Below are 53,324 nucleotides of genomic sequence, written 5' to 3' on the forward strand. Positions count from 1 at the left end.
CTAGGAATTTACATGCTCATGCACTTAGAATAGATCAGAATCGAAATTTAAAATTCATAAGATATATTTGGTTGGTACTTTGTAGTCCAAGCATAATGAAGACTATGAATGAAGGTATGACATTTATTTAGATTAAAATGAGCCAACCAAATTAGATGGTCTATACATAAGCCTGACCTAAGTCATATTATGAGCATGAATTGGCTGCATTGCTCACTACTCCCTTAAGGCGGCTATGTTCATATATATATATATATGAACAATAACATCGTTGTTTGCAGAAATTATGGGAATTTGAGCTATTGGTGTGTGCGCCTTGTGACTGTGTATAAAAGTGTGTGTGGTTATATTTTGGATGCTTGTGTACTAAGGATATCCTTCCAAGGAACTGTAGTTTTTTCTCTTGCAAGTCAAGGAATTATGGAATAACCTTATTGGATTGCTTCTATACTAAATTATTGGAGCTTCATATTCTACCATAACTATCCCTAAATGTTATTACATAAAAACTTAACATCTTAACATTATTAATTATAATTAAAATTGACCACCATACATCATTACTATCACCATTCATCACATTATAACTCTGCATGTTTTGTGTACCACTTAGCAACCTGTGATTTTTCCTCTCATTATTGATAAACAAATACTGAGGTATGTGAATGACTTAGATAAGATTTACTCCTACATAATTTGAGTGATATTTTCTGGCCATTGATAGTGCTCATAGAATACAAAGTTAGTGGTAATGGTAATAAAGAAAAATGTTTAGTTTATTTTTCACAGCCAGAACTTAAAGAGTTAGGCATTGTGTCGGTACAGATTCAAATCTTCAAGAAATAGGAAAACTTGGGTGTTGAGCAGCTACTAGAAATTGTACCACTCTTGTAATTTTCTTTCTGCTCCCTAATGGTATGTTTTCTGTTATTTATTGTGTTTATCAATTTTTCTCTTGTAGCCTGTTTCGGCAAAGGGGAAGCCTTCAAAGCTGCACAAAAGAAAGCATCAAATTGGTTCATTGTACTTCGATATGAAACAAAATGAAACTAAACTTGCTGAGCGGCGTGCCAAGGGCATGCTTACCAAAGCTGAAACACAAGCAAAATATGGATGGTGATTTGAGACGATGATCTTGTATCTAATTCCATTGAAACGTGAATGATAAAGTGGAAGTTTTCATATTTAGCTGTTACCCTGTGTTTCACTGTTCTGTCAAAAGATGTATACGTTTGCTCCGTTTTCGGTGCAAATGATGTATTTCTATCGTAATCGACAGAGGAGTTTTAGACAGTACAGATTTTTCTCTTTATGATGAATAAAATCATATTCCTTTTTTTTAACTGGGTTTAGATGTCAGGTTTTTAAATATAAATTTTGTCACTTATTCGTTATCCTTATATTTTGTTGAGCACAAAAAATGAAAAAAACCAGATGCATTTAATAAATTAAAAATTTATAAAATGCCAGAGAGAGAAAGAAGGCGGAGGTATGTTGCGATGGTGATTTGATTTTACTTGAGTCGCTTTTTTTTTTTTACCACAAACATGATTCATTTTAGAGAAATGATAATAATGCAGTTCTAGTTTTAACACTATTATTGAGTGAAATTCTATGTTTATCCTACTAAATTACCGGGGTCCACTATTTATTAGTGAGACATGACAGTTTACTTGAATAATGTGTTTAAAAGAAAATGTTAAGAGAGTAAGTTAACAGTGATTTTCTCTAAGTTGCCGAGTATTATTCACCAAGCATGTTAAAGGCCGCAAAGCTGTGCTTCCTAATCATGTGGGCTAAAGTTGCCACCGTTTCTGTTTAAAATCCAGAACACACCCCTATATGATTCATAAACGATTTTGAATTTTCTCAGGTTATTGAATAACGTGACATAGTTGTGTTAGAGAAATAATGGTATAATTTTTATCTTTCTTTTTTCAACATAATCTTATCATATTACTTAATAAGGTGAGAGGATTCAAATTCTCTAAATATATTCAAATCGAACATGAAGAGCAATAAATCGAAGGCATGAATTTTAGAAGGATCAAAATAAAGGACAAAGGAGAACGCATTTTCCCATTTTGATACATCACTTGTATTCATTCATACAATCATGCATACAAATTTCTAATAATACCCAGGAAGATGAATTGGCCAGATGTTTTTCCAATGCAACTCCACAAGTCTACGTGCGACTAAAAATAAAGTTTGATCAAAAGGTTGAGCCATTGAACCCAAAGAATGACCGCTGCACCAGAAAAACCAATAAAATGAGATCTAGAATGAAACCATGACATTCATCTCATGAAAAGGAAGCTGTTTGAATAGGTGTTGTTGACACATCTACCATGATGACATTCACAATCACAAAATGTTTCAGCAAATCCAAAACAATGATAATGAAAATGGAAAAATAAAAATCAAGATAGAGATCTCTTCTTTATGAGAAAAGCAGTACAAGAAAAAGAGGAGCATATTATGAGATAAAGTTAACATATTTTCTCTGTTACTGCAGAGAAAGTATTGCAAAACAATATCAGAGATTCAGAAATCAATTTCTACTTAAATAACTAGTGTTGTTAGCTACCAATTCCTTGAAAAACAGTATTGATTCAGTACCTTCATTTTCCTCCTTCAACAAACATGATAAGAATCATAATTGAATTAAATGGATATATAACAAACCTCTAAAAGTTCAAAGAACCAAAACCGTTTCAATATATTATGGCAGAGACTCAGAATGTATTTTCACATCAATTAGAAAACTTCGATCAAGCTAAACAGTATCAAAGGGTGGTGACTCAAAATTATAAAAGCCATCAAAGGACAAAGCAGCAACTAACCTGAACATCATAAAACTTGATATAGAAACGGGAGCTATCAATGTATAACTTAGTTTGGAGAATTTCTGCAATTGTAGAACTCAGTCTTCCATTAACACTTGGACCAAGGCCCCCAATTGAGATCAGTTCTCCATAAGCAGCTGGCTCTTCAGTGCCACTAAATGCAATAGGCACTCCCCCATTCAACAAAATCATCACATACTGAAATATTTTAAAAAAGATCCCCCAAAAAAAGAGACAAAAATCTATGTCAAATTAAACTAAAAGTTAAATAGCAGAACAATTATTCAACATTAGCCCATCAAATTACTCATACAGGGAATAGTGTTAATAACTAGTCTAAGCAGATTTGACTACACGGGTTGGATAAAGTTTTGAAATTTATGGAGGAATATGATCAAACGAGTGGTGGACAATATTGAATTGAAGGGAAGAGATAAAAGTAGACTTAACGGATTCGGGTTTTCCGATTATTTTGGCAACAGCTTTGGTGGCATCCCTGAGAATGTCAGAAGCAACGACCGTGTCAACAGGCACGTTTGTGAAGAGGTTTAAGGTGGGCATTGCTGCCTGCAATTATACACACACATGCAAGAGTGAGTGGCTTTGGGTCAAGCCTAGAGGATAAGTTGTGCCGTGTCAGTGATAGTAATATTATTTTGTCAAGTCCACTATGTATATATGTCTATATTCTTCCTTCCGTTCTTTCTAGCTGAAATGAGGCACGGGATGTGAGTGGGAAGGGGATTATAAATTACTCACTTCATATTTCAGTAATTTTTTTTAATAATTTTTTATATTTGGATCAAAACTAAAATATAGTTGAAGGAAACTGTTTTGATTTTTGTTTTATTTGTAATTATAAAATGACAAATTATTTTTTAAAAATTAAAAGTGAAGTTTTATACAAAAATAAATTTGCATTGTTTGTGAATTAAGTTAATGTACTTTTAAGTCCTGTTTATAAGATATTAAAATTTATAGAATTTATCATTTTAAAAAATGTCTATTCTCACTCTCGTGTGTTTATTATTATTTTAATTTATAATACTTGATATAGTTGTAAAAGAAAAAAAAATAGATTAAAAAATTTAAAAAAGAGTATAAGATATTTAAACTTTGTCTACAAGATTTTTTAAGAAAAAGGAAAGAGATCAAGTTTATTTGATAAAAATTCTTATTTGAGAGCTTTTATATAAGAGAAAAAAGTTGTACAAGTCCTTAAAAAATATTTTAAACTCATATTTTTAAGTTTATTTAATTTAGAAAAAAATTATTAACTTTTATTCTCTTTTTTTTTTCTCCTTCTTTGCTCTTCAAATTTTATTTTATTTTAACTCAAATTTCAAATTGTGAAGTATATAGAAAAATAAATTTTATTTAAAAAATAAAGATAACTGAAAATTCAGAGTTTAACTGTAATTCTTTATTTTATAAAAATCATACCATCTAAAATAAAAAAAAAATTTGCTAAGCGTAAATTAAAAAATTAAAAATATTAGTAGATATCTATAAATATTCAATGCTTACTACTTTAAGCATGTTCTTTAATAGAAAATATTTTAAACTCTTCAAGTAATTTTTAATAACACCTTTTAGTAAAATTTAATAAAAAAAATATTATATACTCATTTTTTTCATAGAGAAGACAAACAATGAAAGTTTAATTTGATATGAAATTTCAGAAAAAACTAAATGAAAAAGTGAAATAATACATACAATAGATACCATAATTTTTTTTTTAAAAAAAAATCAATTTTATTGTATAGAAATTGATAATAATTATTTACTATGAGCCTCTTAACGAATGCTTGTCACAAGCATACTCAATCAAAGTCTACACTCTACAAGATAAAGAATCCATCATTTCTCTGAAGACAAGAAGTCACCGTTGAGTGACAGTTTCATGTAGTAATAATAAGTTAAATGCGGTATATATTAGTTCCATGATTTAGAAGTAATTTCTTTCATAACATGAATTTGATTCATTAAAGATTGTTTATTAGACAAGACACTTCTAAATGAAAAATAAATATCCTAGAACACAGATAGTGTAACAGGAACAAGGAACAAAACTTAACCCGTCATCTTGATGCTTACCAACCTATACAAGCGCATGCAGGAATGATATATTACATCTATATGATTTTTCATAACTTCCTTGTTACGATGAGGATATGAATGGGCAAGCAGTTATGGCATATTAATATTGGTCCTACTGGCTTAAAATTTCTTATGAACTAAACCTACTTTAAATAAAAAATAGACACACCACTAGATTGGTTTTTCACTACATTTCTTTATATTCAATTATGTATATAAGAACCCAACTATACAGACTTTAGAAATGCGAAACAAAATTGAAAAGAAAATACCTATTTATAAAAATAAGACATGAAAACACCAATCGATGTCTCAAACCAAAGAAGTCCTTACTTAATCACTTAGAAGGTAGTACACCCTTGTAGCATTAGTGAAACGCGTTAAAGAGCTCTGCAAGATCCATTTAATTGGTTTCACTAATATATTATGAAGGCGCCCGGCCGCTAGGGCAAAGGCATCCCTCCCCTCTGCCTCTCCTCCCCTTAGCAAAAGATTGGGTAAAGTATCCAGTAGGATCCTTTACCTTTTCTTTTGCTAGCTTAAGGGTATGGAGCCACACGCATTTTTATTACTACTTTAGAATGGTCAAATCTTTGCTAGTTAAGAAACAAAATAGGGACAAATTTTAAACAATGATGGGGTCATAGGGTCAAGGTAAGAATAGTTAGCAGTACAAAGAGTAACACAGAAGAGATATAAAATATAGTTTCATAGCCCGATTGTTGCCGCGAATAAGCTTTAAATCAATGCACATATACACTACAAAACTAAAAATTCAAAAAATGGTTAAATATTTCATTACATTTTCTATGGCACTATTCAACTCTTAACCACATCCAAAATTACCCAATTACATGGTAACAAAAAAAGAAAACGTGATTGTAGTGGGGTTTCATAATACATTCCAGCATTATATCTCTCCAACGAGACTCCATTAGAACAATTTGGCTCAAAATGAAGTCATCGTTGAACATAGAGAGACTAATTCAAAGTCTGAAAGTACTATAGCCTCCTAGGCCAGAAGATCCATACCCGCTATAAGGTTGTGATGACAAGGAAGATGAGGAATATGATGAACTGCCCAACTGAGAGTAAGAAGACCTCAGCCCTGTATCTAACCTGCTGTAATTACTAGAGACAGATTCTTTGTGACTGCTTATAACTTCCTGTAAGACGAGATTTATATTAGTAAAAGCATACCAAATATTTTATTCCTCCAGCATGACTTTAAATATTGATAGCAAGCCACCCAGTCAATTGTCAGTAACCAGAATGAAAATACATTTGACTGATATATGTAGGAAAAACAAGACATGAATCATGGTCATAATCTTGCCAAACCCATCATTCCCCGATTAGTAAAACAGTCCAATGGAGAGAGTCAGGATATAATAAGGCACTTGATAGACATGAAACCATAGAAAACATACCTATACTTGAGATGAAAGTTAAGAGTAATACCAAGAACATAGAGATAGGGAAGTCTACTAATTTCATCAGATAATAAATGAATTTAGCAAAAACTCAGGATCAGATGAAACTCTCACTCCATTCAGGCCTAATAAAAAAATTTCAACATCTCCCATGATTTGCCTTAGAAGGCATGTAACCTCTGTTTATGGAGTTGTACAAACAGGTCCTAAATCTTACCTTTGAAAAGTCAGTGCAATCTCATCAACCAGAGAAGGATTGGTTTATTCAAGTCTAGAAAGAGAAAACCCAACTGACATACATCCAATCACAATGGTCATATGTACCCAAAAAGAAAGTTAAATAATGGTCATATGTTTTGACTTATGAAGATTTAATGAGTTGAGATAATGCCCACTTAATCATGTTCTATGTTAGTTTATGGTAGTACGTATGAAAATAGGAAACAAGCATAGTATTTAGGAAAATATGAAAATAACATTTCTTCTGTTCAACTTTCACCCCTACCAACATATCAAGAACAATAACACCCAAGTAAGCAAGACAGATGAAACCATCTCCGTCTCTAAAGAAAAGGATAAATGACCTGTCCCATATTTCATTCCCCTTTTTAGTACTTATCTTTCAATTTTCCTATTGCATGATCAAATTGTAAGTAGAATAAGATTTTAGCCAAGATGAGGAACACAGATATGAGAATATCAACTAATAGCAAGAGTCGAAATCATTCCTACAAGCAATGTATTAATATCAACAAAAACACGCAACTAAGCAATGAAAACCAATTACTTATCCAAGCATGCATGTATGCTTATGCATATCTCATTGTAATAACAGGACCAGAAAAACATAACTTTCTTTTCATAAGCCCCTACCTGAATCAATTGTTGTGCTGTTTGAACCTGAGATGAGGTGCCTTTTATTTCCACAATGATTTCATCAGGTACCCTGCTCTCCTGCACAGTCAATATGGCTCCACTAGTACGGCGAATGTAATCTATGTTAGTCCCCTGTATACCAATGATGTCCTCTGCATAGGACAGGGGTATTTGCATTGTTTGTATTACCTGATACGTGGAAAGAATAAAAGAGTGGAAGTTACCATCATTATCTACAAAAATAATAATAATAATGATGGCAAAGAAGACTGGTGTATGAGCACACATGTTACAACTGAAAAAGTATGCCTTCACTTCACAGTACTAGAAACTGATTTAGATCATATGGTATGGGCTCAATTTAAAAACTTGGCTTACAGTTAGGTCAACATGAAAATAAAAGGTACAAAAGTGTACATAGAATAAGTCAGAAATTAATGTTAACTTTGATTTAAAATTTGGACACCTAAGTAAACTGTAAAGAAGGGCCTCATATAAAGAACTAGTAGATATTATGATACATAGGTATTTTTTCAACAATTTGGTAAAAATAGACAACAAAAAAAATAGAAACAGTGACATTGTCAAGTTTCCAAGGAAGTTCTCATTTAAATAAAAGATGGATAAAATATGGGTGCATAAAATTGCTAACCGTGGTAACAATAGGAGCACTGGGGCGACTAATAGCCGAAGATCGAAGACCAGAAAGTGAAGAATCTTGCCCATATAGTGACATCGTGGAGGGAGGGAGCAATGAATCCAATTGACTTTCACGGTCAACAAAGAGAGAATCCCTTTTTGTTGAAAGAGGAATATCACCAACAATGCTAGGTTGAGAAGCACTATGCAGTGATGGTTTGTCAACCCAGGTATCTGCTTGGCGCTCTTGGGAGATTGTTGCATTGTACTTGAAAAAACAAAAAAATTGCACATTTCAGTGTCAAGATAAAGTAAAATCAGAACAAGATAGCCTTTTAGATTTTCTTTTAAGATATTCGACACATTAAAAAAAAAGTAGTTCTACATATAGCATATACACCGGAATCAACTTTTTTCAAATGATTTAAAAGCTGGGAAATATCAAACTTACAGTTCTCTCAAATAAGGGAAGAACACTGTGATCAACTAAAAACTTCCTCAGGTGCCCAACTACAGCTTCTAGAGCCTTAAGGACCTTCAAGGCTTCTCCCTGCAGTTCTACAATCCTCTCATCGGCAGCAGCATAAAATGGAATCTCATCTGTCACAAAATGATTTGGTATCAGAATCACTTCCATCATTAAAAAAAAAAAAGTATCAAGGGAAACAATGAAAATCTCATTCACATTAGGAGCATAAAAGTTAAAAACAAGGACACAACCAAGGTAGTTAAAATCCCGATTTGAATCTTAAAATCTTACGATTTTACGATTTTGGAAGTCTCACCGATTTAAATCGTGGATAAAATCTTAATTGAGTAAACTCCTTGTAAAATCCCGATTTGAATCATAAAATCCCTCAAATTGTGGGATTTTACGATTTCACTTCGATTTTGAAAATTTCTAGCAAAGTCTATTTTGTTGAACCCTATCGTACGCCTCTTTCATATATCTCCTTTTTATGGAATCTAATTTGCCTCTAGCAGCTTTAAACCCTAACATTGTTGTCAACATTCAACAGTCCTCCTAGTGCATGCAATCTGGTCTGCAACTAAATCTATTGTTGTTGTTCTTGCATCTTTTCTATTCTGGTCTATTTTTTATTCATGTAAATGCATTACATTCTTATGGAATAAATTATGATTTGTAAGTGCTACGTTGTTTAAATACTTTTACTGATTTGAAGCTTTTTTCCCTTAATTTATGATATTTTATATGAATAATATGAATTTATATCATATATATGAATTTTATAAAATCTTACGATTCAATTTACGATTTACGATTTTCACTCTCCTTTACGATTTAAAGTAAAATCCCGATTTTAACTACTTTGGACACAACTCATTGGAAAAGGCTCCTCTAAAATGAATTTTCCTTTAAATTAAGTAAAGAAGTATCAATTATTGAATTTTAGTGGGTTCAGCCTTCAGATCACAATGCACTTTAAATTAAATTAAGGGTGAACACATTTTTACTTCTCACTTTAGCTATAAGTTCACTTCCAAATAGTTTTACCTGGGCTCTTGTCATCTTGACCAAATTAAATTCACTAGTAAATTAGGCTCCAAAGACAGGCATTTGGTAACACAACTAATTAGGATCAAAAGAGAGAGAGACAGAACACAATCTAATGAAGTGGTTACAATGATCAGACCTGTCTCGTAATAATAGTAAGCATCTATCCTAAGTCTTAAACTAATATACAAATTTTTAAAACTTGCCACACACAACTGAAAGCATTGAGGGGAACATCCACACATAAGCATCTAACCACTCATCTGAAAGGTAAAACGCTGAAAAGACAATAGGCCCCTCATTTCAATAACTTCATAGAAGCCAGCTAAAGAATGATCAGTAATTGAATATATGAATCAGCACATTTTATATAACATTAGTCAACATGAGGAAGAACATACAAAATAGCTGCTCTAAGACATAGAGGGAATATCATAAATGTGAAACCCATTATAACTGCAGTAAGCATACCTCCTGACAATACTCTAACAGAAGCACCAGTATTTTCCTGTATAGATTTAATTAATGAGCCCTGCTTTCCAATCAAATTGATAGCCTGCGTTGAGGCCACCAATAAACGGATGGAACAAAATGCAACCCCTGATGCTTTATTCTCACCATCAATTTCAGATAATCCCGAGACACGTTTAAAAACCTTTATAACAGCATCCATTGCAGGAGAAAGAGGTGCCTCCAGCTCTTCCTTCCCTGATATGAGTACCTAAAAACAAGATGTAAACCATGTTCAGGACAAAACCAAAGAAGACACAAATCAAATTAACGTCCTCATCTACGCAAAACATTTGCAAAAGCCAGCAATCTGGAAACAAACATCATCTGAACAGCATATAACCATATAGACAAACTAAAACATATAGTTAAACTTCCCTTCACTTCTGCAACTTCCAACGTTCTGCAACTTCCAACCTACGTTGAAAGTTGCAAGCTATAAATTATAAAGTAAACTCGACAGCTTTATGTTCAAGTGACACATTTATTGCCAACTGGGCAGGCACAGGGGCCTCAAGTGTAATTCTAATAGCTGTGAGGCTAACCAAATCCCTCCCCAGAAATTCAAACCCTAAAATTGCAGGTAAAGTTGGAACCCTAGACATTATGAGCTGCCTCCCCCAAGCATTTAAGCCCTGCCAATAAAACCTTATTCAAAATACTATCTATCTATAAAATACGAAACCCAGATGTTACTCCTAGCAATAAAACCCTATTCGAAAACGCATAAGAATATACACGAAATTATGATGAAACCGTAAGTTGGAACAGAAAGTAAACACAATTTATAAAAGGAAAGTAACGCATTGAGCAGAAACAAAAGTAAAGTTATAACCTCCAGGAAGTAAAAGTAAAAATTTGCTACTGTAGAAACAATAATAATCCATGTGAAGGAAAGGAACCAAGCAAAACCTAGAAACAGAAAACGAAAGAAGAAACCCTAGAAAGACGGAACACTGACGATTCGATCGGGAGTGCCGACGGCGCCGTCGAGAACGCGAATGCGAGCTCGAGTCTCTTCGCAGGTCTTCTTGATGAGCTCTCCCTTGCGACCAATGATGCTACCGACCTTGAGGACAGGAACGATGAGGCGGAAAACGCAGTGGCCGGGCCAACCGGGCCACCTCTTCTCGGCTGCAGCGGCATCCGGTGAGGGGTTGGCGTCGTCGGAGGCAGCGGTGGTGGAGGGTGGTTCGGCGGCGGAGGAATGATCGGTGCCATTCTGGATTGGGTCGACGGTGGCCATAAGCGAAGAAATATCAGGAAGGGTTAAGTTTTGCGTTGAGAAGGAACAGAAGAAGGGTTTATGGTTCACTTCTTCTTCTTATTATTCTTTTTCTTCTTCTTCTTCTTCTTCTTCTCACTAACTAATGTTCTCTTCTCAGTGTCACCCTTACCCTTTCTCTCTTGAACGTCATGCCTCACGTGCTGATCGTATGATCTCTTTTTCTGTTTTTTTTTTTTTAAGATACGGAGAGGGCCCTAAGCCCAATAACAACACACAAAAACCAAAAAACCAGATACATCATCACCGGGTTCATCATCCCCCGTCACCTCCAACTTTAATGTTAAAAAAGTATACATCAGAAAGTAAAAGATAAACGGTTTTGATTGACTTTAAATTTCACCAGATTGATAAGAATTTGAAAAGGAACAAATTCAGGTAGATTTTAAAAAAAAAATTATATTTTTTTCAAAATTAAAGTTTTATCTTAATAAAACACCATTGTTTAATGTTATTACATGTTATTAAAATTAAAAAAAAATCAGTAAAAAGTAACACAAAAATATTTAAAGTATTGTGTCCAAATTTTTTTTCAATTAAAATGTGAATCGTGTAAAAATTAACAGCACTTTAAAATATAACTTATCAATTTGAAGTGAGTAAAAATTGAGAAACCTGATAGAATTCTTGTCATTTTGTCTCACTGCGTTTTAGATTTCAAAAGAATTAATCATTTAATTGAAATATGATAGTTTTTATATTTTAAAATCATGCTCATTTTATACTGACAACAGATCAACGTAATGTTTCTAGCTATTTTTTTTAAAAAAAGTTGTTTTAATATTGATTTTCTACTTAAATTTTAATATATTGTTAGTATAAATATTTTTATAATATTATAAAATATTCATTAAATATGTATTTAAAATTAATTATTATAAATTTTATTAGTTTTTGTTAATAATATATAAAATGCTTGATATGAAAATGAATTTCAATTAATTTTTTGATAAATTTTAATTTTGTTGCATTGTGGATATATAAATTTTTGTACTTTCAATCAATTAAAATATATAATAGTTATTTTTTAAAAATTAGTTTTGGTAAAAGTTAAAATCTACAACAATCCATAATTTGGTTTAATGATAGTCAAAATATCTTCTGCTATAAGTATATTTTAATTAAATTCAATATTTAGTTATGTGTAAATAAATCAGTAAAAATATATATTCAAATATATATATATATAATAATTTTCGCACTTAAAATTAAATTTACTTATCTTAAAGTATAAGATATATTTTACAAAAAAAAAAGAGTGAGTAAATATCTAATTTCATTTTTAAAAGAAATTGCTCAATCCATCTAAATTATTTTAAAAGGTAGAAAATTTATTTATTTTCCATATAATCACAATAAAAATTAAAATTAAGAAGCCTCAAACTCAATATTATAGGTTAAGTTGGAGCAACCTCTACTACTAGCAATAATAATAATAATTCTAAACATTTTTAAAAAAATTATTAAACTAAAATTTATGAAATGAAAACTATCTAAAATTGAAATTACAAATACTCTCCTAAAGATTCAATAATAATAAGCGTGGTATATTTTCCAACGATGCTGCTCTGTCCAAACTAAATATAAGTGTTTTATTTTTGTCCACAAATATAAGTGTTAATTATCTCCAAAATTCAAAATTACGTGCATAACTCTTGAGGAGTTCTAAATGAAACCCAAGGCCCAATTTGAAAAGCTGACGTGAATGGGAAGCAGAGAGGGGAAAACTCGACACCTCACAAGGCATTTTCAGAGGTTTGGAACTTTAGATAAAGCCCAACACAAACCCACTTACAATCCAATGGAAAGCTACAACCTTCATCAACACCCCACTTTTCTTGTCCGTGTTTTCGTCCCCATCTTCTAGCTGTCCCAAGTTTATTGGGTTTTGGCGCTTCTGCTTCTTGTAACTTTGCATCTTCTTCCCAAAAATATATATACCTAATTCTAAGGTCCAAAGCCACTTGCTATTTGTATGACGATGCTCGTGAAGAATGGAATATATGGTCCCCAATATTGGTCTCTTTTGTTAGCATATGCTTTGTTGATGAACTCGCTTGCTGTATAAGACAGTGACACCGTGCTAACAAAGGTGACCCCTGTAAATCTTGTAAGGTCATTTTGAAATTCAAAGCAATGCTTCTTCTTACTTGGGTGTATTCGCCGCTAGTCCCTTCCAATCTGCACATTATATACACATTTACCTTAGAAATAGGGGGTCTCAATTGGAATGAACATGGAATATTAAATAAGTGTAACCCGTAATAACAGTGTTGTGCATTTGGTACAATCCCATTTCAAAGGATAACATTGTTAACGGTTACATTTGTCGGCAACTTGTCATTGTGTAGTAGTAAGATAACCAAGTCCATTTTTGGTTTATTTAATCTGTTTACAAATTTGTTTCACTGTAATACAGTTATTTGACAAAATTATTATAGTGGTTTTTGAAATTTTAATTCATGTGGTATCTAAAAGTTTTATATATATATATATATATATTCTTGCTGTCTTATTAAAACTTCTCATTTACTTTGTTTATGTTTGGAGACCCTTGACCCACTTTCTCATTATCATCAAATATCATCTTTTTTTTTTAAGTATGGATTCATCAAATTTACAATGTAATTTTATTTAATAAAAATATTTTAAAATATGAATAAAAATGATAAAATATTGTCTTATTTTATAAGTTTACAATTTATCTGAAATAAAATAAAATAAAATAAAATATAAAACTAATATTTATTTAAAACAACATATAACTACTAAACTTTAAGTTATAATCAAGTAAACACTTGTCGGCTAATTCAACAGTTCATTTTATTAAATTTTTAACTAACTTTTTAAATTTTAATTTATTTTATATTATTTTTATGTAGTTAGTGTTAGTAGTGAGAGAACTTGTGTACCATATAATATTTATTTATAAGGCATTTTTCTATCAATAAAATGCGGTGTCCCCTCGTTTTTGTCCCTACAGTTTATGTGATAAAAACATGATTTTGTTTTTGTTTTTTTTAAGTTAAAAGGAGATACTTTTGACGATTAATTTCCACATTTCTAGTAAAACATTGTATTTTTTTTTTGTAAAATCTGCACGAACTGTTTAGTTTATAAGTTTGGTTTAGAAGAGAGATTAAAGAAAAAATAATTTATAAGTCTGGTGTTTGGATACTAAACCTGGGGTAGTAAATAGTAATCATCGCTTTGCTTTAATCGACAGTATTAATCATTAGTAATATCACCATATCAAGGGAGTGTTGTTATTCATTGTGACATATCTACAATTGTATTTGTTTAATTATAATTTATAAAACTTATATTTAGAAAAAAAATGGATTAAAGTAATAAAAACGAGAGTGACAAGTCCTTAATTAATATAAAATTCATAAATCTGAATTTGAAATTTAAAGCATCGAGATATTATCTTATGTAGGCATAGATATAATCTGATTAGCTGAATAAAAGCGTCAAGTCCACCCTGAATCAGATTATGTGAAGCTGTGGCTAGCTACAATCCACTCGTTAAAAAGCTTATAAATTTGAAGATAATATTATGATAAAATGAAGCACAACTAATCGGTGCTCGCAACCATATACAGAGTCACAAGTTTTGATTAAATCTGTACCTTATATAATCTTACACTTCTCTGCCATTTGCTTATCCAATTTCAATGGTTGTGGAGATTCCAAGTCATTCCCTTGCCATGATACAATACTGCCAAATATCAACTATCAGTATATCACATGAGCACGGACTTCAAATAACTATCTTTGGAATTATTCAATTTATTATGTTTTTCTAAATACATACAACTAATCGGATTTAACAATTTAACCCCATATTCTTCAATTAAGGAAAAAAATTGTTTTTCTTTTTAACTAGTGAAAAAGTACTTATACGGTAATCGTTATAATTATATAACTACGTTGAAAGTAGTTAACGTGATCTTTTAGTTTAAATATTAACACATCTAATAACTCATGAGAAATGAGAAAAAATATAGCGGAAAATTTTGCAGAAAGGGTTTTTTGTTTCTTTTCAATTTAAAAAGTCAAATAATTAAAAGCAATGTCAGATTTTTATAAAATATATCAAACAAATTACTATCTCTTCAAAAGGATTTAAATTTCGATTCGGAATATACAAACAGATATTTCTTCTAAATATCGTAATCAGAAAAAGACATTGGGGTCTGAAATGCAATCAAGAAAAGTACAGCACTCATTCTTTTTAAATGGTTCTACACGAGGGAAAGAAAATGATTTTTACCCGCCAGTTTTTCTACAAGTTTTTTACATCAAAATTCTTTTATTAAACGAAAACACGAGAATATAAAAGATTGTGTTTTCCTGTTTTATTAGAAAAATGTTACTGTTTTTGTAAACCGAACCATAATTTTCACCCCTACCTCCACGTTATGTTCTCATTCATTTATGCCATTGTACCCGTAAGTTCATAATTAACTAAAAAAATAGTATTTATTAGTATAATTTTTGAATAAATTATTAGCATAAATATTTTGTGTTTTTATTAATGAATTAAAATATCAATAAAAATAAATTTTTTAGTAAAAATTGCTTATATTGTTAATGTTATATTATCAAATATTATTTTAATATTTATAATTCTTATTTGTTAATAAATGTTTTTTTTCCCTTCATAATTTGCCCCTATGGGCTTATGCATATTATAACTCGCTTTTAACGAGAAAATATTAAAATTGATATTAGTGCTACTTTTGTTTCTATTTACGGTATGGAAGCAACTGAGAGAATCTTGACTTTGTATAGCACATTAATTTCACGAAATGGAATGAGTACTGTGGAAACGAAACAATATTTATGTTTATATTTGCAACGTTTATTTACTGTAAATACTTAATTTTATTAGTTACTGCTTACTACAAAGAAGAATAGATAATTATGTAAAAAACTGTATAATTAAATAAAAAATAGCCTCTTACTGCATTTCATACGTACACTAAAATTATTCTTATTTATTTAATTAATATCAACCAACAAAGAGAACAAAAAAATTTATAACATAGGGATATTTATGGATATCAATTTTCATAACTGATTTTAAGTAATTATAAATATTTTTTCTTATATTATTCTTTTAATTTTAGGGTTTAACAAAGTTATTTTACTGATTGAATTATTAATATCTTTTATATTTAATGTGTTAAAATAGTGTTATTTTCAGTTGTTTAAAGCTCAGCATCTGCTTAATTGTTTTTCATTATATTCCAAATAGGAAAATGACTCTGAGCTTTCTGTCTCACCCAACGGTGATATTGACGGAGCTTATTATTTCTTCATGTGAAAGCAAAGCGCCTGGGTAGTGAATTATGTTTACTCTAGAGATTAACATAGAACTTTTGTGCAGAATTAACTAAACTGAATTATATTAATCAAATAATTTTTAAGTCCAGTACTCGAGGAGTTCACAAATTAAGCTACGTAAATGAAAAAATCCATCGCCCGAGTGTGTCTAAACTGGTAAAATATCTATTGAGCAAGTATCAAAATTTTGACACTTGGGTCGGTATTAAAGAAGAATAGTACGGCTTGACCGGAGTGTATAAATTAGTATATTTGTAGAGACAGAAAAACACTAGATTTTTTTAAGGTGAAGAAAAAGGAAAAACATTGGATTTTAAATCAGTAATGAGAGTCATTGAACGTAATAAGAGCAACGTAGTATGTTTAAGTGCCACAGATGGAATGCGGAAGACACCAAAAGTGTTGGAATCATTGGTCGTAGGACACATCCAAAAGGCCACCTCTTTCCTTGATACACGTGAAAAACTGAGGAACACCTAACCCATAAAAGGTATGCCACGTAAGCCTAAAAATCTTAGACATCCAATGAAATCGCGCCTTGTCACCAGATAAGGAGCCTTTTTCCATATACCCAAAATAAGCTTTTGCAGGAGGTATGGTATGGAATAATCCTGTAGCTACATCCATGCCTGTCACGGCCATGCTTAACATTTTGATTACTCAATTACTAAACTGCCCAAGTTCATTCAAACCTTTTTTTTTTTTTTAATTTACTATTTCAATTTGAATTTTAAATAACCCGTTACAAATATGGGATGAACATCTTTCATACTTTATAGTTTACGCAGTTTCCTTTTGAATAAATGGATTTGTAATTGATACTTAGTAATTTGGTATAGCAAATGCTGCAACGCAAATAAATGCCATAAGTGTTAACGCATTTATTGATGAATTGTGAAAGGCACAACAACATGATTTAATGGAAATAATAATTAAACAGAGGCCGGCTCGGCGAGTTAACTGCATAATTTTCCTCTCCAAAAACTAATACTCTATTCCATCATCTCTGGTTTCATCACACACACGGCTATCCAAAGTATTTTTATAGAGAAAACAGAAAAACTAGTGAGAAGGAAGGAACTTCGAGGGACATTATAGTAAAAGAACAGAGTAAAATAATTGAAGAGGTAAAAGAAAGAGAAACTAATAAGAGTGGTCCCTACATTAGGAACAGCAGAGAAACTGAGCATTGTCTCTTCCTTCGTTCTCATCTCCATTGCTCCAGCTCCCCCACTGCAAGTGTGACTTCTCCAACCCTTCTCTCTCTCCCCCAACTAGTGACACAGTCGGTGGCTTATTCCCACCCTGCAAATTGCAATTGCCTATATCTATAGGGACCCCAACGGGTCTTTTCCTTTTATCTGCTTAGCCTCGTGACCCCCCCTATCTCTCTCTCTCTGCATCTCAGTTACTGAATTTAACACTGATCTCACCTTTCATACTCTTCAATTCCTTTTCATTGGCCAACTTCCCTTTTTTCACAGTACTTCCTTAGCCAACGCCAGTTCCGTTTTTTCATTTTTGCCCTTTCCAATGCTCTGTTTATATAACTTCTCTTTCTAGAATGGGGAAACTTTTTCACACGATAAATTAACAAGTCCCAGATTTTTTTTCTTCACATATAGATAAATACACATATGATTCTGGGGTGCTCTTCTACTCTGCCTGTTATATTCCTAATGCTCTTGGCTTTTTCTTCATATCCTTTTTCTCCTTTTTTTAAAATAACACAGTAACTTTTCCTGCTTGTACTTTTTGGGTTTAGGGTTTTGCACCCTCTTTTCAATTTTCCTTTTCCTTTCCAATTCTAAGCCCACGCCTCTTCAATTCTAATTTCCTTAACTTGTAGAACTCGAGTGTAAATTTTAATAATAAAATATATATTTTTGAAGAATTTACAAATGTCTTCGTGTTTGAGTGGAGCTGGTGGAAGAACCTATGGATTCGATTTCGAATTCGTGAAATCCCCGTCATCGTCGACCAGAACTTCGCACACATCTTCTTCCCCTTCCTCAACCATCTCCGAATCCAGCAATTCAGCACTAGCAATCTCCACCAGAAAACCTAGGACTCCACGAAAGCGACCCAACCAAACCTACAATGAAGCCGCGGCGCTCCTCTCCACGGCGTACCCGAACCTCTTCTCCACCAAGAACCTCAAAACGCACGCCAAATTCTCGAAACCCGCGTTCGATTATGACTCTTCGGAGCTGTTATTGCCGTTTACGGTGTTGGAAACTTCGTCGTCGTGTTTCCTATTGGAGCAACCGATGCAACGCCACAAGCCGATGGAGCCAAAGGTGGTGAACGTGCAGGAGAAGCCGTGCCAGAGCCCAGGGGAGATAAGCTCCAGAGTGAATTCCATTGAATTGAACGATGATTGCGAAGAGAGTTTCGACGCCGAATCGATTCTCGACGAGGAAATCGGAGAAGGCATCGATAGCATCATGGGGAGCAGAGTCCAAGAGGATGATTCCAACGACGCTATTCCGTGGACCGCTTTTGGCGGGAAATTGGATTTCCGAGTCGGGTTTCCGAGACCCGGAATTAGGGCTCTCCGCCACGTGGATGATGGTAATTGGTGGAATTTTCCGGCCGTTGATATCCTTCAGATATCGCCCAAAGTCAGCAACAAGCCTCCGCCCTTGGCGGCGGAGAAGAAGAATAAGAAGAAGAAGAAGGTGGAGAAACCGGTCGTTGAGTTGAACACCGCCGAATTGCCCAAACCAAAACAGGGTTTGATGTTGAAATTGAATTACGACGGCGTTCAGAATGCCTGGTCTGACCGTGGCTCACCCTTCGCCGCCGACAGCCCCGTCTCCGATGCACCGGAAAATGACGTTACTGTAAGTTCCAATAATTAACCGCTTTGCTAAATTAAAACCTTACTAAGTTGGGATGGTTTGTGAGGAAATAACATCGTTTTAGTTTAATATTATTTTTTAACTTATCATTTTTGCCCCTCATAATTTATAAATTTGGACTTTCACTTCACTCTTGTGCTAGCATTTTTAATCACGTGGAATATGGGAATCACGCTCTTCCGAACTGAAATAGTAAAGTATTTCATGCATGTCTTGCTTCATTCCTCTTTACTTTACTTTTCAACAATATATATATATTTAAAAAAATTTCTCTAATGGATTTAAACTTGGGGGGGCATGTTATAAAGGTTAATAAAAAGTAAAAGCATCCTTTGTGGTCTGCTACTATTATCAGCTTTTATAAAAATTATAGTTATGATGACTTTATGTTCATTTTTAAATTTTTGTCTTGCATTAGGCGAATTTGTCTTGGTTGCAAAATAATGGGGTATTTTTGGCCCGGTGCATGTTAATCTGGGTCATGCTCTGACATGATTTAAACTATGATACATGGGAGTTGTGAGAAATGAATAGTACAGTAGTACATGGTAGGAGGGTGAGGTGCAGAGCACTGAATAGCTAACGAGTTGTTTTTGGTGTTGTGGGAGGCAGGCGCGGTTGTCGCAAATTGACTTGTTGTGGGACAATGGGGGAGTGAGAGAAGCTAGCGTGCTGCGCTACAAAGAGAAGCGAAGAACGCGCCTCTTCTCGAAGAAGATCAGGTATCAGGTCAGAAAAGTCAACGCGGATCGACGGCCCAGAATGAAGGTACGAGTTGAGGACACTGAAGAAATTTGATTAAAGAAAAATGGAAATTCTGCTTTATGATTTGGGGATGATAATTGGATAACGAGGTGCGTGCGTCATAGTTTCCTTTTTGTTATGGAGAGTGGACCCCTTATGGTGGTTGGTCACTTTGTCCAACTTTTCAGGATCTATCTCATTCATTCACCTTGTTTGGTATCTTCCCAGTGCCATGTTTAATTTTTCTTTTCCTTTTTAATATTTCAGTAACAACTCCTAATTCTCCCACTTTTCATCCCTGTCCAAATATTCTCTTTTTATTCTTTCCTCACTACACTAATCTCTAAATAAAATAAAATAAACCATGTTATTTGTATCGTCTAAAAATGAGACATATGTTCCCATTTCCACAACTAGGAAAATGTATCACGGAAAAGTTCATATCAATCCTGGAAACGTGAAAGGGGGAATAAGGTGAAAAGACGTAAACACATCAACAATATAACTTCAATTTTTTTCTCAAGAAATTAAATTATGAATTATGGCTTCTTTATGTTTGTCACACTTGAGGTAACACGTTTAACTTGTTTGTGATGTGGCAGGGGCGATTTGTTAGGAGGCTCAATTCTAGCTCAAATGCGCACAGATGATAGTATGTAGTAGCAGTAAAGCACATGCTTTTTGGGACTTGATTTATAAAAGAAAAAGAGAGAGAGAGAGAGAGTTTATCTAGTTATATTTTTGTAACCTTTACTCTTTTTTTCCCCTTTGGTTCTTTACTTTTTGGGTTCTTCCTTCCTTCGCTAAGATAAGGGAGAAAAGAGGTCGGATGAGATAAGCAAATTGCCTAAGATTCTATTACACCATGATTCTCTTCGCGTTGTTGCCTCGGGGAGGTTCTTCGTTTAACACTTGGTTCCTTTGTATTATGAAATGATATATAAATCACTTGTACCACATAAATATTAATAAGGCACGCATTGTTTCTTCCCTGCCACTTCAACTAATAACCCCACAGCTTTGTCGTAAAAAAAACAAAAATGGTAACCCTAGGATTTAAGGTGGAGAAAAGGGAGGGACATGGGTTTGATCATACAATTAACGATGATTGTTATGTTGTGTAATTAATACGTGTTTACAAAATTCCTAATGTGATAATGCAGATTTGACACCAAGCAATGAAAGATAACCGTTGCGCTGGCCATCTATGGGAGCAGTCGAGAGTTTACAATTGAATTATGATTCTTATTTTCAAAGTATTCATCATCTTTCCTCAGACTGTTACCTTGTCAGAGTTTAATTTATTCTATTTTGCGATAATTAGGTGTAGTAATTGTCTAAAGTCGAATCATATCCACTACACGTTTAGAATTTTACCCTAGTGCTTCATATGCTACATACTGAATTGATATTCGTTGTGTTTTTCGTCTTTGTCCAATAAAAAGAAAACACGTTTGATTTATTTTTCAAAACATATTTTTGAAGCTTGTCTTAAAATTTTAAATGAAAAGGGGTTATTTTAAAAATTAATTAATCCAATTATGGAATTAATTAAAATTCGTGAAAAGGTTTTCAATTAAAAAGAGGGAAAATGCAAAATAACGAAGAAAATAAATCAATGAATGTGAGCTTATTATCTTCGTTGAAAAATTAAAGTTAAATTTAAATAAAACAAAATTAAATTAATGAAAACCAATATAACCACTCTTTATTTCAGTTCCACTTTAGTCTGCTGACGTGTTTGATTTGATTGTAAACAATAATTAAAATGAGCTCATATCAGTAAACAGTTTTTTATTATAACTAAAAAGGATGCGAAAGTGACAAGGTCGTAAAACTATTTACAATTGAAATAATTTATTTTTCAATTGAATTACTATTTTTACGAAATCATTTAATTTTCCGTTAATCTATTAAATAGTTTTTAAAATGATCTAATCCATGAACCCAAACCAAACTAGGAAAAAGCCCTCTTAGGGATGCAAAACCTGGAACCCATTAAGGCCTAAAATGAAAGAGGTTAGGTTTGGAGTGAGAGTTTGATCGCAATCGCATCGCGCTTCTCTCTTCTTCTTTCTTTGAAAAATTGTTCTCTGCCTGAGTTCATGATGGCCTCTTTCGATACTCTCACTTTCATGCAACTTGCAATACAGCAGGTAATGCTTTCAATGCACCACACAGCTCATTTCAATTTCTTTAATTGTTTCATATTTTTCCTCTGCTTAATGTTGCAGGCAAAGCTAGCTTTTGATGCCCTTGAAGTGCCCGTTGGGTTAGTTACCTTCACTATTTCGTAATACTTCAATACTATTCCAAGTGCAACTTGTGTGATGGTTGTTAATGGTGTTTTAGGATTAGAAAGTCTTAGGTATTATTGAATAGATTGGTGTAGAAACTTTGTACCTGTCACTTCATTGGAGCATTATTGCTTTGGTTTATCTGTTGCCAGATGTGTAATTGTTGAGGATGGGAAGGTTATTGCATCAGGCAGGAATCGAACTACTGAGACACGAAATGTAATTTGATCAATGGCCTCTTTTATGTTTTCATACAGTTGTTTTCTATGCTAAGTATTTATAACATATATTTGTTGTTTGGCACTATGGATCACTTTTGAATTTTCTGCTTGTCTACTGAAACCATCATCTATGAAATTTGGGTCTGCAACTCTATCTTCTAGGTTATAGGAATTGGCATACATTTTTTCATGGCACAAAATGGGAACAAAATTGCAAATTTAAATTTTTATGGCGCTGTAAGGAATGACGAACTATTGTTTGTATAGCATGAAAGAACTTAGCGGTTTAAGATAGGTGTTCACTGGCTGTTAACTGTTGTTAATGGTAACATGAGATTGAGAACTTATACAGAGAAATGATATAAAGCTTGCTACCTCACATTTTGTTGATTTGTGTAAATGAAAATTTGTGGCAGAATATTCATAATCATTAAACATGTATTATTATATTTATAGTATACTTATAAATGCTGTATAACGAAAACTGATTTAACCCTCCTAGTAATTTGAAAAAGTTGAAAACATTAACTTAATAAATTGCTTCGGTGGTGATAGGTTTCAATTTGCACAGAATTTACATATGATATATTTGTACTCCATTATTGGTTTTATGGACTAGGGCGAGTGATCACAAAACTTGTAATATTTGTTTTCACTTGGTCCTTGTTTTTTATTAATCATTCCTTGATGGCCCTGAATGAAATTCTTGGTTAAGTACTTTCATTTATAATATTGGCTGTGTTCCATTTTAAATCATAAAAAACAAGGATCTAACTGTTCTAGTGAAATTTTCTGTTGTCAAACATGTTCTTGTTAAACAAAAAATTTTCATTCTATCTTACAGGACTCAGTAACGGTTATTACATATTTCACCAAAGTTTTGCACAATTCTTTAATCTTACTTTTCTTCATTATTTTAATAATTTTATCACCCATCAATTTCTACTATTATTGCAAAATAATTTGTTACAGGCTACAAGGCATGCCGAAATGGAAGCTATAGATGTGCTTCTAGAGCAGTGGCAGAAAAATGGGCTCTCAATCTCTGAAGTTGCTGAAAAATTCTCAAACTGCAGCCTTTATGTTACCTGTGAACCATGCATAATGTGTGCATCTGCTTTATCAATTTTAGGTACGCTCCTTTGAGTATTCAGTTATAACAGTTGCAATCTTTATGCTGTCCTTTCTAAATTCATATGTTTGTGTATTATATATCAGGTATAAAGGAAGTATTTTATGGCTGTTCAAATGATAAATTCGGAGGCTGTGGGTCAATACTGCCATTGCATTTAAGTAACACTATGCCACACAATAAGTATGTCTCTTAACTCAACAACGTCTATGCAATGCTTGTCTTGATTTATTCTTTTATTTTTTTGGGTGCAAGTTGTTTACTACTAATTTTTACTTTTCACAATCTTTTCAATGCATGTTTTATTGTTGTACTTTCTCATATCTGTCTGCTACATCCACTAATGTATGTAAATAAGTAATTCTTATTTTTATTCTAACTAATAGTGAAGTTCCACCTAGAAAGGGTTTCAAATGTGCTGGAGGTATAATGGCATCAGAAGCTGTCCATCTCCTGCGAATATTCTATGAGCAAGGAAATCCCAACGGTAACTGTTTTGCTAGCACACAAAATCTTCAAAAAGCTTTCAGATATTGCTGACAAGTTATAGGGAAGGTTGCATAAGTAATAAGTTGTTCATTTTTATTTTATTTCTTCCAAATTCAATCTTATGTCTTTTAAATTTCTTCTCAGCACCAAAGCCCCACAGGCCAATAGCACGTCAGGCATGAAGTTTAATTTGTATATCACTAGGTTGGTTATCATTGGTTTTGATTATTTGTAGCTGAACATTGTTGTTTGTCACTAATACTGTGGTTGTTTGCTGACAGTTGCTGATATGGTTACACACTATGTATGACCTGGAATTCTGTGCAACCTTGAGCATTGTCCGTGGGTACAAGCTGATTTTGAATGTCCAATACAAGGCTTTTGAACTTGAATATCAATTTCATGTACGATTTAAAAACAATGATGAATCATATGTTGTCGTTTGAAACGAATCTTACTGGATTGAGTTCAAGATAATTGCCAAAGGGAATTGAAGCCTTTCGAGTTTGTTAAGTATTTTTGTGCTTCTGACGAGCAATGAGTTTCCATTGTATTGTATACGTAATATGTAATTCCTAGTTATGGTCTAATCGGTAAAGTAGTTCAAAATTGTGTCTGGCACGATGCTTTACGGTAGGAAGGTATCCATTACCAATTTGCCTGCTTCCCCTTCGGGAATAGCACGTTGGAATGATACGTTAGCCATAGAGTACCTTATTCTTGCTATAATTTCTTAACCTCATTAAATTTAAGAGTTTGTAAAAAGCTATATTGTGTCTTGGTTTAACTTATTTTGAAAAAGTAATAATGTGTGTGTGTGTGTATATATATATATTAAACAAGCGATTATTTTCTCCAAACATGCATTTAGTGACGCCACCCAAACTATATATTTTCAACTCGTCAGTGTCAATTACTTGCCTCGTTTATTTCAAATTTCCGGAAAATAGCCGGTCTGGGTATTCCCGGGTGCAAAAGTTCCCAAGTCACCAACTTGTTCATGTTACATTCCTCAAGAACTACCATGAAATGACCGAAGTCTCGTTCATCAATACTATGATCTGTACGGTTTGTGGTATTTGCTTTGTATCGGTGAAGAGGCTTTGACAAAAGTCAATGTAAAATATAGCATTTCTATGAAGGCTAATATTGTGGAGAAGTAACATACCCAAATTAACTTTAAGCAAGGCAATATTATAAAGTGTTGTGATAAAGTATTTTATTACTTAGCTCAGGAAGCAGGTATTAATTTTGTTAACTTCAAAACAGTTCCTTTCTGAGTCATACAAGGTGAGACAGGAAGTAACTACCAATTCAAAAAAAAGTTATTCAACCTTTTCCCTTAACACAGCTATGGGTACATATACAATAGATGGTTCATTTGACTGGGGTTCATTTGAACCATTTCCTCTATAATTTTGAAATCCAGCTAATTTTTGCTTCATAATATCTAGTTTAATCTTCAATTTGCTTAGTCTTTCAAATTCCAACTCTGCCGCCTGAGAGTCTCCTTCAAAAGTAAAATTTACCATTCTCTTTTTTTCTTTCAACAGTTTCTTCAAACTCACATCATCACTGATCTCCACGAAGTCCTGAAGAAAAGAAAAGTGAAAACTTGTTAACTGAGGTCCTTCCTAATCCAAAAGAATTTCAACTGCAGCAAATTATATTAATAAAACTGCTAACAGCATGGGCCACCATTCTTGAAGTGAACTGCAAGAATAAGAATGCATTCTTGAAACTTATTTGTCTTGCTACATTTTAGATGGACGTGTTGCTACTTCTAAAGCATACACTGCTTTATAGAACATGACAGTATAGAAAAGCACCTTGTTGACATTTTCTCCCTGGGGTGGAGATATATCTGGTTGTCTTTTCTTGAAAGAACTGCTAGATGACTTCATTTTCTTTCTTCCAGTGACATTTTTAACATCCTTCAGGGAATGTCTAACAGTAATTTTTAAGCTCTTTGGTTTCAGAAGATCAGCATTCTCCTGATTTTGCATTCTTGAGTTCTTCCTAGAAGTGATACTCTGAAGCTGATCGGCTCCTTCTGATTGCTGCTGAACAAAATCCACTCAAATTAGAGTTTATCGCAAATTCCAAGGACTAGGACAATTTCTGAATGTATGACATATAAACGGAGTCTTATTACATTTTCCAAAGCAATAAAGAACAACTTCAGAGATATTAGATAGAAGTCAGAAGTGCTGCGTTTAGGTTATTTTCTCTGTCTTCTCATACTTGTGTGCTTACATCAAATATTACCAAATCCTTAAAGTTCATGTTTCAAGAATTATTCAAGGCAGTACCTAATCCTTTTCAATCATCAGGCAATGCCTATTAAAATATGTAGTTATTATAATCTAAAATTACAAGCAGAGAAAGTGAAACTTGAACACTACTGTTCTATGAACAAGAAGATGATACATACAAGAAAGATGGTTATGTCAAGAGCTACAACACATTGCAGAATTTCTGATAAAAATTAAGTATTGAAAAATGAAAAAACAGAATGGAAGACAAGGTAAACTTGCATGAATTGGAAAATGAGAGATCAAAATGTGGCTTACCTTTCTGTTTTTAAGTGCTAAGTAACGAGCATTTTTGAACCATTTGCTGACCTGCATTTTCTATCACAAGTTAGAAACTGAAAGTTTGAGCAGTTAAGAGTTTCTAGACATGAAGAAAGATCAAAATTAATTGGAATAACTATGGGGACCAAGGTAATGTAACATGCACCAAAAGCAAATACAACTTCCTAAGTAAATCCAGATAAAGACAGACACTAAACCATTACCTTCTCAGTGTCAAGTCCCAACTCTTTTGAAAGACCCTCCTTCATAGATCTTGGAGGAAGTTCATTCTCTGCAAAAACTTGGCGAAGCTTCTGGCTCATTTCATAAGATGAAAGGGAGATGAATTAATGCATATACAACTATTTATATAACGAAAATGGAAAGTGTTTCTAGTAGTACCTCAACTGCATCACGTGGAATCCTAAAACAAGGCCTTTTTATATTGATGCTTGAAGAAGCCTTTCTTGTCATATTGTTTTCCTCATTATTGGGGCATTTATTCTCACTTTCATGCAAAGTCATAAGAGAATCAACAGCATCAGACTCCTTTTCTCTTCGCTTTCTTTTGCCAGGACCCCAGTCTTCATCTTCACTCAATTGTTCACATGTAGGCGCATCCTTTCCAAACATTTCCTGGAAGAAGAACTCAAATGAAACTTACTTTCGCAAGATCTAAAATATCCTCAGATTAGGATAGCAAACAACACAGGGAAGTCTATTTTTCAGTAGTATTTCCATGCATAATGATTATCCATCTACATCACAACCAAGGGTAAGTGATACATCTAGTTGGCAATACATGTTTTAAATCAATATGCGAAGCTTATAATGGAGACAGAAATATTTTCAAACAATTCATTGAAAATGATACCAGGATAATATTTCCAGTGAGAAAAAGCAACACTATGTGCCTGTAAAAAGACCCGTAAATTTGACACCCTTGATGTTAAAGCTATCAACATTGGGTCAGTAACTTGTAACTTCCATACCAGCACTGATATTGTAGCTTTATACATCAAGAATTTTCATTTTTTGAAAGACAAATTTTATACACTTACATCATAGAGTTTCTTGTAGTCAACGGCTTTTCGCTGCCTACGACCACAGGCTTTTTCCTCAGACTCATCAGAATCTATGCTGCTATTGACAGAAAAATATTCATGACTGACACCATCTACAGGAGAACATTCACCATCAGAATAACACAGACTGGTAGAACTGCTTAAATCATCAGATGCATCATCATCAGTTCCTTCTGTGTTGATATTCTGGCTGTCTTCTTTCCTCTCTGGATTATAATCACCATCTTCAGAATCATCTGATGGCCACTCTTCTTCAGGATTCAGTAACATGGTATCACCATCAGGTATAGCAGCTTCTTCTTTGAATACATCCTTAATTAACAGCAGAAAGGATTTATTAGTTGAACCAGTCAGAATATGTGGATTTGGTTTCCTTAAATTGAGTAGTACACGTTAGAGAACACGGTCTAATAGATAACAGCTGATACAAAAATTGGAGTAAAATATACGTGAGTGCGTGCGCATGTGCTTATATTTTATTAAATTCTAAACTGATGATTTAGAAGGGGGGGGGGGGATAACCTGCCAAGTACTGTGCAAGGAGAAGTGAGTTCCAAGATGGGCATTCATTGCCTCTAGTATTTGCATCTTACATTCACAAAATTTACAAAACCAGCCCTGCTCCCCAGGAGGAACTGCAATTTACAAATTACAATTACAGTATTCATTTATTTAGTGAAGTCAACGTAGAGGAAGTTGCAACTGACATAACTTGAAAAGCATCTTAAGGAACTCACTATTTTCAGTGTCTAAAGGAGGATCAAGACATTTTTGGTGAAAAGCACGATTGCATGTACCATCACATAGTATAATATCATTGTCTGGAAGTTCTTCACGCGTCTTGCACTTTGCACAGAATATCTACATGTCGAAAAATAGAGAAGTGAATATATTGTTTTTAAAATGTTGAGCTAAATTTCAGAACATGCATGATAAATGGCTCTCCAATAGCAAAATAAGATTAGTATTGAGCAGGCTCACAATTATTTAAATTGAAAGAAAGACAGATACTTGCTATACTGAGCTATATTGATACTTGCTCACATGTTCATGATAAACAGATCCATCAGGAGTAGAGTCTTCAATGCTACTCAATGAACTGAGAGAATCCAACTGGCGAATGGCATCACGAATACCAAGTTTACATTTTAAAATCTGCTTCCGTGCTCTTTGTAGCTCCTTTTCTGGCCTAATCTTTTCTCGACTGTAAGGGAATTTCAATGAAAAAAGAAAATAATGATGAGCCATGGTGTTAGTTGTGAAGGGAAAGTTTGGGTCAAAATAGCTAGCAATTGTTTTCAGATAAGATCACACTGCATTACTGCAAGCTGTTTTCCATGAAAAATGCAAAGCATTTGGAGAAACAAAACCATTCCAATTTATGATCAACCACAGTGTATCCATACTAAGCTTTTCATGGAAAATATAAATTCAACAAAAAGGAGTATATGAAAATTCTAGCTATCATCAAATTCAATTAAACTTATATTCATGTATTGCTCAACAAATTAAATCACTTATAGACCTATATTTCCTTCAAATAATATAATCCCCAACATTTTTCATGTGAAAAGTTTCAAGTTACATAGAGCATTTGCTTCCTTCATATAGTACCAATAAACAAGTCAATTAAAAGGTAGCAGCTCCTCAATCAACTTAAAGGTAAAATATGTATATCATTTGCTGAAGATTAAAAAATAAAGGATATAGGAAAAGTTATCCCATACCTCTGACCTTTCCAACCTTCTCCAGAGTAAGCATCAATAAGGTTCTGCTCTAGCTTCATTTTGATCAAGAGGTACCTTGTTCTCCGCTGCAGGCGTGAAGCATCATCAAGATCTGCATTATTCCTTTGCCTTTTCTTTTTTCTCTTTCTCTTTCTCTTCATTTTTTGAAGATTTACCACCCCATCAGCATCTTTCTCCTCTTTTCTAGAACTATGAGAAGATTTATTGCCTTGTAACTTTGAGGATGGCTTCTGTGAAGACTTTCTGTGGATTTTAGACAAATTTTGTCCAGCAATCAATGTCTTATCTGAAGAATCCTTACGTGGCCCCTTAGCCTTGAGGGAAGAGTCGATAACTCTCTTCTTTGATATGTTAGTGCCAACATTTTTCGTGTGAGATTTTGATTCCACTTTCAGTTTATGCTTCTTCCTTTTACACTCCGTGCGTGCCTTCAAATGACTGGATTTTTTAGATCCTCTACTGTTTAGCTGCTTCTCACTATCCCGCATATTAATATATTATGTGCCAATCCTGAAACTTGAGGCCTGAAATGGATAGAGTGACATCCTTTACTTGTAACGTGACATTCTAGATTAAACTATTCCCACACGAACACAAATTTTGTATAACATAGGACAACAATTGGACAGAAATTGCACTTAGAAGTTAATGTTTCTTCTTATCCATTGTTCAAATATGATACTCAACAACCTTTACAGTATACAGAGACGCAAATTGCCGACTGGTAGAAAAAATGAACAGTACAATTGATCAGATACTTGAGATCACCAAAAGCCAGATGCAACAGTGCCCAACATTGGAGCGTTACAAGTACAGTACTCGTAGATAGACCAGAAAGAACATCGAATCAAAATTTACATGATGAATTTAGCATAAGAAAAATGTCGGGGTCTACGATGTTTAAGACCTTGATTACTTCAAAGGTTATAGAATCGCAAATAAGTACTAATCAGTTATTCAAATCAATAAAACAAACACCTATGATCAGAAGAAGAATGCATACCGAATATCCCAAATTCAAGTTGTAAAGATAATAATAATAATAATAATAAAAGAGAGAGGCCATGAAAGATGGCAAGACCTTGACTTGAATCCAGATGTCAAACCCCCACAAGTTGGTGTTAGAACAGAAGATACCCACACGAGTTTGAGGCAAAATAAAGAAAACAAACCTGAAATGGAAGATGAATATGGTGAAAGATCAGAACTTTGTATGGCTCTAAAGCTATGTGTCTCACATACACAACATGGTGAAAGTGCATGAGTTGGAAGGATTAAATAAGTGAACTTTGATTGAATGATTCATTTGAATTTGAAATTGGGGTCTCAGATTCCCAATGTTGATCCAACCATTCACCGCCAATAGCTTACCCTTTGTTCCTCAAGCGCCACCAACGTTCAGCTTCTTGTTGCCATTCCCATACTATGAGTATCAAAATCTCTCTTTCTTTTCTTTTCTTTTTTCTCTTCTTTTGTGTGTGTGTGTGTGTTGTCTTACAGTAATTGTGGCAGAAACATAAACAAAAAACAAGAACAAAACATTGGTTTGGTCTTCTGGGAAAATCAGGTTCCTTGCTGAATCATAGGCACTGTTGCCCAGATTGTGCAGCCAATGGTGTGTGTCTCACCCCGTCAATGCAACATAGGAAGCAAAAATACCTGAGTTATATATCCAACCCAAGAATGAATCTTTATGTGATCTCCGAAAAGATTGAACTTCGCATAAATTACTAATTTGCTAATTTGCTATAAGGCAACGCTTCCTTGCTACAAATTGATAATGTTACCAAACTAAAATTGGAAAATGCAATGACGTTTTTATTTTGCATTTTTTTTCTGAATAGTTTTTTTATTTCGCGTCTTTTATGCATCAATGATATCGCTGAGTCGTTTATAAGGATTAAGGAACTGATCTGATTCGAAATATAGATCTCTAAATCGAATAATTTCAATGAAGTGCTTAAGAGATTTAATTATTTATTAGTAATGACAGATTTTTTATTTTCTTTTACTGACATACTCATTGTTGAAAGTTACATTAGAATGTTATAGATTGACTATTTAGAAATGAGTTAAGGAGTGGTTTGAAATTTAAAAAACATATACAATAAAAATCATTAAATGGAACATAAGAATTGTTTGTTTTTTCAAATAATTTTTTTTATTATAAGTTTTTTTTATACTCTAAAATCAATTAATTTAAGCATGTATCAAACTCTTTTACTTTTCAAATGATATATTCTTAACTTGTCTCGAGAGCACTTTCTCATTTGTAGAGTAAAATTCACATTTTATGAATTTAAATTTAATATATGATTAATATATTCTTAACTACGTTTTTAGATATTTTTAAACATACTACAATTATGATGTGATGCAATGGAATTGTTACAATTACAATATTACGGTTATAGATAGCATGATATTGACACTAACTTTTATATAGGTTGCATAAGTATGATTCGAATGAATACAAATATTGGGTTCAATATGATACTTAAATATAATCATTTTAAAAAATTAGGATATAAGTAGGATAAAATATATTAAATAATTTTTTAAAGGTAAAATTAATATTTTAATTCTTTAATTTTAGTTTTTGTTTGATATTTTGTTTTGTTTTATTCTTTTTTTTTAATTTTGATTTAGTCTTTAAATTATTTTATTTTAATTTGATCCTCTAAGTTGTCAATCAAATAAGATATTTTTTTATTAATTAAATTAATTATATCAATCAAATAAAAAGAAAAAAGAATACAGTGAAATGATGATAATAGTAATAAAAGTTAAAAGAAATAGATAAAAATAGTAGTTAATAAAATTAAATATAACTTTAAAAAATAACTTATTCAGTTAGCATTTAGGTCAGGTTTCTTATCTTATAAAAACATACATTTGTATGTTTTAAAATAATTGTGCAATATTATATTGGTGTGTTTTATGGTTAGAGAAAACAAATGTTAATAATAAAACATTAAATGGACAGAATAATTATGGTGAGATGTGATAAATGTCCAACTTGCATGAAAATTGGATAGATTCAGTCTCTTGAGCATGAGGTAACACTTGTGAGTGTGATTCTATAGTGAATGGAATGTGGAATGCATGCATAGTGTGAATAGCAGTGTAGCACTTGGAAATTAATTAATGGGTCAAACTCAACTCTTTTGCTCTGCTATCCAAACATTCTGATGTGAAAAGGGAGGAAAACGCCATTTGTAATCTTTTGATCAAACAGGATTTAAGAATAACAGTATATAGCACTTGCCAAAATTTTATTTGAAGTGTTATATATATATATACTGTTTCTGATAAGAAATATTTTTTAAAATATTTATATTATGGTAAAGTTTATTTTTTTAGTGAATATTTTTCAAATACAAAATTTAAAGTCGATGCTTTTCTTACCCAAAAATAAATAAAATGTGCCACTTAAATCAATTTTCGTTTGTTGTTTAAAGTATTTTGGCTTCAAAACTAAAGACAAAATTGATCTCGTATAAAATATTATAATTTCAGTTAAAATTAATTCAATAATCAAAAGCACAAGAAAACAGAAAACAAAATTTTTTAACCCATTTTAAAAATAGGTTATTTTTTATATATTATTAGTATAAATAAATTTATATTTTTAATTAAAAATATTTTAAATTATTTAATATAGAAAATAATAAATTTTAACTATTTAATAATTTATGATGATGATATAAAAAAAAAGTAATGCTTTTATTTTGATGTTGATGATCATGCTTCAAAAACAGTGATGGCAGCAGCTTGGCTGTACTTTGTTTCATGATTGAATTGTTCAATCCTCCCTCAACCACCACCTATTCAAATGACATGGAAATGGAAAACATTCAAGTTTTTTAGTTTTAGTTTATTCACATCAGGTGCCCATTTGATTTTATGAAACCCAATAAATTCTGTATTAATTCTTAAAATCTATGTTATCATGCAAAGAATTGTAGATTTGAGAATAATATATATGATTATTGCGTAGCTACTTTAAAATTAGAGTATTAAACATCTCTTTCCACTGTTAACACTTCTAATCACACATCTAAGTTGTAGAAAGAAAGTTAAGAATTTTATTTTTTATTATTGAGTGTGTAGATTAATTTACATAATTTATTTTTAGTTTAACCTGTGATTTTTTAAATTTCATAAAATACAACTATATTAAATATTCAATAAAAAAAAACTATACATGATAATTTTACCTAAATTCATGACTATCTTCTATATATAAAAAAAATACCCAAATAAAAAAAATTGTTCTTAAAATACAACTTTACGTGAAATTTCTTAAGATATATTTGATTTCTTTTTTTTTAAAAAAAATTAATTTTTTTTTCTAAATATAGTATAAATTTATATTATATTTAAAAAAAATTAAAAACTCTCTTAAAAATAGAAAACAAACGTACCCTTATTTTTTTTCTCGTGAACTCAGAAGTGATTTTGAAAATTATGTTTCTAAGATGATTGGAATGTGTTTACCATTCCATGTGTTAGTCAATAGTTTCAGTTTTCAACGTCACCCCCTTGACTTTCTTTCCTTTATCTCATGCAAAATGAATAATTAAGGCGAGACTGACAAGAAATGTTTCTTAATTATTATAAACTTAGTCAGAATTGTGATGTTTTGTTTGCATATGCTCCAACATGTTTTGGACTTCCAATCCATTGGGCTAAAGTTGGTGAAATCTTACCCATCCCAAGTTTTAATTCAATAAATACATTTATTCATGTTAGAGGCCAAAAAATTCATATCCTTTGGTACATATTGAATGGCTTACTGTGTTATTGTACGACTGTGTTGCATACTATATAGTTTATTGATTTATGTGTTTTTCTTAACCCAAAATAGTTAAGCAACGTCACTGAGATTCTTTTATGTACATGATAATGATGGAAGACTCCTTATTAGGAGTATCAACCCTGCAATATCAAGTTTATTAATTTCTCCCTGAATCCTGGAGCCATGGCCACCAGAGATGGATGATTCATCCATGCTTAACATGTAACTTTTCATCAGAAGTGTTAATTATACACTTTTTTAAACATATATTTTTAATATACTTTCAATGGTTGATTAGTTTTTTAAACAATCAAAACACACATCTTATAAATTAAACTTCTTTTAAAAATTATTTTAATTTTTTAAAAAATAACTAATCACAAAATAGTGTATTTAAAATATTGTGTCATTGATATTCCTCAACTTGTCAAACAATAGTTCTAAATCTTTTTACCTTAAAGCCTATAAATTCTCATAATTACTAAAAAAATGTTAAATATTTTTTATATTTTTAAAATAATAAATGTACACATGATTTAAAAAGTAAAAGCCTTGTAAAAATATATTGTAAATCCTCTTTTCAAACTCTCTTATCACATTAATACTTTGTTTGAATTAAAAAAGAAGAAGAAATGAAAAATAAAGAAGTGCGCGATAAAAAAAGTTAGGAATGTAAAAAGTGAGAAGAAAGGAAAATAATATTTTTCTTAAATAATTTTTATATTCTTATAATATAACAAAAAATAATTAAAGAATAAAGTTGTTTTTTTTATCAACTTTATTCCCTTATATTTTTTCACGCAAGTTAGACATAAAATTCTTTTACATGGGACTCATTTTAACTTTACGTTCCTTTCTCAAATTTCAATCACTAAATGTTATTTTATTTTTGAGTTTTAACATTCTTTATTTATTTTTATTTAGTTTGTCTCATTATGTAAATACATAGACCTAACTCAAACATGATTATTTTTAGTAAAAGATATCTATGGTTTAGAAAATATTAATTGTTAATCCATTGTTTAGCTCAAGAGAATTTAAGAAGAAATAATTTACAGAAGAGAGAATACAGAGATTTTGCAAAATCTTTATTGTTTGCTGAAGGAAAAAAAATAAGAAAAGAAAACTATAAGACGTAATTAGTTTAATTTTCTTCCATTTAGGAAGAAATTGGCGTACATTCTTAAAAATACACTAAAAAGTTACACCTTACCAATACATTAGTTGAATATACTTAGAATGTTGACACACACATTCTTAAAAATATTACAAACAACCAAAGTAAAAAAGGAATACTATTTTTTAAAAATAGAATATTATTTTTCTAATTTTTTTTTAAAAATTTGGCGAACGAAACATCGATTCCTATTCCTAATTTGGGAACACCGAAGTCTGTATTTGTTACAACGCAATGAAGTTGGATCCCACGCTGTAACTCGGAAAAGCATTTGGGCACTTTGGTATTTTCACGCAAAACTCAACTGAACTTGGCTTTGTCCGTTATATTGAAAATGAAGGAACGCAATCTACATAAGGCGTGGTCAAATAGTTCCATAAATTAGTTAAGGTTCAGCCACCTGAAACTACCAAAATACCCTTTCTTCGTTTGTTTCTTTTTCTTTGTCGTTGGGAAACGACACAGTAACGAAGAGAAAGAAGAAGGAGGAAAAGAAGAACATCGTTCCTTCTTCTCTCTCTCTTTCGTTCAAATTGAATAATTGTTGGATGGGAACGTTTCAGAGCTTAAGAAAGGCCTACGGTGCTCTCAAAGACTCCACCACGGTTGGCCTGGCCAAGGTCAATAGCGAATACAAGGTAATTAATTATTTTATATCTATTTTCATCATTCAATTTTATTTATTTTTCTACAAATCTTCTAGCTCAATTAGTTAATTTCAATTTTTCAGATTTTAATTCTCTATTTTATGCGTTGTTCTGATTTTTATTAAGGAATTGGATATTGCAATTGTGAAGGCTACCAGTCACGTAGAATATCCTCCTAAAGAACGTCATGTTCGAAGTGAGTTCTCAAAATTTGATTAATGTAAATGAAAATGATCATGTTTTTCCATTCTTAGCGTGAAATTTGTTTCATATAGGCTTTGAATCTTCAATTTTCTAATGCCTTGGTTTAGTTTCATCGTTCTAATTGCTTGCATTAGAAGAAATTAGAAATGTGATCATTACCATAATGCCAAATTGGGATATTATATGAATTATTTCTCTTTTTGCTCTTCCTTGTAGAAATTTTCTACGCAACATCAGCACACCAACCACGAGCAGATGTAGCTTACTGCATATATGCACTTTCCAAGAGGCTTTCAAAAACACGGAATTGGATAGTAAGTTCTTTTAGTACTTGGTTGTTTGACATTGTTTGAAAGTACTGATAGCTATACAGCGCTGGTAAAGATTTTTTTAATTCATATGATATATTGTAAAATATTATATTTATGAACAGTGTTGGCAACAAATTTGTTATCCTTGCTTTGTTTTTGAAAAATAACAAACATTAGCATAAAATAAGGAAAAAAAGGGAACATTCTGGGACTAAATAATTCTTAGATCAGCTTATTATTGCGAAAGAGAGAGGGAATGAGATTTGCCCACAATTTTACTTAAACTAATGACAATATATCTATATAAACTTTCTTGACGTTGTAACTGAATAATGAAATTACAGGTTGCGGTAAAGACATTGATAGTCTTTCATAGGATATTAAGAGAAGGTGATCCAACAGTCAAAGAAGATCTCTTAAACTACTCACGAAGGGGACGTTTTCTTCAAATATCCAATTTCAAAGATGATTCAAGCCCTCTAGGTAAATTAGTTCTGCACATTAATTTAGACCCTTTTGTTATCTGAAGTTTCTTTTATTTTATGCCTAATTAGATTTCTCTGTGTAGCTTGGGACTGTTCTGCATGGGTTCGAACCTATGCACTATTTTTGGAAGAAAGGCTTGAATGCTTTAGAACCCTTAAATATGACATTGAGTCTGAGCGGTTAACAAAATCATTTAAACAATCACCAGCTTCAGCTCTGGTGTGTGCTTTGCCTTTTAATTTTATTCCTACATTAATTATCCTGTGCAATATTTATTATTATTTTCAGAAATGAATAACTTTTAGCTTTGACAGGTACATAGAAAGACACGAACGTTGTCTAGTGAAGAGCTTTTGGAGCAGTTGCCTGCACTACAGCAACTTCTATATCGCCTTACTGGTTGTCAGGTAAGAATTTATGGGGAAAACTTAGATTTGGTATCTGCATGCTCCTAATATATTATGTCACATCTCTTACCCTGGAAATGACTACATTTTTTCCCCTCAAATAACGTTTAACTTGTTTTGATATCTTGCAGCCTGAAGGGTCGGCTTTTAGCAATTATCTAATACAGTATGCACTGGCCCTGGTATGCATGTTTAGTTTGTGCTTTTCACATAGTGGCACTTTTAAGTATTATCTTAGAATATATTTTGTGTCAATTTCCTGACTGAATAAAATTAGTAAAACATTTTTTTCAAGAAAAGAGAAAGAGTAATGTTCATGTAAAAATTTGTGGATATGCTTGTGAAATGGTATTGGCAAGCAAGGACCTTTCGGATTTACATCCTATAATGCAAAGTTGTTACAGCCTAATTCATCCTTACTTCCTTAGCTCTAGTTTTACTTTCATTGAAAAAGAAAAGACTTCTTCAAAGTGAGCACTCACTTAAAAGAGTGAAGTGCGAAATTTCAACCACTGATGAAGTCAATATTATTTGCACATGCATGACAAATTATGGATTGTTAAAATCTACTCCATTCTTAACAATTCACGTTAGAGGAATCAAATCCTAGAAAAAAATTCTCTTCTATGAATCCATTTACTGAGTATTGTACTATTTCTCTAACTTCATTTTTATGCTTTTGGAAATATCATTTAGGTATTAAAAGAGAGCTTCAAAATATATTGCGCCCTCAATGATGGAATCATAAATCTTGTGGACGTGGTACTTTCTATCTCAGATTAACATCTTATTTTGATTACTTCACTTAAATTTTAAATTGTACTGACAAATGAAATGGCAGTTCTTTGATATGCCAAGATATGATGCAGTGAAGGCTTTACATATTTATAAAAGAGCTGGCAAACAGGTCTTCAGAACCATTCTTTTTGTTATCCAATTTGAATTATTTCTTGTGCTCAATGAGGATTTCCTAAAGGGTCATACTTGTTGAATTGATGATCATTCTTATTCTACAGGCTGAAAATCTTGCTGATTTCTATGAATACTGTAAGCGATTGGACCTTGCCAGGAATTTTCAATTTCCAGCCTTGAGACAGGTTCTTTCTTGCTCATTAGTCATTAATAATAATATTTCATTTGATTTCTCTTAACGATTTCTCACTAAGTTCTTTCCTTCAATAAACAGCCACCTTCCTCTTTTATTGCCACAATGGACGAATACATTAAAGAAGCACCCCTTACAGGCGGTCTTAAGAGACTGGTAAGAAAGAGTGATATATAAATTAATTTTTGAAAGTTTGTCCCTCGTGTATTTTGCATTTGAGTTTCAAAGAATCACTGTGCATCTCTTTCTAAATTTGGATCTGGTGAATCCAAATTAACTCCCAGAGATTGCAAAGTACAGGAATTAAGACATGCAATATTGCAAATGAAGCTTAAGCCACTTTCTCGGGGAGAGGAAGAGCTGAAAGATCTTTAGAACTGAGTCAAAGATTTCTCAGGACATTTGGAATTTCTATTCTTTCATGTTGAATAAAATGTAGGGATGACAATATCTCTAAAATGCCTTAGAAATTGATAGAAAAACTTTAGATCAGCATATTTCTTCTGCATTGGGTTCTAAAGTTAATTTGGCCACACCGATAGATATGGAGAAGTGGTGATTGACCATGATAAATTCTTTTTATTATTAGATTTTACTCAATAATTTTGCACCTATGTTCTGGTTCTAGTCATGTCATATTGCACCAGCCCATATCTCACTGAGGTTTCTGCATTTATTGTAACTGAAATCCTGAAGAAACCACTGTGATGGGCAAAAAATGCTAGTCGTTCTTAAACTTTAATGTATGCCCACAAGTATTTGTATGCTAAGATTGGTTAATACATGTCATGCAATATCAGGAGTTCCCGGAAGAAGATCAATCACCTCAAAAAGAAGAATCAGAACCAAAAGAATCCGAAGAGGCTCAAGCAAATGAGAAACCAGATGAAGAAGTCGATGAGGAAGAACCGGCAGATAAGGATGAAACACAGCCTAAGGAAGAGGAGGCTGAACTTCCTCCTTTGATATCCACTGATGATTTGGTGGTGTGTTTTTGGTTGTCTAGTAATGTTATGCAAGTTTGAGATGTTGGTTAGAGGGAATACATAATGTATTTGTCTACCTTTGCAGGGTCTAAATGAAATAAATCCAAACGCTCAAGAACTGGAAGACAGCAATGCTTTGGCGCTCGCTATTGTACCAGCTGGCGGTAAGGCCTAGAGTAATTGATAGTTAAAGACATAAACTTCTAAAATGCATGCCTATTTAGAGAATGGAGATTGCAATTCGCTTCACTAAGATACATTACATCGAGATAGCCTTTCTGAGGCTCCAATAATTACAACTTTAAAAGTTATGCAATGATTGTTTTGATTTCCATTTGGAAACGAGAATATAAGACATATTTACGTTTGGCCTGATCACAAATAAATCCAAATCTAGCGAAGAAAACTTGTTGAAGCCCAAAAAAACTGGCCATCTTTTCAGCTTTGCAACACGAAACAGATAGGAGAAATGGGCGATGATTCTATATTATGCTAGCACTCATTTCACACATAATTTTATCAAAATTCCCGAGGCTACATGTATCATTGCTCATCCTTGCTCACATAGTTACATACAAAATAAACTTGTAAAGATCTTTTTCCTTTAAACTTCGATCGTGCCCATCATTTAGCTAACCATCCATGCTGTTTGTGTAGGAAATAACTCCAGTGATCTTGCCTTGAATAACATAAGCGGAACTTCTGGTTGGGAACTTGCACTGGTTACAACGCCAAGTAACCATACTAGCCAAGTAAAAGATCGCAAAATGGTTAGTTTTTAAGTTGTATCTCCTTCTTATCATTCTTTAGTTTGAAGCTCATCCGTTTATAATAGCCATCCTAATGAAAACGGACATGTTACTTCTACTCGCTACAACCATCGACTTTTATAAGATATTCATCTCACATACATAGGCTATAGATACAGTTTCACACACGGCAACGAAAAGGTTTGTTTGAAAATGGCTGTTGCGTGCACATACCACATATAATCTAATATAAAGAATAGCTCATAGTGCAGCATTCAGGTCTTGCTAAGTTCTTTAGATGTTAAGCACTGTTCTTTCCCCCCTTTTTTTGAATCAGGGTGGTGGGTTTAACAAGCTATTGCTAGATAGTTTGTATGAAGATGAAAATGCCAGGCGACAACTTCAGCTCCGAAGTTCAGGCTATGGATATGGTGAAATGGATACACATAATCCATTTAATCATTATAATCAGCATGATCCATTTGCAACGTCCAACAATATAGCACCTCCATCCAATGTGCAAATGGCTGTATTGACTCAGCAACAGCAACAGCAACAAATGATGTTCCCACAGCAACAACAACAAATGATGTTCCAACAGCAACAGCAGCAAATGACGTACCAACAACAGCAACAATACAACATGATGATGGTCCCATACCAGTATCCACAGACTCAATACCCTCAACAAATGCCAGTTATGGGTTCTTCTAATCCATTTGGTGATCCCTTACCCATGCCTAGCCATCCTTACAGTTCCATAAACCATCAAGGAAACTACCATTTAATCTAGAGTAGATCTTCTTTCTCACTTAATCCTCCCTTCTCTCCTACACTCCCTACCCAAAAAGAATGTATTATTTATTAAAGTAGGGTAACACTAATTTTCTAATCAAAATATCATTTTTTAAGATTGGCCAGTGAATGTGACATGTACATTTTTATTTTTCATTGGGCGTTCTTGGGTGCATTCTCAAATTAAATCATGCATTTAAAAAATAAAGTCACCCGAGTAAGGCCATAGTCTTGCCAAAAAAATGGTATTATAACTAGCAATACGCCTGGACCCATGTATAATGTCAGGTTTATTGCGTTTACTGTGTCTCTTCAACTGAAAAACCATAAATTACATGACTTACGAATTTGGCCAGAAGAATAGGTTTTCCTTGTGAAATTCATGTCCCGCACGCCTAAATAAAAATGATGACATGTAATCATGATAATAAGGTTATATTAAAAAGTAAAAAACAACCTGAAACTTAATTAAAAGACCAAATTGATTCCATCTCTTTCCTTCCGGCAAGCATGATCAATGATTCAATCTTAACACTAGGATCCTGCATGGATGTATGTGTTCGAGTTGTTCTTTAACTTTCATGGTAGAGACTCTTTCCACAACACCAAATGCCCCTCTGAGTCAAACACAAGAAAGCTTGACCAATGAGAGCAAGGATTTGAATTCTCACTTGGGAAATAAAAGGGGAGGGGACTGCTGTAGAGACACAGTTTCTGAATAAATTCGTATCCTCTGTGTCTCAAGACCTTCCTGTTGAGATTAGATAAGATACAAGTTTTATTATGTAAAGACTCATCGTGATAAGTTTAAAGATCTGACAGTTATATGCAGATTTTGATTATAACTCGTAGATCTTATGAACCATCGTGGTGAGTTCATGCAAAATAAAATCATGTCCATCCTTTTCAATTGTAACATGAGAGAACCCAAATCCTTAACCATACTTGACGATTGGACAAAAAGTCACCTGCAACGTATCTAAGGCTAAGAAGCAGGACAAGATGAGACAGATTGATAATTCTTACTGATTCTTCTGAGTCTACTGAGACAAATTCTTTTATCTTCAAAATTCTAGCACTTCTTTTTTGTATTATTTGAATAGATACATGCATAATCTATTCAAATAAACATCGTGCTAGTAAACAGAAATCACCCCATTTCCCTCTTCCCTCTTTTGTTAAGAGAACTGTTTCACGTAGAATAGCAAAATCGTGCTGGTAACCTTCTATGATTGCATGATCTGCAGCCTTTCAATGGCAATCAATGCTTCAATTACAGAACTTACTAGAAACTAAGCAACGCAAAGTTCAACCCAAACTTGCTCCCCCTTCTAAGTCTTCTAAAATTATATATGCACATGAAACTGATGAAAGCATTGAAAAAGAGCATGCGCTTGGTCGTTCAGACTAGGAATGCTGAAATAAGGTTTTGCTTTATTAGTTACATGAGTATTGACTAGATAGCAGATACTTGATCCAGTATAAATAAAATGTTCAACAATTACAACATTGAAAATATTCGACATATATTGGTTATTTAATATACATATAACACTGAGACCGAAAATTGGAAGAAGAGTTAATTTCACAAAATGGCCAGCACTGCACCTGTGTAAGAATTCCCAACTTGATGCATGGTCTTGAATAGAAGCTTCTGAATCTTCAATTATACACGAATTAAGTTCGCATAAGCTTAGGTCGCAGAAATTCAGATGGAAAGAAGAGAGAGAGAGAGAGAGATGCGTTATTACCATCATCCTTCGTCGTCTAGGTTTTCCGGAAGTGTGAGAAGATTGAGTTGCACAGTAACACGCATGCCTCGAGGGGTGGCATTGGAATTGCCGAATTGGTTGTTTGACTCTGAAGATTGAATGAAGAAGAGTTGAGAAGAGGAGATGGAGAATTTGTGAAGGAAGGGAGAGGGAGGAGGTGGAACCCAGAAGGAGGAGCCAGGGAGGAAGGGAAGCCAATCGGGGGTGGCCTTCTTCACGGTAATACGGTGGTGGTGCTCCTCCAACAACTTGACGTCGTCAATCTCCACCCATTTCGCTTCCGAAGATCGGTGACGATGGCTCACTTTAACGCCCTTCGCCGTTTGGGAAGCGTTGCCGTGACGGAGTAGAGTCTTGGAGTGGGAGACGAACCTTGCCATCTGTAACCAACCATATGCTCCTTCCTTTATTCCAACTTTGTTATGTAAGTCTTTTATTATTTTTAATTAGTAGTATTTATAATTAATTCAGCCGGATCATTATTTAATAAACATTATATTTTTTTAATACAATAGCTTTATATCACTTATCAACGTGATAAAATTCAAATTAATATATTTTGACCTTAATTCGTTAATTACAAAAAATTTGTCTTTTTCCGTGATTATATATACTCACACGTATTTCTTACAAATATTTTTATCAAGAAACTATTTTTTAATATTTTTCTGGTTCTTTGAGTGTAAAGCGAGAGAAAGTAAAGAAGAAAAACCAAAGAAAGAAAGTAAAAAATGTAATAAAGTTATTAAGAGAAAATCACTATTTCAAATATTAAACTTGTTAATTTTAGTTATGATTGAATATCAGTCAAGTTACTTCAAACAATTAAAAAAATATAACAATAAAAATAATTAAAAATTAATTAAATTAATCACAATTAAGCTAAAACAATTAAAGTTGATCAAGAATTGACTAAAAAAGTTAGTTTGAATTGTTTATTTTTTAACTTTGAACATACATTAAAAAAGGTTATTTTAAAATATTTTAATTATAATTTTTAAATAAATAAAAATTCTTATAAAATATCTGAATTACTATAACTTAATTTTTTATTATATGTAACATATTCTTTTTATGTTATTTTAAAAATATACTTAATTTTGTGTTAATTTATTATTAAATATATTATGTAGTATTTCTTTTAGTCTTTTTTATAAGAAACAAAGTTGAATATTCTTTTAGTTCTTATTTAGTTATAAGAAATAAATTATAGATTCAAGATGTATTAATTGCTAAATTTCTTTTATACATTTTTTCTATTAGTATCATTAAATATACAAATTTTTAACTATACTATTTAATAGCATAGATATTTTTGAAATAAAATTTATATTTATAAAAAACATAACAAAATTAATTATTTTTCTTAATCCTAATAATTTAATCTTTTGTTTCCTATAAAAAAGATTGAAAGAAATATTAAACTAATAAATTGTAAATCAGTACTTGCATCAATTCAATAATTAGTCTAATTTAAAATATATTATTAAAAATAATATATAAGAGAAGACGGTGTAAAAATAATATTATTGTCTTCAAAACTAAACAAATGGATAATTTATGAGCTTTTTTATTGGGATCATTACAAATAAAAAAAAAAAGAAAATTTTATTAAAAATTACGTTGATAATGCATAAAAAATTATGTTAGAAGTGTATTAATAGTATTTTAAATTTCTTAGCCAATACTTTAAGAGTATTAGTTATAAAATTTTAGTGTATATGTATTTTTAAAATTGGATATATTTCAAATTTTAAACGTATAAGCTTTTTAAACTTAAATTTCAAGGATAGAAATGAGCAGGGTGATAGAGTGGGGATATAGAAATATAAAAATTGACCTATCTAAACTTGAAGGCAATATAGTTTGAGACTGCTATTGCAACCTCCGAAATTCTAAAACGCAAAACCAAGGTATTGCATGCAATGCAATCAAACAAAAATTAAATCATAAACAGGAATGAGTCATAATTTATTTCACAGTAACCCGAATATTTGTTTATATACATATTCATCTCTCAGTCAGAACATCTGCAAAACTTTGGTATTTATGAGCTATATAAGGAAGTGAAGCAGAAGAAACCATCTTATGGTCACTAAAGAATTGTAATTACAAAAATATATACAGAGAATGTAAGTTTCCTCTCACTCTCACATCTCAGACAAAAGATTGCTAATTCTGCGGAGCTCCTCCAGAGCTGATATGGCAGTAACCTCCTCTTTACCAATCACAGGATTCTTTGACATGTTATCCACTGATAATGCTCCTTCTCCCGGCTCTTGTTGGAAAGCACACTCGATCACCTGCCACACAAATAACCAGTTCTTAGGATAGCATGTTTGAGGTCTACATAGCACATTTCATGTAAGACTAAGGACCTGTTTGATTTCAAAAAATATTTTTTTTATTTCACTTTTAATTATAAAACTGTCACCTTATTTTCATTTATTTTCTGTTTTTAAAGATTTGTACAGAAAGGATTGAAAACATTTTTATTCTCTACTTGCACTATTTCTTGTACAAATCTTTGAAAACAGGAAATATAATGAAAACAAGGTGATAATTTTGTAGTTGAAAGTGAAAATAAAAAATAAAAATTGTAAACAATTTCTAAACCAAACAGCCCCCGAGTTTTTTCAATCTTCAGTTCACTCACTACCATGTCATTGAATTTGAGAGTGACAATAAGAAAGAGCTTTACCTGAATATGCTCAAGCATAGACTGCCCAAGATTCCGCAAACTGTCCATCACATTCTGCTCTGTAGAATCCCCTTTGCAATAAACAGAACTACAATGTCCATTAGCTGTAGAAGAGGGGATTGTATTATTTTGATTGTTACTGTTGTTGGCAGGTTTTACAGCCTCAGAAGAATCTTCTCCTTTGTCTGACATAAACTCGCCATTGTTCTGCCCAAATTTCCAAAGCCACTGGAATTTATTCAGTTTTCTGTCAGAATGTGTGGTTGAGTTTCGTGTAGAATTATTGATATTATGGGACCCTGATATCCGAGATTCGTTCTTGGGATGATCAGATGTTGGAACAGGTGAATCAATGGGACTACTATGTGAAGTTTCATGAATTTCATCAAGGGATAAATTAGACCCAACACTGCTCTTCTGCGAGTCGTTTTCAGGATAATTGGCCTCGTTAGGAGGACTAGCAGGGCAAGAAATTATAGGTGAGTTATCCTCACTGATGTTTCGACTTAGACATCTATCCTCGGAAGAGTAGCAGTTGCTGCCTTCAGAGACATCATCTCGATGCTCCTCTTGGACTGCTGTAGAAAGATTATCCTGTTGGCGCAAGATTTCATGACAGTGCCGCGTTTCTGTATCTTCCTCAAAGCCAAGTTCCTTAGAAAGATCTTCTAACAAATTGCGCCTAACAGTTGACTTAGATTCCTTTTTACCACTCTTAATCCTTGATGAAGGGTCAGATTCTGTTCTTCTCAAACTGAATTTCACTTTTTCTGTCCATCCCTTCTTCCTAGTTGGAACCTCTTTTTCTACTCCATCTTGCTTATGTTCTTTAGAACTATGGACAACTCTCCACTTTTCTTCCCAGTAGCTATCAGGTAACAATTTCAGAGGATTTTTTGGTGAAGCTGATTCAGAAGTGTGAGATTTAGCAATAATTGATTTACCCTGGTTATGATAATAATCCACAAATGAAGGCATTGAAGATGAAATGTCAGTACTTAATGCAAGAGCCTGCAAGGATTTAGCCTTCTCTATTAGTTTTTTAATGTCAGTGTCCTCAGGGAAGTTTAATAATCTCTGGAGACAGATTGTTGGATTTTCAGTTGCAAGCAGTGAAGATCTTAAACGAAGTATCATCGCCACAGCCATAGCTGTGATGAATGCTCCACGAGAGGATTGAAAGATCCTAAAACCAGAGTCTGTGTTATCCTCGATGTGTTTATCCATTTTACTATTATCTGATAGAAAGATTTCATCCCAGATTATCAAGAGGTTGCCTAGTGAAAATTCCCGTCCAAATAAAACTCGCAACCAGCGGAGAGCAAAGTATTGGGGTTCAACTCCAAGCTCAACAAGATGGCTATGCAGAGATGAATCCACATGAGACAACAAATGATACAATGCAGCAGAAGCTTCAATTACAGGAGGCAAGCCAGTATGAGACCCATGTACAGGTGAATAAGAGAAGAAATCGGCCATTGCAACTGAACCACGAGCACCATTCATTAAAGCATCAAACATGCAGTATGCATCATGTTCGATGAATTTCTCAGATAAAACAACGCCCAGTTCACCTTCAGCCCCGTAAGCATCACTTAGCAATACAATGGTCTGTATCTCAGGATCAAGTTCATCAAGACTCTTCATTTTCGTTGCATTTCCATTAGAGCCAATTTCATCCTCCATTAAGTCTGAAGATTTTCTAAAATCAAAGCTGTAAGAGAGATCATTCTCTTGAAAAAAGAGATCGTCAAATCTGTCTGTGAAGTGATCTTCATAAAGCTTTCGGACTTCAGAAAGACGTTCCACATCAACTTGGAGAACATAAAGCACCGGAGCAAGTAATTCATGCATTCCTATAAAATAAATGAATGATAAAAAGGTCAATAGTGTCAGATGAGCTATTTGTATGACATATATGACTAAAGCACAAGTTATATGGAAACCTGGAAGCCAAACTGGAGTTGCTATAAGGTGTTTCACCTGAGTTTTGGACCACTCACAATCCAGTTATTTTAATTGGTCAGTAAATTTTTTAAAATATTTATTTAATATTTTTAAAATTTTACATCTCGTATCCAATGCTATTAATGCAGAACCACTATATATATACATTTGCTGCCAAACTTAAGGGAATTTATAATTTATCAAGTAACAGGTTCCCCACAATTTAATCATTTAATGTCCTCTAATCAATGGATCTCACAATAAAGAGAACCATGATAACATTGAAACCATACTTAAAATAAAGTTGGTAGTACCATAACCATAGCATAGCTACTTAGATGGAGTTGGCAGGAAAAATATGACAACCATCCCAAAATGGCAAAAGATATTTATGACAAAGTATAATTCACTTAATTTCAAGGTATTGTCTACAAATGTTGCTAAGCCGAGCAATTTACCTTGTCTATAACCACATTCTGGGTGTCTGAGACACCATAGTAATAAAATTCGTCTCAATATGCCTTGGCATCCTGGTGTCTGAAAATAGTTGCCATGTTCTGGATATAAACGTGATAAGTCCTGATCAACCATCCTCTCCAGCTCCGCATTCCGAAAATAGCGACTCCATGTACTGTCTGCATGAAGCCATATTCTCAACACAGAGCATTCAATGGCAAGACACAGAGAGGTTAAGATAAACTAGCTAGTTATCTACTTAATGGTATTTCAAGGTTTGGCAGAAAAAATATGACATGTAGTCTTTTCTATCTGCTTCAACTTTATCTAAGGAGTTTGTTAACTGCCATTATTTCTTTGCTTAGCCTTTTTGCATCTTTAGTTGTGACTAAATGAGTAGAGAGTATTGCTATATTCCTTTGGGGTGGGGAGGGTATTTTAGCAAAACCTTGGACAACAGCAATAGGTATATAATCTGTCAACAAATAAAAGGATACCAGAGGATGAGGCTTGGAGTGTGAGAAAATATGCTTAGATTTTACCTGGATTTTGTGAAAGTGGGTTGTCCATGACAAGATCAGGTGAACCACTTCCATCCTTGGGAAGATGCGGATCAACCAGGAGGCGTCCTCTCAAACTGGCATACCTGACAAGATAATAAACAGTTCATGTTAAATAAGATTCTCCCTCCCACAAAAAATCCAATTAGCTGAACAAATATGCAATTCTTTTTGGAGCGCAGCTATGCCAGACATCAAGAAATAGGTGGAGCAAGCAACTCAGTAATGGCAACACTACACATGGAGCATATCCACAATACATGATTTACCCAAGCAAACCTCAATGCCAAATGAAGCAATAGATTAATTTTCTTTTCATTTCGATGGGGGGACAAAAGAAGATAACATTGATTTTAACTGAACGAATGCCCCCCCAAATTCATAAGCAAGCATTCTGGAATAAATTTTATCGAGGTTTCCTGTATTTTCCGTATGATTATATACCCATCATTTAAAAATAAATAACTTGCAAGGCGTGCTTTCCTTGTTATTATATAGTTGAAGGGAAAAAAATAAAATAAAACCAATTACATAAAAATAAAAACAGTTATAAACTTATAGGATATCAGCGTATCATGAAGCTTATCATCAATACTTAGGAAGTGCATATTATAATGAAAGCAATATTCTAATTCTGACACGAAAGAAGAAGGGAGCGAAAAAAAACAGACAGCAACAGACAAGGTAGCATTGGCAAGAATACCTATCACTATCGACAAAGTTCTGAAATTTGCACTGAATTGGACCAATACAATTAGCATACAAAAAAAACAAATTGGATTAAAACCCACAAGAACAAAAATATTTAATTAACATCCTCATCAATAAAATACATTGATTAGGCGTGATCATAGAGCTGGTGTTACCTCCTTCTCGAATTGGCGGTGGCACGACGAAGATCATCAATGGAAGAAGAAGACGGTAACACCCCAAGATTTATACGCCACTGCAAACCTCTAAGATCCACGAATCGCCGACTCTCCGGTGCCGATCCCTGAGAAACGGTGTCGGAGCTTAAAGACGGCACCGACGACGATTCCGGGAATGGAGGGTCCATCAGAGCCGGCGGCATGATTTTCCGGTAATTCCTCACCGACCCAGATGCTCAAAAGCAACGAGAGTCAAGAAAAACTAAAGCTTTGCAGAAAACTCAACAAAATTTGTTTCAAATTCAGAAGCGGGACCCCACGAAACGTAACATGCTACTTGAATTCCCTTCTGGGAATGCGAAAAATTGAAAATTTGAGCCACGCAACACGAAATTGTTGAAGAAGAAACGGAAATTTATTGTGGGGGATAGAGAGAGGAGGAAATTCAGGTAGGAAGAAAAAGCGAATGAAAGAAGAGAAAAAGGTGAATGTAGGGAAAAGGGTGAAATATCGTGGCAATTTATGAGACAAGAGTGTGGACAGAGAAGGAAAATGATTAGGAGAGTTGGATGTTTGTTCTGCAGATTCTCTGCTTCTCTATCTCTCCCTGTCTCGGAAAAAAGAGAAAGGGGAGAGAGAGAGAGAGAGAGAGAGAGAGAGGGGCGAAGAGAGGGAATAGCAGGTTTGTTTGTGCACGGAAAAGGAAAGAAAATAAAAAGAAGAATAAAAAGTGAATGGCGTATTTGTATTGTGAGCAAGTTGTGATGGAGGGTAAATTGAGCTGTCATCCTCTGCAAATTTCAACCCCATTTTCATTCTCTTAGTGGAAATTGCCATATTTTTTCTGTGACCTTTTGATCAATAATAATTAGTACTCTTGATTAATTTATTGTTATATACGTTGAAGTATTAGTATTTGTTTTTATATAGGAAATTTATTTGTATATATGTGTGTTTATATTTGGAATTATAAATTCATAAGCCCCTTTTTATATTTTACCTATCATTGAAAAAATAAAGTTTGTTTGATGTTTCAAAATTTAATACTTGTATGTAAACTATTATTTTTATAATATTTTTACATACATTTATAATTGGTGTAATGCAAATAAATAAATAAATAAAATATACGTATAAAAATAATGAGTGAAAGGTAAGGAGCTTTGTTGAGACATATTCTTATTGAGTGCTGTTAAATGCTTTTAGCTGTTATTGCTAAGATGAGTCATATTCTTACTTACCTGACGTGGCGGATACGTGTCTGTCTCTTACCAACATTTTGTCTAAACCTTTTAGAAAGTAAGGAATGCATCATTATTCAACATCAGGCCGTATGAAATGTGTTATTAGGAAAATTAAAAAAATATTTGCATGTTCTTCCATAAATGTTCATAATTAAACTTTCCGAGCACATAAATTATATATCAGATATTGTTCTAATTTTATAGTTTAATATATAATTTTAAGTTTAAATTTTAATAAATACAATCCTTTTAAATTCTCAAATAAAAATAAATTTCGTCGGCTAAGTGCTCATAAATTTACACTTATGTAATTAACATTCAATGACTAGAAACAAGTTGAGTGCGAGTCTATCTGAAAATGGTGGATCCATGCCATGCATCATGCAGATAACGACACAGTGGGGTGCTTCGTAACTCTCAACGGGTTATGCCTAATCCACACATTCAACGTCCACTTATTTCTCTTTTTGTATCAATTCATCCACTTTATCAATTATCAAAAATAATATCCAAAATAATAACAAAAACACGTGTCAGTAAATAAAAAATGGAGTATTACGTATGTAGTTCTTGAGGATATTATGAACATTGAAATTGGCCTAGCAATGTTGAGAAATGGCCACATTGGTCCATGAAGTGAAGACGGTACGAACTTGTCACAGCACATATCACATTCGCTTGACCAGACATTTTGATTGGATCAAATCCAGTGTATATTTTCTTCACATACATGCATGCCCTAAATCTAAATGTTGAATATTAATTTTGTTTATTTTTTTCATAGTTAACTTAAACAACACGGTACCCACTACTCAGAAAATATACTATATCTGACAGCATAATGATATTCTCTTATGTTTCCACTTTGCTTTGGGTTGCTAGCTACAGCTTCCACTTGTTTCTATTGTAATTGGAAAGTCAGATAATTAAACAAATCAAAATTCAAATAAAGATAATCTTCTGAAACATTATAGCATAGTTTGAATGCTTGATTAATAAAGCAGGAAACAAATTGAAATGGGAGAATATTCTTGTCAAATAGATCTGGATACTTTCATATCATTGACATGACATGATATAGTTATGTTAAAAAAAAGGTGCAATAAAATTTATTAAACCTAATTAGTAAAATTTACAGGTAAATTATGTGAATCCTTATTTAATAAAAATATATATTTCTTTTTCTAACATTATTATATAATATTGGTTAATAATAAGAAAGGATTGAAATTCCTATAAAATTCTTAACCTTGAGGAGAGCAAGACTTGATGATCCTAGCAGCAAAAGTTCTACTAAAAGGGGTTCATCAGAAACAGTTCCTCCTCTCTTTCAACACATGAATAAGTGGAAAACACTTGGAGTGACTTCAATCAAAGAGCAAGGCCACTCGAAAGAAGAAAATATAAATTCTAAAGTGAGCTAGTTTTGGACAATTTACGCAGTATTATTTAAACTTTTGTTTTGTCATTATGAAAAGCCACTAATTAGATATGTTCAACCATACAACTTTGCATTGGAACGATAGCACTCTTTCCAAGTTTTAAATCACGTATCCCTGATGATATTAATAGTGTTCATTTTATTAAATACCGTTCAAGTGAATTTAAATTTAGACGATTCCTTTCAACTAACACGAATTTAATTTATAAACCCAATTAAGGTTATCACCACTTTTAGTTTTATTCATCTACTTTGAAGAAATACAGAACTCGTAATCCTTAATTTATGACCATGAGATTAACATAATTAGTACATGCCACAATTGTAGTCAAGCAAGTGATCAACGCTAAAACAAGGAATTAGTAGTGATAAAAGTTGTAAAATTATCATTTTCTTTTCTTGATCTGCTCGGTATTCAATGGCCTTCCATCAGTATACTCTCTAGACACACGCGTAAGAGGATAAAAATAAAAGTTCATATTATTCCAAAACTGGTCAAGACTTCATTAATACCCGTCAAGATTAACTATTGATGTCATGTATGCTTTCAAAATATATGAAAATAAAAATACTTAATGTGTTTTTAATTATTAATTTTTAAATGATTTGAAAAAAATAATCAAATAATAAATAATTAAAATTTTATAATTTAAGTGAAAAAATTCATATTAAATAGAATAATGAATTTAATAATCACATGTTAACTGGTGGTGGAAAAAATGTTAAATCGTACACTTGTGTTTATTCCCTCCTGAAATGGATTTATATTAATGTTATACTTAACATTCTTATTTTATTCAATAATTTTTTCATGAAATGTAATTTTTATTAATTGTTATTGAGTTATATCTAGTTATCTATCAATACTTCAATTGTTCATCTAAAATTTTATTTTTACATATTTTTCAAAATATATCACGATAATCTTAATATTTATGTATGAAGAATTA

General features: G+C 32.6%; 9 protein-coding genes across 23 annotated transcripts in view; 4 read left to right on the plus strand and 5 right to left on the minus strand.

Annotated features, from left to right (window-relative positions):
- LOC113847214 (flocculation protein FLO11) overlaps positions 1 to 1,339 on the plus strand; it is a 4,220-nt gene extending 2,881 nt beyond the window's left edge. The window contains exon 2 of the mRNA XM_027476177.1: positions 962 to 1,339. Coding sequence (XP_027331978.1) covers positions 962 to 1,120 — 159 coding nt within the window. The 3' untranslated portion in view covers positions 1,121 to 1,339. The remainder of the gene's footprint in view (positions 1 to 961) is intronic.
- A 600-nt stretch (positions 1,340 to 1,939) lies between these two features.
- Positions 1,940 to 3,496, minus strand: LOC113847526 (macrophage migration inhibitory factor homolog). Its single transcript, XM_027476690.1, has 3 exons — positions 3,300 to 3,496; positions 2,847 to 3,047; positions 1,940 to 2,251 (listed from the first exon to the last, which is right to left on the minus strand). Exons 1-3 carry the CDS (start codon positions 3,408 to 3,410, stop codon positions 2,216 to 2,218), a joined length of 348 nt encoding a protein of 115 aa, XP_027332491.1. The 5' UTR covers positions 3,411 to 3,496; the 3' UTR covers positions 1,940 to 2,215.
- A 2,126-nt stretch (positions 3,497 to 5,622) lies between these two features.
- On the minus strand, positions 5,623 to 11,330 carry LOC113847234 (RNA-binding KH domain-containing protein PEPPER-like). Its single transcript, XM_027476210.1, has 6 exons — positions 10,885 to 11,330; positions 9,885 to 10,134; positions 8,349 to 8,497; positions 7,911 to 8,165; positions 7,256 to 7,447; positions 5,623 to 6,115 (listed from the first exon to the last, which is right to left on the minus strand). Exons 1-6 carry the CDS (start codon positions 11,167 to 11,169, stop codon positions 5,936 to 5,938), a joined length of 1,311 nt encoding a protein of 436 aa, XP_027332011.1. The 5' UTR covers positions 11,170 to 11,330; the 3' UTR covers positions 5,623 to 5,935.
- A 6,249-nt stretch (positions 11,331 to 17,579) lies between these two features.
- LOC113845796 (protein CHLOROPLAST IMPORT APPARATUS 2) lies at positions 17,580 to 24,818 on the plus strand. Of its 9 annotated transcripts, XR_003501572.1 has the most exons (11): positions 17,804 to 19,406; positions 20,037 to 20,192; positions 20,771 to 20,820; positions 21,332 to 21,424; positions 22,403 to 22,440; positions 22,618 to 22,684; positions 23,659 to 23,818; positions 23,905 to 24,001; positions 24,205 to 24,305; positions 24,452 to 24,511; positions 24,589 to 24,818. XR_003501572.1 is itself a non-coding variant. In XM_027473359.1 (4 exons), exons 2-4 carry the CDS (start codon positions 18,462 to 18,464, stop codon positions 20,816 to 20,818), a joined length of 1,149 nt encoding a protein of 382 aa, XP_027329160.1. In that variant the 5' UTR covers positions 17,632 to 17,795; positions 18,453 to 18,461; the 3' UTR covers positions 20,819 to 21,154. The 9 variants fall into 9 exon arrangements, 5 of the variants coding, with proteins under 5 accessions (XP_027329159.1, XP_027329162.1, XP_027329160.1 ...); XM_027473359.1 differs by lacking the exons at positions 21,332 to 21,424; positions 22,403 to 22,440; positions 22,618 to 22,684; ... (3 more) ...; positions 24,452 to 24,511; positions 24,589 to 24,818 and adding an exon at positions 17,632 to 17,795 and having other exon boundaries at positions 18,453 to 19,406; positions 20,771 to 21,154; XM_027473357.1 differs by lacking the exons at positions 21,332 to 21,424; positions 22,403 to 22,440; positions 22,618 to 22,684; ... (3 more) ...; positions 24,452 to 24,511; positions 24,589 to 24,818 and adding an exon at positions 20,586 to 20,642 and having other exon boundaries at positions 17,757 to 19,406; positions 20,771 to 21,154.
- Positions 22,091 to 25,065, plus strand: LOC113845798 (tRNA-specific adenosine deaminase TAD2). 5 transcript variants are annotated; one of them, XR_003501577.1, is made up of 8 exons: positions 22,091 to 22,324; positions 22,403 to 22,440; positions 22,618 to 22,684; positions 23,659 to 23,818; positions 23,905 to 24,001; positions 24,205 to 24,373; positions 24,452 to 24,511; positions 24,589 to 25,065. XR_003501577.1 is itself a non-coding variant. In XM_027473364.1 (8 exons), exons 1-7 carry the CDS (start codon positions 22,274 to 22,276, stop codon positions 24,487 to 24,489), a joined length of 558 nt encoding a protein of 185 aa, XP_027329165.1. In that variant the 5' UTR covers positions 22,113 to 22,273; the 3' UTR covers positions 24,490 to 24,511; positions 24,589 to 24,800. The 5 variants fall into 5 exon arrangements, 3 of the variants coding, with proteins under 3 accessions (XP_027329165.1, XP_027329163.1, XP_027329166.1); XM_027473364.1 differs by having other exon boundaries at positions 22,113 to 22,324; positions 22,403 to 22,461; positions 24,220 to 24,305; positions 24,589 to 24,800; XM_027473362.1 differs by having other exon boundaries at positions 22,196 to 22,324; positions 22,403 to 22,461; positions 24,205 to 24,305; positions 24,589 to 24,667.
- Positions 25,066 to 25,513: 448 nt separating this feature from the next.
- Positions 25,514 to 31,473, minus strand: LOC113847225 (pathogenesis-related homeodomain protein-like). 2 transcript variants are annotated; one of them, XM_027476194.1, is made up of 12 exons: positions 31,088 to 31,473; positions 30,798 to 30,888; positions 29,696 to 30,240; positions 29,013 to 29,172; positions 28,706 to 28,829; positions 28,491 to 28,603; positions 27,945 to 28,280; positions 27,286 to 27,519; positions 27,108 to 27,197; positions 26,881 to 26,931; positions 26,137 to 26,367; positions 25,514 to 25,899 (listed from the first exon to the last, which is right to left on the minus strand). In XM_027476194.1, the coding sequence occupies exons 3-12, from the start codon at positions 30,202 to 30,204 to the stop codon at positions 25,633 to 25,635; spliced, it is 2,115 nt and encodes a 704-aa protein (XP_027331995.1). In that variant the 5' UTR covers positions 30,205 to 30,240; positions 30,798 to 30,888; positions 31,088 to 31,473; the 3' UTR covers positions 25,514 to 25,632. The 2 variants fall into 2 exon arrangements, with proteins under 2 accessions (XP_027331995.1, XP_027331993.1); XM_027476192.1 differs by lacking the exon at positions 30,798 to 30,888 and having other exon boundaries at positions 25,611 to 25,899; positions 30,889 to 31,473.
- A 4,411-nt stretch (positions 31,474 to 35,884) lies between these two features.
- Positions 35,885 to 41,496, plus strand: LOC113846543 (putative clathrin assembly protein At5g57200). Its single transcript, XM_027474945.1, has 15 exons — positions 35,885 to 36,332; positions 36,468 to 36,537; positions 36,762 to 36,859; positions 37,201 to 37,339; positions 37,425 to 37,561; positions 37,657 to 37,749; positions 37,881 to 37,931; positions 38,446 to 38,511; positions 38,591 to 38,656; positions 38,766 to 38,846; positions 38,936 to 39,010; positions 39,655 to 39,840; positions 39,926 to 40,004; positions 40,498 to 40,610; positions 40,927 to 41,496. The coding sequence occupies exons 1-15, from the start codon at positions 36,243 to 36,245 to the stop codon at positions 41,380 to 41,382; spliced, it is 1,800 nt and encodes a 599-aa protein (XP_027330746.1). The 5' UTR covers positions 35,885 to 36,242; the 3' UTR covers positions 41,383 to 41,496.
- Positions 41,497 to 42,804: 1,308 nt separating this feature from the next.
- Positions 42,805 to 43,579, minus strand: LOC113846544. The gene has a single exon (XM_027474946.1). It carries the CDS (start codon positions 43,534 to 43,536, stop codon positions 43,138 to 43,140), a length of 399 nt encoding a protein of 132 aa, XP_027330747.1. The 5' UTR covers positions 43,537 to 43,579; the 3' UTR covers positions 42,805 to 43,137.
- Positions 43,580 to 45,102: 1,523 nt separating this feature from the next.
- LOC113846542 lies at positions 45,103 to 50,410 on the minus strand. Of its 2 annotated transcripts, none has more exons than XM_027474942.1 (5): positions 49,687 to 50,410; positions 48,803 to 48,906; positions 48,263 to 48,439; positions 45,858 to 47,713; positions 45,103 to 45,459 (listed from the first exon to the last, which is right to left on the minus strand). In XM_027474942.1, exons 1-5 carry the CDS (start codon positions 49,890 to 49,892, stop codon positions 45,307 to 45,309), a joined length of 2,496 nt encoding a protein of 831 aa, XP_027330743.1. In that variant the 5' UTR covers positions 49,893 to 50,410; the 3' UTR covers positions 45,103 to 45,306. The 2 variants fall into 2 exon arrangements, with proteins under 2 accessions (XP_027330743.1, XP_027330744.1); XM_027474943.1 differs by having other exon boundaries at positions 48,803 to 48,891; positions 49,687 to 50,321.
- Between the last annotated feature and the right edge of the window lie 2,914 nt (positions 50,411 to 53,324).

The sequence above is a fragment of the Abrus precatorius genome, unplaced genomic scaffold (genome assembly GCF_003935025.1).
Source record: "Abrus precatorius isolate BTA unplaced genomic scaffold, Abrus_2018 Scaffold8, whole genome shotgun sequence".
NCBI lineage: Eukaryota > Viridiplantae > Streptophyta > Magnoliopsida > Fabales > Fabaceae > Abrus > Abrus precatorius.

Bases quoted from the DNA above. Each gene is read 5' to 3' on its own strand.
- LOC113845796 (XM_027473357.1), top strand. From the start codon at position 18,462: ATGTCTTCGTGTTTGAGTGGAGCTGGTGGAAGAACCTATGGATTCGAT. The intron at 20,193-20,585 runs GTACGAGTTGAG...TTCCACAACTAG, and splicing joins ATCGACGGCCCAGAATGAAG to GAAAATGTATCACGGAAAAG. The intron at 20,643-20,770 runs GTGAAAAGACGT...GTGATGTGGCAG, and splicing joins AACGTGAAAGGGGGAATAAG to GGGCGATTTGTTAGGAGGCT.
- LOC113846543 (XM_027474945.1), top strand. From the start codon at position 36,243: ATGGGAACGTTTCAGAGCTTAAGAAAGGCCTACGGTGCTCTCAAAGAC. The intron at 37,562-37,656 runs GTGTGTGCTTTG...TAGCTTTGACAG, and splicing joins AATCACCAGCTTCAGCTCTG to GTACATAGAAAGACACGAAC. The intron at 39,841-39,925 runs GTGTGTTTTTGG...CTACCTTTGCAG, and splicing joins TATCCACTGATGATTTGGTG to GGTCTAAATGAAATAAATCC.
- LOC113847234 (XM_027476210.1), bottom strand. From the start codon at position 11,169: ATGGCCACCGTCGACCCAATCCAGAATGGCACCGATCATTCCTCCGCC. The intron at 8,166-8,348 runs GTAAGTTTGATA...TGTTTTTTCAAG, and splicing joins TTCCCTTATTTGAGAGAACT to TACAATGCAACAATCTCCCA. The intron at 7,448-7,910 runs GTTAGCAATTTT...TCCACGTATCAG, and splicing joins GTGCTCCTATTGTTACCACG to GTAATACAAACAATGCAAAT.
- LOC113846544 (XM_027474946.1), bottom strand. From the start codon at position 43,536: ATGGCAAGGTTCGTCTCCCACTCCAAGACTCTACTCCGTCACGGCAAC.
- LOC113847526 (XM_027476690.1), bottom strand. From the start codon at position 3,410: ATGCCCACCTTAAACCTCTTCACAAACGTGCCTGTTGACACGGTCGTT. The intron at 3,048-3,299 runs GTTAAGTCTACT...AAAATATTTCAG, and splicing joins TAATCGGAAAACCCGAATCC to TATGTGATGATTTTGTTGAA. The intron at 2,252-2,846 runs GTTAGTTGCTGC...TTTCTGGTGCAG, and splicing joins TCAAGTTTTATGATGTTCAG to CGGTCATTCTTTGGGTTCAA.
- LOC113847225 (XM_027476194.1), bottom strand. From the start codon at position 30,204: ATGCGGGATAGTGAGAAGCAGCTAAACAGTAGAGGATCTAAAAAATCC. The intron at 27,520-27,944 runs GTAAGTGTATAA...TTCTTCTTCCAG, and splicing joins ACTACAAGAAACTCTATGAT to GAAATGTTTGGAAAGGATGC. The intron at 26,932-27,107 runs GTAATGGTTTAG...TAGAAAATGCAG, and splicing joins TGGGACTTGACACTGAGAAG to GTCAGCAAATGGTTCAAAAA.
- LOC113845798 (XM_027473362.1), top strand. From the start codon at position 22,274: ATGATGGCCTCTTTCGATACTCTCACTTTCATGCAACTTGCAATACAG. The intron at 22,325-22,402 runs GTAATGCTTTCA...TTAATGTTGCAG, and splicing joins TGCAACTTGCAATACAGCAG to GCAAAGCTAGCTTTTGATGC. The intron at 23,819-23,904 runs GTACGCTCCTTT...ATTATATATCAG, and splicing joins ATCTGCTTTATCAATTTTAG to GTATAAAGGAAGTATTTTAT.
- LOC113846542 (XM_027474942.1), bottom strand. From the start codon at position 49,892: ATGCCGCCGGCTCTGATGGACCCTCCATTCCCGGAATCGTCGTCGGTG. The intron at 47,714-48,262 runs GTAAATTGCTCG...TTTATTTTATAG, and splicing joins AGAATGTGGTTATAGACAAG to GAATGCATGAATTACTTGCT. The intron at 45,460-45,857 runs GTAAAGCTCTTT...TTTGTGTGGCAG, and splicing joins CTATGCTTGAGCATATTCAG to GTGATCGAGTGTGCTTTCCA.